The sequence below is a fragment of the Coffea arabica genome, chromosome 11e (genome assembly GCF_036785885.1).
Source record: "Coffea arabica cultivar ET-39 chromosome 11e, Coffea Arabica ET-39 HiFi, whole genome shotgun sequence".
In the NCBI taxonomy this organism is placed as follows: domain Eukaryota; kingdom Viridiplantae; phylum Streptophyta; class Magnoliopsida; order Gentianales; family Rubiaceae; genus Coffea; species Coffea arabica.
Genome location: NC_092331.1, coordinates 20740340 through 20812428, shown reverse-complemented (window position 1 = coordinate 20812428; position 72089 = coordinate 20740340). Strand labels below are relative to the sequence as shown.

The 72089-nt window shown below is 38.7% G+C and overlaps 1 protein-coding gene across 1 annotated transcript; it reads right to left on the bottom strand.

The window, feature by feature from the left end:
- Positions 1–35128: 35128 nt before the first annotated feature.
- On the bottom strand, positions 35129–37547 carry LOC140021223 (protein COP1 SUPPRESSOR 2-like). Its single transcript, XM_072071990.1, has 6 exons — positions 37469–37547; positions 37137–37203; positions 35878–35951; positions 35480–35637; positions 35312–35373; positions 35129–35230 (listed from the first exon to the last, which is right to left on the bottom strand). The coding sequence occupies exons 2-6, from the start codon at positions 37161–37163 to the stop codon at positions 35129–35131; spliced, it is 423 nt and encodes a 140-aa protein (XP_071928091.1). The 5' UTR covers positions 37164–37203; positions 37469–37547.
- Between the last annotated feature and the right edge of the window lie 34542 nt (positions 37548–72089).

Below are 72089 nucleotides of genomic sequence, written 5' to 3'. Positions count from 1 at the left end.
ACCTTCAACATTTTTCTTCCATAACTTGCTCCAATCTTCAAATCCAACAGATAAAACTACAAATCACTCCATAAAAACTCTTCTCTAGGTAGGATTAAGGTTCTTGGTGAAGTGATTTGGAAGAAATTGGTGCTAAGTAGCTTCCTTTGAAGAGTTTGCAAGGTGAGTAGCTAGGGAATTCTTTCCTTGGTATTGATAATGTCAAATTAATGACTTATGGTGGCTAAAGATGTGATTTGGTGAAAGATTTCTTGATTTTAGTTGAGATTGGTGACTTTTATATTTATTCTTGAATTTTTCTGTTTTATTATGATTACTATTGTGTGGCCATGTATGATGGTTGGAAATGATCTAGAATGAAGCTAGAGGGTGTAAGTTGTGGTTAATTGCGGAAAATTTTCGCATTGAAAGGAAATTCTGGAAATTAGGGTTTCAATTCAACCCATTCTGCCTGGTACTGTTCCTCATAGTTAAAGGCCGAATTAGCCTTGGGTTAAAACATAAACGTTGTAGGGAATGATATTTTATAGATGTCTACAAAATTTCAGCTCAATCGGAGTAACGTAGCCTATGAAAAGACCGAATTGCCTGTGCTGTCCTGTTTCTACCCGAACATGCTAATCAGCTTCTGTAATTAGTTGTTTTGACCAGGAATACTACTGATTTGGTTGTTGATGTCTTCTTAAGAAATATATCCTAGTATCTTAGCTTTTTTGTGGCTTTGGAATCAAGTGAATTGGACTTTGGTAGCCTGAATTATGGTTATTTAACCAGAATGCGGTTTGTTAACCTGTTTATACGGTTCTAGTTTGGTACATTGAACTTTTGACCTAGTTTCACTACAAACTGGACTGGGTGACCTTCTGTAACATTGTATCCCTTTCTGTTAGCTTCGAAACGGTGTATATTTTACCTCCATCCGATAATCGTAGCACCGGTTGTGTCCAATACGCTAAATGACGTCAAAACTGTTTTGGGTTTTAGGGCTTAACATTCATTTCCGGTCATTTTCCTAGCTAAATCTTGTATTTGAATGACTTTGAGCCTATTGAATGGCTGTTGTGATGAATTTATATTGCGTATGACTTTGGGCTTGATTGACGAAAATAATGAAGCCATGATGGCTGGAAAAGTAAGCAAATTCAGGGGAAATGCTGTCTCTTTAGGTTTGAGTTGCCTTTTGAAAGAAATGAAGGGCTTTTTGGGTCGTTCAAACCCTAGGTCCTCTCGTTACTTTCGTTTCCAAAATCATGTTTTGCACCCTTGTATTAGTAATTATTTGGCGAGGCGTACGACTAGTAGTCGAGCCTCACTTGTGTATTCTGTTTACTCGATTTTGGATGTGAAACCCTCAATTGTTTTACTTTGGTTCTTTTAGGGTTTCTTGGCGATTAAAGCTAGTTTGAAGTGAAAACTTTTGAAGTATCCGTACTTGAACCGGTGAGTGTACCACTCCCCTTATTTGTTGATTAACTTGGGGTCTGTATCTGCAATCTGTGATATGACCGAATATACTATCTGTTTATTCTGTTTGAGACGAGGGTGTACTTTATCACACTCATTCTCTTGTCTGGTCATATGCCAATTTACTGTGCAAAATTTGAATCTGTTATCTGTATCTGTATCTGTTCGGACGTCGTTTGGAGGATGGTATCTAATGACCTTTCTGTGACCTCTGAGCTCAACACCTGTGGCTAGTTACTCGAGTCGAGCCAGTAAGGGGCCTGGTCGATTAGATAACGAACCACGGTAGTCTGTTTTGGGATCTTTGGGTATTGAGACCCTTGATTCCGGTATACTCGAGTATTACCATTTCTGAACTGATTGGAGTTCGGGCCCGGTAGGGGTATGTGAGGTGGAAGGAATCGGAGAAAGTGGAGTCTACGGTATTGGTTACTCCTTTAGCGTTGACGGAGTGTCAACTATTATTTCGATCAAGCTTCGGTGAAGCAAATGGGAATTTGGCTTCTGAGAGCCACCTGTATCCTTCCTATTTGAATCATTGTGTCTAACTACTCTATTTTATATCTGGCATGCGTACCTGATTTGTTAAACGTGAAATGCCATGATTTTACTGCTATATGTCTGGTACCTCATTGAGCGCAAGCTCACCCCTTTCTGTTACCTTTGTTTTCCTTACAGGGTTCCATGTTTTGAAATCAAGATTTTTGGAAGAAAAGAGTTGAGCTAGTTGTAGGACTTCTTTTGTTTATGCTCCTCTGTAACTGAAACCCTAATTGTATTTTGTGTAGCGTGAATACTCTGGCTTGTATTTTGGTTCATTGGTTCAAGACTCCGATGTAAATATATGTATAAGTGTTAAATCGACATCCCGTACTTCCGTATGGTTTGGTAAGCTCTGTTTAACCCTTGGTGGTTTCCAATTGTTCGTTTTCGTTGAGTTCTCGCGCGTACTATATAGGGTTTGTGTGAATCGATTCCGTAGTCCTGGCGAGAGCTGGGCAGGCGGTCCGCCGAACCCTTTGGTTCGTCCTAGGGTGAGGTGGGGCTGTCACAGTTGGTATCAGAGCGACTTCGCATGGTCTCTGCGCGGAGTGAGCTTGGGTCAAGTGGTGTTGTGGTCCTGCTTTCGTGAATGCGTCGAAAGGTATACGTGCTTTTTGAGCATAAGCTAAGAACCGTGCATGTCATAAGTGTAAAGATCTTTATCATGGGACTTGAGGAAGCTAGGTATGTATGTCGGGTAGGAATCTTTAATATGGATGATTTACGCTTGGGACCGGCCGGCGCGAGTTGTGAATTATCTTATTTGGGATTCTTGTGCCCGGCTACTAAATCAATGAGTGCCTAGGTTAGAAAGGACTTGGGCGAACTAGAAATTTGATTCTATGAAACTTCATGTGGTTTGTTCGGGTGTTCGTAAGTATGATTAACCTGGATTAAGATATAAATTGTGGCATTCTCGTAGATTAGGGAGGGAGACCTTGAAGGGAAATAACTTTTCGTTAGTTGCTTTTGTGCCTTTAATCTAGTTCGTTTATAGTACTTTTGGGATGACCCCATTACCTTCATGGACCTCTTTTGGGTGTATCTAATTGACTGTTACTGTGTGACTGGTTCGGCACAGTTGTGTGTATATATGTTTTTGATCTGTGTGTACCTCTTGTTATTTGCTTATGCTTATAAATATCTTTAATATTATCTTTGCACCTCGACCCTAGATTGACTTAGATCAATGGAGGGCACACGTAGTGGCCAGGGACGTGGGTGCGGGCGTAGGCAACCCACGCTCGACAGGGGTGCTGGGGAAACCTCATCTGGACTCAACCCTGAACCGAGAGTTGACCCCAACGTTCAAATAGCTGCCGCCATGCAGTAAATGACCAACCTGCTGGCACAAGTGGTGCAGCAACAGGGCCAAAACCCGAACCCTAACCCTGGCAAAAACATCGAGAGCGACGATAGGGCTCTTGAGAGATTCCAGAAGTTCGCCCCACCAAAGTTCATTGGGGGGCTCGACCCGGATGTCGCCGAAAGGTAGCTCGAGAAAATGGTAGATATTTTTGCTGCCTTGCACTATACCGAGGAGAGGCAGGTATCCTTTGCCGTCTTTCAGCTGGAAGGGGCGGGCCGTTCCAGGTGGAACGTTATTCGGCAAAAATGGGAATGGGAACAAACGCTCAGGACTTGGGTGAATTTTATGCGGGAGTTCAACGCGAAATTCTTCCCTCCTCTAGTCCAGGAGCGGAAGGAATATGAGTTTATCCGACTTCGCCAAGGGACCCAATCTGTAGCGGAATATGAAAGCCAGTTCACCCGCCTATCGAAATTTGCACCTGAGTTGATTATGACCGAGCAACGGCGGATCAGGCGTTTTATCCAGGGCTTGAACGTGGAGATCCAGAAAGATCTAGCCATAGCCCAAATTAAAGCCTTCAGCGATGCCGTAGAGAAGGCGCAACGAGTAGAGAATGCTAGGTTGCAGGTGAAAAACTTCCAAGCCAAAAAAAGGGGCTTTCCTGGGAGTAGGTCTGAGCAAGAAGGTACAAGTATGCCCCCTAAGATTGGAAAGGGAAATGGGGGAGTACGACAACCGGGGGTGTCGCGCGATGTTTCTCAGGGCGGACCGGTCTCTGCTACTCGTGGTCCCTGTGGATATTGCGGGGGGCCAAATCATACGGAGGCAAACTGTTGGAAGAAAGAGGGGAAATGTCTGCACTGTGGAAGTGCTGATCATCGGATTGCTGACTGCCCAGTTCGATTACGAAAAGGAACAGGGACCCCACAACCCACTAGGACTAACCCTGGACAGTCGGAAAAGGATGGGGCTGGATCGAAGGTACCGGCTCGGGTATACTCTTTAAAACACCATCAGGGTCTTGACCCGTCTGAGGACGTAGAAGGTACAATCCGTTAGGTACCTTAGATATTGCAAGATTCCGTTGATAAGAAAATTTCGAGGACGAAATTTCTTTAAGGGGGAGAGAGTGTGAGGACCCGTAATTTTCTTAATTGCTAGGTTTTATTTTCTATTAATTGCACGCTTTTCCACATTTTATTTATTCAAAAAATTGTGAAAATAAATTTTATGAGTAAAGATGGTTTTGAAATCATTTTTCCGAGTATAAGTTAGCTTATGAGATTTTAGAAGTGCATACCGGGCGTGGGACCCGCTAGTGCGGTAAGTTTGATAAAATTCGGTCAATTAGGTTAAGTTGTGTATACCGGGTTTAATTTATCAGGTGTGAAGAGATAATTAGAAGTTACCTAGATGGATTATCATTGGAGAGACAAAAGGATAGAGTTGCATTAAATAAGGGTGACAAGTGTCACCTTGTGGTTTATTCTTGACTTTGACCATTTTACTTACCTTTACCAATTAACTAAAATTGACCAAAAATTCATCACTTTCATCCTTCTCTTGGCTGAATTTCTTGGAGAGAAAAGAGAGAAAAACCTTCAACATTTTCCTTCCATAACTTGCTCCAATCTTCAAATCCAACCGATAAAACTTCAAATCACTCCATAAAAACTCCTCTCTAGGTAGGATTAAGGTTCTTGGTGAAGTGATTTGGAAGAAATTGGTGCTAAGTAGCTTCCTTTGAAGAGGTTGCAAGGTGAGTAGCTAGGGAATTCTTTCCTTGGTATTGATAATGTCAAATTAATGACTTATGGTGGCTAAAGATGTGATTTGGTGAAAGATTTCTTGATTTTAGTTGAGATTGGTGACTTTTATATTTATTCTTGAATTTTTCTGTTTTATTATGATTACTATTGTGTGGCCATGTATGATGGTTGGAAATGATCTAGAATGAAGCTAGAGGGTGTAAGTTGTGGTTAATTGCGGAAAATTTTCGCATTGAAATGAAATTCTGGAAATTAGGGTTTCAATTCAACCCATTCTGCCCGGTACTGTTACTCATAGTTAGAGGCCAAATTAGCCTTGGGTTAAAACATGAAAGTTGTATGGAATGATATTTTATAGATTCCTAAAAAATTTCAGCTCAATCGGAGCTACGTAGCCTGTGAAAAGACCGAATTGCCCGTGCTGTCCTGTTTCTACCCGAACATGCTAATCAGCTTCTGTAATTAGTTGTTTTGACCAGGAATACTACTGATTTGGTTGTTGATGTCATCTTAAGAAATATATCCTAGTATCTTAGCTTTCGGATGGATTTGGAATCAAGTGAATTGGACTTTGGTAGCCTGAATTATGGTTATTTAACCAAAATGCGGTTTGTTAACCTGTTTATACGGTTCTGGTTTGGTACATTGAACTTTTGACCTAGTTGCACTACAAACTGGACTGAGTGACCTTCTGTAACATTGTAGCCCTTTCTGTTAGATTCGAAATGGTGTATATTTTGCCTCCATCCAATAATCGTACCACCAGTTGTGTCCAATACGCTAAATGACATCAAAACTGTTTTGGGTTTTAGGGCTTAACTTTCATTTCCGGTCATTTTCCTAGCTAAATCTTGTATTTGAATGACTTTGAGCCTATTGAACAGCTGTTGTGATGAATTTATATTGTGTATGACTTTGGGCTAGATTGAGGAAAATAATGAAGCCATGATGGCTGGAAAAGTAAGCAAATTCAGGGGAAATGCTGTCCAATTTTTCTAGGCCGTTTAGTCTCTTTAGGTTTGAGTTGCCTTTTGAAAGAAATGAAGGGCTTTTTGGGTCGTTCAAACCCTAGGTCCTCTCATTACTTTTGTTTCCAAAATCTTGTTTTGCACCCTTGTATTAGTAATTATTTGGCGAGGCATACGACTAGTAGTCGAGCCTCACTTGTGTATTCTGTTTACTCGATTTTGGATGTGAAACCCTCAATTATATTACTTTGGTTCTTTTAGGGTTTCTTGGCGATTAAAGCCAGTTTGGAGTGAAAACTTTTGAAGTATCCGTACTTGAACCGGTGAGTGTACCACTTCTCTTATTTGTTGATTAACTTGGGGTATGTATATGCAATCTGTGATATGACCGATTGTACTATCTGTTTATTCTGTTTGAGACGAGGGTGTACTTTATCACACTCGTTCTCTTGTCTGGTCATATGCCAATTTACTGTGTAAAATTTGAATCTGTTATCTGTATCTGTATCTGTTCGGACGTCGTTTGGAGGCTGGTAGCCAACGACCTTTCTGTGACCTCTGAGCTCAACACCTGTGGCTAGTTACTCGAGTCAAGCTGGCAAGGGGTCTGGTCGATTAGATAACGAACCACGGTAGTCTGTTTTGGGATCTTTGGGTATTGAGACCCTTGATTCCGGTATACTCGAGTATTACCATTTCTGAACTGATTGGAGTTCGGGCCCGGTAGGGGTATGTGAGGTGGAAGGAATCGGAGAAAGTGGAGTCTACGGTATTGGTTACTCCTTTAGCGTTGACGGAGTGTCAACTATTATTTCGATCAAGCTTCGGTGAAGCAAATGGGAATTTGGCTTCTGAGAGCCACCTGTATCCTTCCTATTTGAATCATTGTGTCTAACTACTTTATTTTACATCTGGCATGCGTACCTGATTTGTTAAACGTGAAATGCCATGATTTTACTGCTATATGTCTGGTACCTCATTGAGCGCAAGCTCACCCCTTTCTGTTACCTTTGTTTTCCTTACAGGGTTCTATGTTTTGAAACCAAGATTTTTGGAAGAAAAGAGTTGAGCTAGTTGTAGGACTTCTTTTGTTTATGCTCCTCTGTAACTGAAACCCTAATTGTATTTTGTGTAGCGTGAATACTCTGGCTTGTATTTTGGTTCATTGGTTCAAGACTCCGATGTAAATATATGTAGAAGTGTTTAATCGACATCCCGTACTTCCGTATGGTTTGGTAAGCTCTGTTTAACCCTTGGTGGTCTCCAATTGTTCGTTTTCGTTGAGTTCTCGCGCGTACTATATAGGGTTTGTGTGAATCGACTCCGTAGTCCTGGCGAGAGCTGGGCAGGCGGTCCGCCGAACCCTTTGGTTTGCCCTAGGGTGAGGTGGGGCTGTCACACAAAATAATTAGAAAATTAACTAAATTAAAAATAAAAACGTAAGTCCTCACAGATAAATTACACACTCGACCATTGAAAATCCATTTAATAGTCATTGGAAGGCATTTAACACTCAATCGAATAGTCACAACAAGTACACAGTCATTTAATACACAAACATGCATGAAACACTCATCCTAAACAAGTCACATTATATCAAAATTCAGTTCAGGGCTGGCACCTTGGCCACTCTCGAAATCTGCAGTCAAATATTGTCCATAGAAAGCCAATCATACACGAGTGCAAGCTGCATAACTTATATTTCTATATCAAAGGAAAAAAACATGAAAAGTATAGTAAGTCATATAGGCAAGGTGCACGCATAATTTGTAAAAGAAAATGATCAAAAACGGTTAAGTTCAAAGCCAATATGTACAAGTAAAACCCATGTTTTGAATACTTGTTTAGAATGTTAGCAATCAGGTTTAGAACACTTGAGAAGTACATGTTAAATTGGACCAAGGAAACTGAAAACAAGAGAAAGGCAACGAGAAACAATGAAGATGGCAGCTTCGCCATCCTTTGGTGTTTTGATCACAACTGAAGTTACACTTAACGGATTGAGGCAAATTTTATGGTGTTTCAAAGTTAAGACATAGACCTACATTTCCTATGAAGACATCGAGACCTAGTTCTTGCATTTTCAGGGTAAAAAATGGACGGTCAGAAGTATGGGAAAAACAGGTCAGGAAAATTAGAGTTTTTTGCGCAGTTAGAAGTGCTCTGGCCATATCATAAGCTAAAATGATCCAATTGATGTGAAATTTTGCAAGTAAAAATTTAACTCAAATCGCTATAACTTTCATGTTTTGTTCAAAAGCTGATTCAGTCTAAAACATGGAGAAATTCGCAGCCCAAATTGATTCCAAAAATAGGGCAGAACTGAAATTCACCAAATTGTCTAGTTTTCTTCCAAGTTTCAACTCCCAACTCAAACCCAATCAAGATTACATCACTACGCTACCAATTCACTTTTCTAATATGACTGGACAACGTATATCAAAGTAACAAACTTAACAAAGGCCGAAATCTCACTTCTTAAGATAAAATTTGCATATAACCATCACTAGTTGCGAATAAAAGCTAGAGATTCCACCTTAACACTAAACTAGATTCGGCTAATCATATAAATGCCAAATCAAAGATGAAATAACTTATATAAAATCTGAAAAATATCAATAAAACTGAAATTTATCATCCCCAACCCTAAAATCGCAAGAATCTTCATAAAATCAATCAAAATCAAGTTATCAAACAACATTTAAAGAACAAAAGGAGCTTCTAACGATTATACATTTCCAACACCTTGAAAACAAGCAAAGCAAACCCTTTTCTTCTCAAAACACTCCACCCTTAGCATGCTATCACCTTAAATGCGAAGTTAATCTGTGACAGCCCCACCTAACCCTAGGGCATACCCAAGGGTTTGGCAGACCGCCAGCTCAACTCTCGCCAGAACTCAGTCAAATAACATGAAGATTTACAAATAGACCCTCAAAAGAAAATGAAATTATTACAACCAAAGAGTCAAACTTGCCAAAAATCAAACCAAACAAGTCGGCTAGACACCTATGCAGTGCTCACACCAGCAACTAACAAACTTAGAAGAAAACGAGGCCTTCCTCAATTCAACATCTCATGTTCTCATCCCTGCAAGGAAAACAAATGACGTGGAATGAGCTAGAAGCCCAGTGAGGTTCCAAGTAATTAAGTAGGTAAAATACGAGACAAGATAGCATATTCAGACATCAAGAAACAAGTCAACTTCGATGAGATTATAATCCAGTATATAATTGAGTAAATAGCCAGATAAAACATGCAAAAGGGTGCAGTAAGGAACACATTCATGTCAAAGGATATAGGTTGCTCTCAGGAGCAAGTTCCACAGTAGCTTGATCAAGGTCCGTTGGCCCTCTGTCAACCACGAAAGTATAACGTCCGTAGATCTCCACTTTACACCAATTTCCGTCCACCAATCACCCCCTACCAGGCCCGAACGTCCAAGAAGTACCCAAGATTCGTTGATCTCCTCGACCAAACCCTTGCCGGCTCGATTTGACCAACTAGCCCCGGGGTTGGACTTATAGTCCCAGATATACAGTAATTCAGGATATGGCTTATAGCCCCCAAGTATTCAGTAATCAAGATTGGAGTCGTTGGCAATTATCCAACGCTCACACAGTTAAGCTTGGAGACATTAGTTGTCACTTAACGCTCCGTATTCAGAAATAAACAGTGGTGGTAATATTCGAGCATACCAATTAGTCGAGGAGATAACACTCCACTCGACAAAATAGGATATAGGTACTGAGACGGGATGAGAGGTACCTCCCACTCGGATAGAGTGTGGTACATGCGACCGCTCAGCCCTAGTGTCGATGAGATAACTCTCCAATCGACTTAATCGGGATAAAAGTACTGAGACGGGATGAGAGGTACCTCCCACTCGGATGGAGTGTGGTGCATACGGCCGCTCAGCACTTGCAAGTTAAATACAAGCACAAACACAAGTACAGGTCAATCAAGTTCAAGTGAGTACAAGATCATTCAAGAAAGGGAGGCCAAGTGTGATAATGACACACTCGCCTAGCCAGAATCAAGTCACAAGTAATGTCCAGTAATTCATATTCTCAAGTATTCCAGTACTGTCCAATAATTCATACTCTCAAGTAATGTCCAGTAATTCATATTCTCAAGTAATGTCCAGTAATTCATATTTTCAAGTCAATATACAAATCAAATTAGTTGTTCATGCGTGAAGGAGATATCAAGTGTTTAGTCAATTCGGGTCAATTGAGTATACATAAGAGTACACTCGCCTAAATAGGTTCAAGTCACAAATAAATTCAACATATTATGTTTCAAGCATTTCAAGTATCTCAGGACCAAACAGTTGAAAATCGGATGGTTATGAAAACTTGATCAAATAAGAAAATTGGAAGAAAGCCGCAGAAATAAGAAACTTTATCAGCAAGTCCGGCCACAAATTCGATCAGATGTTGGCCGGATTAAGGGCCAGATTGACGGGAAAAAGAAAACTTAAAAATTTTGAAAACTCACTGCCTCAAATCCAGCCGAAAATCCGATCAGAAAGTAGCTGGATTCTGCCCACTTTTCAGTTGTAACAAAACGGCTTATACATGTTTTAATAAAATATCACAAGTTTAGTCGAGTTAGGTCAAGTGCGAGAAAGTACACACTTGCCTATGAGATGAGAAAACAAGTACTTAGCATTGTCTAACAACGATGAACGAGTAACACGTAAGTCGGTGGAATAACCACTTGAGGGACCAATAAGTCAAATGTAAAACCAACAAGTCAAGTGCAAGACCAACAAGTCAAGTATAAGCAAAGCACTTCATTTCATATTACTATCACGAAGTAAACTACAAAGGATCGAGTATGATAAAGTACATCCTCGTCCTAAAGGTTATTAATTCAAGAACAATTACTTTAACCAAGTAAGCATGTTATTCAAGCAAGGAGACATTCCACGTAAATATTTTCATGTACTTGGAACACTCACCTGTCAAGCAATACAGTAGTCAAACGTTAAGTGTCTCGGTTACGACCACCTTCGTTTCCCAATCCTAGGGCAACGAGTGAAATCGTTAACAAATTAGGTTCATTTCCTACTCAATTGTAGGCTCATTAAGAGACCGAGTGTGACAGACCCACCTCCCTCTAAGGCGAACCGAAGGGTTCTGTTGACCGCCTGCCCAACTCTCGCCAGGACTACGGAGTCAAATCTCACAAACCCTATATTACGCGCGATGGAACCCAAAGAAAATGAACAATTGGAGACCACCAAGACAAAATATAACTTACCAAACTATACGGTGATACAGAACTTCGATGAAACACCTCAACAAAAAAAACAGGAAAACGAAAACGAAAACGAAACGAAAATGGCCACGTCACAATCCGGCCGGAAGTTGGCCGAATTCAGGGCAATGGCTAACCCAAAATTTTTTCAAATACCGCGCTCGCCCGATCATCCAACGGTTACAAGAAACGTTCACCAAAGTCATAGAAGCATAACATCTCAAAGGATTACACTTTTAAAAAAAACAAGGTTAAATACTTATATACATCGGAGTCTTAAACAAATTAACTAAAGTACAAGCCAAAGTATTCATACTATTCAAAATACAATTAGGGTTTCGTGTGACAGCCCCACCTTCCCCTAAGGCGAACCAAAGGGGTTAGCGGACTGCCTGCCCAGCTCTCGCCAGGACTAACGGTGCAGTTAGAGCGATCTATTGCGATCCGGAACTTACAAATGCGCGTAAACAAGTCAAAATGGCAAAATAACCCAAAATAAAAAAAATGAAATCCGGAGTCGGCCATGAATAGTAACCGGCCCGTCAGAACCCAATCAAATACCAAGCAAACGTTCACATCTTGAACTTTAGTATTTACAATCCAAAGTTGCATACAAAAGTATTCAAAAGTGGATACATGTATGGTTTGCCAAATCAAAAGAGAAACAGACCCAAAAGTACATTTAGGGTTTCAATAAATGAGCTATACAAAAGATATGTCCAACTAGCTCATTTCGGCAACCAATTATCAATTGCAGTCCAAAAGTAGTTATTTCCTGTAAGGAAAACAAAAGGAACGGGGTGAGCTAGTTGCCCAGTGAAATAATACTACTCAAGCAACCAAGTTCATATAGGCATCAAACTTTTCATTCCAAGTCATCAAAGGTAAATAAAACACACATCAATAATGATGATAAAAGGATACGGACGGCTCTCAAGAGCCCTTTTCCTCGTTTGCATTCTTGATCAGATCATCTTCTCATTGACTCTCCGTCAATGTTTAAAAGTAACCAACTGTAGACTTCACTTCACTCCCACTCCTTCCACCTAACATTCCCCTACCGGGCCCGAACTCCAAACACTTGCACTGTGGTATTACTCGAGTATACCAGAATCGAGAGTCTCTCATACTACAAGATTCCTTATAACTTTTCCCCAAGGATCATTAATTGGCACGACCAAGCCCTAGCCGGCTCGATTCAATCAACTACCAATGGGGTTGAGCTCAATGATAACAATTGTAGTCGTTGGATACTCGTCCAATCGACACCAAGTCAAGTACTTTCATTTCATGTAACATTTCATGTAACATTCCAATAACATGATAAACAATAAGTGAGAGTGATAAAGTACGCTCTCACTTCAATCAATGAACATTCAACTCATCAAGTTCAAGTATCAAAGCTATATAGTAACACACAAGTGAGTAGTACACTCACCAAACTTGAACCACTGTCACGCTCTAAAACATGCAAACAAGTACAATGAGACTCGATAACGAGTCATAAACCAATGCCAAACACGACCCCAATAGGGTTCCATAAGCATATACAAGCATTAGGGGAAACCAGAAAATCCGGAAATGATACTAGCTTTAACCCTGAAAAAAAACAGTTTTTGACCTCATTTTACGGTAATGGCACCAAAGGCACTACGATTATCGGATGAAGGTCCAAGACCCACCGTTTCGAAGCTAAGAGATAGGGTTACATATTTCAGAAGGTCACTCAACCCAGTTTCGAGTGTAACCAGGTCAAAAATGCAAGATACTACACCAGAATCCCAAAAATAGATTCACAGAACGCATTCTGGCGGAAACATCATAAATCAGGCTATCCAAGTCCAAATCCAGAAATTCCAAAACCAGCTGGAAGCTAAGAAAAAGGGATACATTTCATCAGAAGACCTCAACAACCAATTCGGAAGCATTCCTAGCCAAAATAATCAATTACAGAAGCAATTCTCCAATTCGGGTAAAACCAGAACAGCAAGGGTAATTTCGACTTTTCTCAAGCTACGCTACTCCGATTGACCTGAAATTTTGTAGGAACCTCTAAAATATCATTCCCTACAACTTTCATGTTTTAACCCAAGGCCAATTCGGCCTCTAACTAGGAGCTACAAAACTGGGCAGAATGTTCCCAAGAAAACCCTAACTTTCTACAATTTCTTCCAAACCAGAAATTGGTTGCAATTATCCACTTTTTCCACCTTCTAGAGTCATTATACATCATTTCCAATCATCATAGATAGCCACACAATCATGTTCATATTAAAACAGAAAATCACCAATAAATAAAAAACTTCACTAATTCAACCACAAATCAAGATGTAATCCATAAAGTTTCATCACATACCACCACTAATCATAAATTAGGCATCATTAGAGGAAGGAAAGTGGTTCTTCACAACTCACCTTAGAAACAAGAGAGAGAGAGCAATAGGTCCTCTTAGCTTTCCAAATAACTCCACAAATCAACTCACTAACACATCCTTAAGTGTTTCTATGGAGCAAAAACAAAATCTAATGGTTGATTTAGAAGATTGGAGCAAAGATTGAAGCAACTTGGAGAGTTTTCTTTCTTTCTTTCTTGAGAGTAAGAGCCGGCCACTAGAGAAGAGAAAATGGTGAAATTTTGGTTAATTTTGTGATTTATTTGGTCAAATAGAAAAAGGTGAATAGTGGTCTTATGTAAGAACCAATCCTATGGTGACACTTGTCACCTCATTTAATGCTTGCCTAACTTTTGTCTCCCTCATACCAATCCACTTAGCATCCTCTACTTATCTCTTAACACCCGGTAAATTAATTACAGTATCCAAAACTTAACCTAGTTGGCCGAATTTTTCCGAACTTTTCGCACTAGTGGGTCCCACGTCCGGTGTACGCTCTTAATTTCTCAAAACCTATTCGATACTAGAAAAATCATCTAAAAACTATATTTTCTCCTTAAAAATATCTAGAAATTTTCCTACTCACGAAAATGCAGAAAACAAGCTATGAAAGATAATAAAACCTAGAAAATGGGAGAATTACGGGTTCTCACATTTCGGTTGCAAAAGAGCTTAACAAAAGAACCTATACACTAGCTCGACCCTTTCTTCCAAAACCACGATTTCAAAGTTTGTCCCCAGTTCCAGTACAGATAGTTCAAAAGTTTTCACCCAAAGTGGCTTTAATCGCCAAGAAACCCTAAAATAACCAAGATAGAACAATTATAGTTAGCACATCCACAAACCCAGTAAATGGAATGCATAAATGAGGCTCGACTACAAGTCGTATGCCTTTCCAGGTTAGGTACTAGTACAAAAGAATAAAAATGTGACTTTTGAGCAAAAGATGACAGTTGGTCCTAGGGATACAAACAACCCTCAAAACCCTTCATTTTTACCAAGATCAACTCAACCTGAAGGAACCACCCGGCCTAAACAATTGGACAGCACGTCCCCTTAATTCGATACTTTTCCAGCCATCATGGGTTCATTTTTCCTCAAATCAACCCAATTCAACACATAAGTATATTCAACACCATAACTCTTTCACTAGGTTTAAAGTCACCCAAATACAAGGCAATTCTAGCAATGCAACCATCGAAATCCAAGTTAGAAGCTAGAACTAGTTTTAAAAACAAATAGCTAAGCAACAGGTTTGACATCTACCGGCGTTTTGGTCACAACTGCAACTACGCTTATCGGATTGAGGCAAAGTTTATGGCGTTTCGAAGCTAATACATATACCTACATTTCTTATAAAGGCCTTCAAAGCTAAAATGTGACAGCCCACCTCTCCCTAGGGCGAACCCTGGGGTATCAGCAGACCGCCTGCCCAGCTCTCGCCGGGACTCACTCACTCACTACAGTCCTCAAATAAATTACAAATTAAACTCCAATATCACATGAAATACTCCACTAAAACAATCATGTACTCTAAAATATAAAAGAACGATTCATGCTTATATATTACATCCAAGATTTCCAATGTACTTTTACAATACCGAAAGCCCAAAATAATCACAAGTTTTACACTATGGAGTCCCAGAATTAAGGATAACGACTAGTTCTACCCAAAGGGGGTCACTAATTAAGCCTTTGAACTTCCACTTCCAAACCTGTTAAGGAAAACAAATTGGGGTGAGCTAACGCTCAGTGAGGCCAAGGGAAAAACACGCAAGCATGCGAGCAAAGACACAATATAAAGCAATAACTTGAGTAACAAGTAACTTCGAAACATTAAGCAAGTAGGGAATTTAATCACAATAAAAGGATACGGCAGCTCTTAGGAGCTAATCCACGCGCGATCCAAGCTCAGGTAGTTGACCCTCCGTCAACTTTTACAGTTATCCATGTAGAACTCCACTTACTACCTCCAGCCACCATGACACCCTCTTGGATCCGTAACCAAACAAGCATGTAGGTGGTATCACTTAACAAGTATACTTAGCAAGACCCCTTATTTGGATCAAGTTATAACACTTCCCAAGGTTCACCAAGTTTCTCGACCAAGCCCTTGCCGGCTCGAGTTACAAGGCTAGCCAATGGGTTGGGGCGTCCCCCTCATTCACTTTTAGGTCGATGAGACGAAACTCCAATCGACAAGATTTGGTCATAGCATTGAGACGGGATGAGCGGTACCTCCTACCCTAAAAGGCATGATACATTCTGCCGCTCAATGCTCACGAAAAACACTTTCATTTGCATTCACATGTAACACGTATCACTTATCAAGCAAGCAATTTCATGAAAGAGAGGACAAGGGCGATAAAGTATACCCTAGCCTGATTAACTAGCAAGTACGAGAAACATTTCATTTAAACATTTCACATGCACTTGATACTCACCAAAAGTCGTGAGAGAGAGAAAAAAATAAAGCGGCTAAACGAGTTATTCGGAATTCTTGTATTCACCTAAGACATGTATAATCACGATCATTCACGTGCATATTCAAGGCCAAGCAAAAATATCAAGTCATTTTCATGTTTATTGTAAAAATCAGGAAACTGGAGGTTTATGGCAGAAACCTTTAGAAAATCGTAACTTAATATTTACAAGTCCAAAATTTGCATGGTTGATACCGTTGAAAGGGCTAAAACTTTGTAGAAGACACCTTGATGAGATTCTATACGGATTTTGCCCAGTTTTTCCGTCAATAGACTGCTACAGTAAAATACAGGGCAGGGAAAATTCTATTTTTCTAGCGGACTTGGAAAAATCACCAAAAATCACAGAAAATGAGTTAGTGGATTGTAGTCTTATGTGTCTAGTTTCAAACCAAACAAACAGGACTCGATTTGGAGTGGTATACACCAAAAGATAACCTTTTTCCCGAAACTACTCTGATGTTCCAGAAAGCAAATTTCCAATTTTCACTTTAACAAGTTCACTCCTTTCTTTTCCTTGGAAGAGCTAATTGGTTTAATCAACCCAAATACACTTAAAATCCATTATTTTGGCAAAAATTTAACTCAAATAAAAGCTCCAAAAATCTGAAATTTTGTCCCAAAAATTTCGGGCAACATGAAAGATTCAAAACAGAAATTTTTCCTCTTACTATACTTAAACACACACAAGTTCATCCATCCAAATTAAGGAATACCTTGCCATAATTAACAAGCCAAACATGTAATAAAACAAGATTTATCACATATGTACATCCAATCACATATCACACATCCAATATCGAAATATTGAGACCTAGATCGAGTGCGATAAGGTACACCCCCGTCTAAGTCTCATTTAATCACATTTAATCATATAAGGCAGCTAATACAATAAATCCCAATTGCTCAAATCAAACACATGTCCTTAGGTGAGTGCGATAAAGTACACACTCACCTTATAAAAAGAATACAGTTCACAAATCCATTTAGCAAACCCTTTTTGTAACGGCAAATACATTTAAATAAACAAAGGGGCACATTTAGCTAAAATACTTGAGAAAAGATTTTAACAAATAAGGAACACTCACCAATCACTGCTCATGATCCCCATTCACCACAATTGATTATTGTCCAAATCCAATTCCTAAAACACAAAGTTCAATATCACATATCACTGTCACCTTTTAGCAATTTAAGCACAACTCAAGCTGCACTTATCGGATTGAAACAAACAATATACCGTTTCGAAGCTAAGACATAGTTCTACAATTCTCATGAAGACATCTCAACTCAGTTCCCACCCTAACCTAGCCAAATTTACCCAAACAGACCCCAGAATTTCCAGTTCGAAGCTCACTATGAAATTCAACTAGCAGTCCTGAGTCATTCAATCATATCTCAGCACACACAACTCCGATTCAGGTAATTTAAAAACCATTTGAAATCTAAGATACAACGGTACAATTCTTAAGAAGGCATCAAAAACTAATTCATTCATCTTCCCAGCCAAACGAAGCAATTACGGAGGCAGATTATCATGTCTGACAAAAACAGGGCAGCAGGGGTAAAATAGTCATTTCACAAGGTACCCTGTTCCGATTGAGCTGAAAATCTACAGGCATAATCTACACTCAATTCTATACAACTTCCATGTTTTGTTCTAAGGCTAATTCAGCCTCCATCATACCCGAATATTCAAGCCAATTTCAGACAAGAAATCTGGAACAGTAATCAAAACTGCCAAATTCATTCAATCAATGTCAACCCACGAATTTCTAGCTATGAAATCAGTTCCTAGGAAGTCAATCAGCTATACCATAAAAATTGAGAGTTAGGAAGTCAGGTTACCTTTCAATCTTCAAGAAACAAAGCTGGACAGAGATGATGAAGACAACCAGCAGTCAATCGTTCCTTCTCCTTGCTTTCACACATAATTGGAGGGATAAATGGTTGATTGAATTCCCAGACTTCCTCTTGCTTTTCTCCATTTTCCTCTCTATTTTCTCTCGCTCTCTCACGGCTCTCTCTCTTTTTTCTTGTCCAGCTTGCCCGACTTCCCCTCCCCTCTCTTTCTTTTATGCTGTTTACTTTGCTTAACTAGGAAGGCTTGATATATTTTAGAGTAGAGTCAAAGTCTTCTTTTCCTTTCTTTTCTTTTGGTCCCTTTTTTTTTCTTGCTCTCACCCGGCTCTCCTCCTCTGTCTCTTGTTGTTTTTGGTCTTTTCTTGGTAAATATAACTTAGTCAAAGTGCCAAGTTAAATCCAAGTTTTGCTTTTGTCTCTTGGTCAATTTTGTCAAGCTTCAACTTCCAACCACAATTAAATCGAAAATTAAATTTTTGGCCCCTCACATAAAACATGCATTTTCAAGGTCAAAAATTGAAATCTCCACGAAAACAGAAAACTGTCCGCGAAACAGGGATTATGGGCAGTCAAGGGTATTTCGGTCATTTCACATGTTACAGTGTTCCGATTGAGCTGAAATTTTACAGGTAGATAGCTAACTCAATTACCTACAACTTTTATGTTTTGAGCAAAGGCTGATTCAGTCTCTCTCAAGGACGAACAAGCAGTGAAAAATCAGGGCAGATTACTAACCCTAAGCTGGAATTTAGGTACACAAGCTGAAAATTCCTTTAGGCAAGGTAAACCAGCCCATAAAACCTCAATAATTCATATAGAAAAGCTATCAAAACATGCACAACTCTCAAGCATCACATGTGATCAGAATTTTCACCATAAAACTAAAATTTACCATAAAACTACTTCAAACCATAAAATTTTCTCACAAAGCTACTAAAACTACAACCTTAAGACACCAATTTACACATATATGAAGTAGAGGGGAGTTGCTAGCCAAAGTTACCTTAAACCTTATGGAAAGAGGCTGCCAACACCTTATCTTCCCAAATCACTCCACAAAACCCCTTAAGCTTCCTTAGAGATCCACTTTTATGGACTAGATTGCAAAACTAACGGTTGAAACTCAAGATGTAAGCCAAGAATAGAGGATGAAGTTGAAGCTTTGCTCTCTTGTTCTTTCCTCTCCATAAATTTCAGCCAAGCCAATGAAAATAGAAAGAAATTGGGTCAAAATTTGGTTTAGTAAAGGTTAAGACAAGTCCAAATCAAAGTCAATGTCCAATGTTTCAAGGACAAATGGCATCCAAGGGTTAATCCTCATCTTGTTGTCTTCCAATGGTTATTTATCTAGCTAACCTCTAATTGTCACCTAGCACCTTGTAAAATAATATCCCTTTATACAAATCATCAACTAATCGTCAAAATTTTATCGCATTTAGTGCACTAGCGGGTCCAACGCCCATAATACACTTCCAATTTAACATAAACTATCTTATATTAGGAAAATGATTTAAAAACTATACTCACTTATAAAATCTTTGGAAAAATTAATATAGTAAAGTAAAGCGAAGAAAATGCATGTGAAATAAAAGAAAATAAAATAATATAAACTAAGGGAATTTTACGGGTCCTCACACCAAGTGAGTGGTTAAAGCCATTCAATTCATCATGCAAACTTGGCCCAAAATGCAGTAAAAGTTCATGAGAAAACAAGTTTAACAAGTGCATGAAAGTTGGGTAAAAGAAAAGTTTCATCCAAGCCCAAGTTGTTCTTCGCAGGTAAAACAGTCGTGCCCGCGCAGTCTTGGGAAAATGGCTATATCTCACTGTAGGAAGGTCAGAATCAGGTGCCGTCAGCAGTGTTGGAAACTAGACTCAAAGGGCTTTCCAACGGTACCAAATACACACTCTATTTTGACTCCTATCAGTACCAGTAGCTTGGACAAGATGACTAATTTTTCAGTTCTGATCAGCTTCAATGCCTTAACAAAGTTACACTAATTCTTGTTGCTAACTTCATTTGTTTTGGTTCAAAATCACCCAATTCAATTTTCTAGTGTTCATAAACAGGGGAGTAAGTTAACTAGTACCATTGGAGCTCAAAATGCAATACACAACATAATTAAGAGGATCAAAACAATCTAGACAACCAAAGGAGCCAAATCAGTCCACTATTAGCTCATAACAACTACTTTTCTTGCTTTATTTCCACTTCAACTCACACACAAGCTTAACCAATGTCTAGCCAAGTTTCTTAGGCTTGATTAAGGTGCAAATGAACCACAAAATCAAGGAAAAACCTCTCCTTCAAAAACCGGTCAGCCAAGAAGAAAGAAAACAGTCCACAAGTTCCTTCATGTCACCAACCTTCATCCTTTCATTGTATTTACTTAAACAACATGCCAAGTGTTATCTCCAACTCAAAAAGGGTCTAAAACATATTAATACCTCAAGAAAAACCATAAACAAAGTTCAAACATTTCATCAAACACATGGTAGATAAACTAACTAACCCTACTACCACTTGCTTAGTTCAAGGAGATTCACCACAAACATTACTCATGCAACCTCTAGTTTGCCCTCAAAGCTTTAAATATTTGATATAACACCATAAAATCAAAGATTAAGGATCACATACCTCTCTTGTAAGAAGCTTGAGTCACCCAAACAACCACCAAACCAAAAGCTTGAAGCTTGAAAACACACTGTAGGGTTGAAGGCAAATCATTCACCAACTCAAGCTCTTGGTCTTATGATTTTTGTTCAAGTTTAAGCTAGGGTTAGAAAGCAAGAGAAATGGAGTTTTCTTCCTTCCTTTGGAAGCTACAAGGTGGCTGAAAATATGGTGGAGGAAATGGAGCAAAGTTGGTTTAAAATTTCTCTAATCTTTTGGTCAAACAAGATACATGGGTAGGGTTTTGCCATATGGCCCAATTCTTGTCCATTACTTCCTTAATCTTTGACTAATGGTGTTTTAACCTTTCCAAATGTTCCAATACCTATTTAACACCTCTAACCTATCATATAAAGTCCCAATCACAATAAAATAATATTTGGTAAAAATGTAAGTGGTGAAATAAACTAAAACCAACTCAAAGAAATGTTTTAATTCAAATTGAGGAAATGAAATGCAATACAAGGGAATTGTTGTAACACATGTAGAATATAATGCAAGGGCATGTAATAAGTGGTTTAAATCTTAAGGCAAGGCATGTAGTTTAGTGAAATTGTATTTTAAAGTGAGGGTTCTCACACTCTCTCCCCCTTAAAGAATTTTGTCCTCGAAATTCTCACCTTGATTACTGAATAACTCAGCATATTTTGCGTGAATGTCCTCTTGAACTCTCTCGAGTCCTGTGGTCACATACTATAGTAAAAGACTAGCAACACAAAGCCATATTATGAAGAAATTGAGGTTCCAAAACTTTATTTTGAACATGCATCAATTTAAAGTTTTACCCGTATAACCTATCAAAATAAAATGCTTGCTTGTTCTAATCAAAGGGTAATCCTCATGTACTTACTAATCAATGTTGTAAAATTCATTTAAAACACAAGAGTATCACTTATAGCCAAACATTTGGAGAAATTAGAAAAGACGTTCAAAATACAAAGTTGGAAATTGTCCGACCTAAAATGATTTGAAGAAACTCATTTCCTTTCATTTAAACCTCAATTCCACTCATAAACCAACCTCAAAATAGTTTACCAACTCCAATCCTAAAGTTGGAACGAAAGTAAGAATAGTTTTAGGAAAATAGAAAATTTCTATTTTTGCGCGATGCCATTTGAAAAGTCATATCTCAAGCTTCTTAAGTCCAAAATTTATAGACTTCATATCGTTAGAAAATAGATTCAAAGGGTTACAACTTTCTAGAAGGTACCATTGTAAGATCCAACCCACAAGTCAGTCAAATTCCAACCTAAAGTTGCTGCTTCACCCAGTAAGAGACAGAACAGGTATGCAATTTCAGTCAATTTTGAAAAATCACAAATATTCATGGAAATTGAGAACAATGCTGAAATTTTCATGATTGATAGTACTATGAATCTAGTTTCAAATGCAATAAATGGAACTCAATTCCGACTTTTCTACATCAAGATATAACAGATTTTCTGAAACTGCCCAAGGTTCCCTGCGGACAAATTTCAGCGGCACTTCCTTTGTGTTTACTAATTTTTTTCCTGCCAATTCAAGGCTTCATTCTTCCCACAAAATAGCTTCAACTCAAGCATATACATACCAAGCCAACAACTTCCTAAATCAAGCATATAGCCGTTACCTACTCAAGTTAGAAAATGAAACCCTAAGCTGAAATTCCCAATCATAAGCTGGAATTTTCTTTAGGCCAGTCAAACTAACATATAAAAGCTAGATATTTCACATAGCAAAGCTACCAAACCATGGCCAACACTTAAGCATCATGTTTGGGCAGAAAATTACCATAAAAACTGAAAATTTCACATCACAACTTCAAATCACGAGATTTTCTCATGAAACTACCAAAAATTGAAACCCTAAACCACCAATATTTAATAGCACTTATTAAAATAACAGGTACCAAGTCCACTGTTCCCAACGGGACTACAGTTTACTACATAAAAATTTCACTACGCATAGTCCAATGATTACAACTATTTCAGGCAAAACCTCACTAATGGCTAACTTTGACTACGAATGTCTTAAGATGCTATTCGACTAGGCAAATGCACTAATTCAAACTTATTCCGCACTTCTTCTAAAATCTCTTCGTATTTCTTTTTCAATTCTATGTTCAGGTGCAGTAGTTCGATTTTCTTCAAATATTCTTGTTCCCATCGTCCTTTCCAGTACTCAACTAATCTCTTTTGGAACTCTACTTCCATTCGAATAATCTCTATTTTCTTATGCAGATCAGTCACATTTGTCATCTCGTCGATTCACTTAACTCGATGATAGCTTGCCAGGCAAATCAAAGGAGCAGAATAAGTAACTAATTACAATTGAAAACTCTAGTCATATAACTTTTAAGTTCATTCACTTCCAATCCAACCACGAGGAATTAAATTTAGCTATTCTCAAATGAGATAGACAAGTAGAATACAGGTAGGGCAATATCTCAAAATATTATGCCACTTATTCTTATTCCGGGAGTTTAACACAAGGAGTATTCTTATCACTTATGTACATAATCAAATCCTAAAGTATACTTCGTATCTAAAAAGTTCCACACCTCATCTCAAAATTTTTGCATACAGGTATAGAACCTAATTCTTTTTCTCAAATTTCCATACATAATTCCAAAACTCTCGGTTTCAACACGGTAATAATCAAGCCAAGTCCATCCTTTGACATTAGTGGATAGGTGTCAAGAAAGTATAGGCAAGGGTAGTTCATCAAGAACCAAACTACGGTGTCAAAAATCACAAGAGGGGTAGAAATATCCATATAGTTGTAGTTAAACCGCCTCAAAATCCAATAAACACTTATCAAGTCTTCACAGTCATAGGAGAAGGAAACAGGTCTTCAGTGCAAATTTCTCGACGTACACTACAATCTGGCCACCGTCTATAGAAACCCTAGTCAGACTATTACTAGATTAGTCCATGATAACCTTCCGGGATCCGTTCCCTCGATCAGTCCAATTACTAGGTCAAATGTTAGAATCTTCCGCGCCTTGGCCTTTGCCATCAAAACCTACCTTAAGAGCAAGCAAGATACAAACCCTTATTCTAGTGCTCTCCACTTTGGTACTCAGATACAAGAATCCAAAATAAAATAATTCACAACTCGAGCCGGCTGGTCCCAAGAGTAAATCACCTATATTAGAGATTCCTACCTGACGTACATATCTATCTTCCCCAAGTATCATGAAAAAGGATTTACGCTTATAACAATCATGATTCATAGCTTACGCCCAACAAAAGCACCTAGTCTTTTCCACTTATTCACCCAATCGGGACCATAACACCACTTGGCCCCAAGCTCACCTCACGCAGAGACCATGCGAAATGGCTCTGATACCACCTGTGACAGCCCCACCTAACCCTAGGGCGTACCCAAGGGTTTGGCAGACCGCCTGCCCAACTCTCGCCAGGACTCAGTCAAATAACATAAATATTTACAAATAGACCCTCAAAAGAAAATGAAATTATTACAACCAAAGAGTTGAACTTGCCAAAAATCAAACCAAACAAGTCGGCTAGACACCTATGCAGTGCTCACACCAGCAACTAACAAACTTAGAAGAAAACGAGGCCTTCCTCAATTCAACATCTCATGTTCTCATCCCTGTAAGGAAAACAAATGGCGTGGAATGAGCTAGAAACCCAGTGAGGTTCCAAGTAATTAAGTAGGTAAAATACGAGACAAGATAGCATATTCAGACATCAAGAAACAAGTCAACTTCGATGAGATTATAATCCAGTATATAATTGAGCAAATAGCCAGATAAAACATGCAAAAGGGTGCAGTAAGGAACACATTCATGTCAAAGGATATAGGTTGCTCTCAGGAGCAAGTTTCATAGTAGCTTGATCAAGGTCCGTTGACCTTCCGTCAACCACGAAAGTATAACATTCGTAGATCCCCACTTTACGCCAGTTTCCGTCCACCGATCACCCCCTACCGGGCCCGAACGTCCAAGAAGTACCCAAGATTCGTTGATCTCCTCGACCAAACCCTTGCCGGCTCGATTTGACCAACTAGCCCCGGGGTTAGACTTATAGTCCCAGATATACAGTAATTCAGGATATGGCTTATAGCCCGCAAGTATTCAGTAATCAAGATTGGAGTCGTTGGCAATTATCCAACGCTCACACAGTAAAGCTTGGAGACATTAGTTGTCACTTAACGCTTCATATTCAGAAATAAACAGTGGTGGTAATATTTGAGCATACCAATTAGTCGAGGAGATAACACTCCATTTGACAAAACAGGATAGAGGTACTGAGACGGGATGAGAGGTACCTCCTACTCGGATGGAGTGTAGTACATGCAACCGCTCAGCCCTAGTGTCGATGAGATAACTTTTCAATTCAACTTAATCGGGATAAAAGTACTGAGACGGGATGAGAGGTACCTCCCACTCGGATGGAGTGTGGTACATACGGCCGCTCAGCACTTGCAAGTTAAATACAAGTACAAACACAAGTACAGGTCAATCAAGTTCAAGTGAGTACAAGATCATTCAAGAAAGGGAGGCCAAGTGTGATAATGACACACTCGCCTAGCTAGAATCAAGTCACAAGTAATGTCCAGTAATTCATATTCTCAAGTATTTCAGTACTGTCCAGTAATTCGTACTCTCAAGTAATGTCCAGTAATTCATATTCTCAAGTAATGTCCAGTAATTCATATTTTCAAGTCAATACACAAATCAAGTTACTTGTTCATGCGTGAAGGAGATATCAAGTGTTTAGTCAATTCGGGTCAATTGAGTATACATAAGAGTACACTCGCCTAAATAGGTTCAAGTCACAAATAAATTCAACATATCATGTTTCAAGCATTTCAAGTATCTCAGGTCCAAACAGTTGAAAATCGGATGGTTATGAAAACTTGATCAAATAAGAAAATTGGAAGAAAGCCGCAGAAATAAGAAACTTTATCAGCAAGTCCGGCCACAAATTCGATCAGATGTTGGCCGGATTAAGGGCCAGATTGACGGGAAAAAGAAAACTTAAAAATTTTGAAAACTCACTGCCTCAAATCCAGCACGAAATTCGATCAGAAAGTAGCCGGATTCTGCCCACTTTTCAGTTGTAACAAAACGGCTAATACATGTTTTAACAAAATATCACAAGTTTAGTCAAGTTAGGTCAAGTGCGAGAAAGTACACACTTGCCTATGAGACGAGAAAACAAGTACTCAGCATTGTCTAACAACGATGAGCGAGTAACACGTAAGTCGGTGGAATAACCACTCGAGGGACCAACAAGTCAAGTGAAAAACCAACAAGTCAAGTGCAAGACCAACAATTCAAGTATAAGGAAAGCACTTCATTTCATATTACTATCATGAAGTAAACTACAAAGGATCGAGTATGATAAAGTACATCCTCGTCCTAAAGGTTATCAATTCAAGAACAATTACTTTAACCAAGTAAGCATGTTATTCAAGCAAGAAGACATTCCACGTAAATATTTTCATTTACTTGGAACACTCACCTGTCAAGCAATACAGCAGTCAAACGTCAAGTATCTCGGTTACGACCACCTTCGTTTCCCAATCCTATGGCAACGAGTGAAATCGTTAACAAATTAGGTTCATTTCCCACTCAATTGTAGGCTCATTAAGAGACCAAGTGAGTGGTTAAAGCCATTCAATTCATCATGCAAACTTGGCCCAAAATGCAGTAAAAGTTCATGAGAAAACAAGTTTAACAAGTGCATGAAAGTTGGGCAAAAGAAAAGTTTCATCCAAGCTCAATTTGTTATTCGCGGGTAAAACAGTCGCGCCCGCGTAGTCTTGGGAAAATGGCTATATCTCACTGTAGGAAGGTCAGAATCAAGTGCCGTCAGTGGCGTTGGAATCTAGACTCAAAGGGATTTCCAAAGATAGCAAATATACACTCTAGTTTCATCTCCTAGTGGTACCAGTAGCTCAGACAAGATGGCTGATTTTTCACTTTTGATCCACTTCAATGCCTTAACAAAGTTACACTAATTCTTGTTGCTAACTTCATTTGTTTTGGTTCAAAATCACCCAATTCAATCTTCTAGGGTTCATAATCAGGGAGTAAGTTAACTAGTACCATTGGAGCTCAAAATGCAATACACAACATAATTAAGAGGATCAAAACAGTCTAGCCAACCAAAGGAGCCAAATCAGTCTACTATTAGCTCATAACAACTACTTTTCTTGCTTTATTTCCACTTCAACTCACACACAAGCTTAACCAATGTCTAGCCAAGTTTCTTAGGCTTGATTAAGGTGCAAATGAACCACAAAATCAAGGAAAAACCTCTCCTTCCAAAACCGGTCAGCCAAGAAGAAAGAAAATAGTCCACAAGTTCCTTCATGTCACCAACCTTCATCCTTTCATTGTATTCACTTAAACAACATGCCAAGTGTTATCTCCAACTCAAAAAGGGTCTAAAACATATTAATACCTCAAGAAAAACCATAAACAAAGTTCAAACATTTCATCAAACACATGGTAGACAAACTAACTAACCCTACTACCACTTGCTTAGTTCAAGGAGATTCACCACAAACATTACTCATGCAACCTCTAGTTTGCCCTCAAAGCTTTAAATATTTGATATAACACCATAAAATCAAAGATTAAGGATCACATACCTCTCTTGTAAGAAGCTTGAGTCACCCAAACAACAACCAGACCAAAAGTTTCAAGCTTGAAAACACACCCTAGGGTTGAAGGCAAATCATTCACCAACTTAAGCTCTTGGTCTTATGATTTTTGTTCAAGTTTAAGCTAGGGTTAGAAAGCAAGAGAAATGGAGTTTTCTTCCTTCCTTTGGAAGCTTCAAGGTGGATGAAAATATGGTGGAGGAAATGAAGCAAAGTTGGTTTAAAATTTCTCTAATCTTTTGGTCAAACAAGATACATGGCTAGGATTTTGCCACATGGCCCAATTCTTGTCCATTACTTCCTTAATCTTTGACTAATGGTGTTTCAACCCTTCCAAATGTTCCAATGCCTATTTAACACCTCTAACCTATCATATAAAGTCCCAACCACAACAAAATAATATTTGGTAAAAATGTAAGTGGTGAAATAAACTAAAACCAACTCAAAGAAATGTTTTAATTCAAGTAGAGGAAATGAAATGCAATACAAGGGAATTGTTGTAACACATGTAGAATATAATGCAAGGGCATGTAATAAGTTGTTTAAATCTTAAGGAAAGGCATGTAGTTTAGTGAAATTGTATTTTAAAGTGAGGGTTCTCACATAATCGGGGTAGATTTTGGTAATTGGAAGAAATCTCTCAAGATTTGGTGAAGGAAATCAAACGAAATATAGAGTTTTCTCTCCTGGTCTTGCTCCTCTTGAGGTTCGGCCAGCTTGAGGAAAGAATGAAGGGTTATTTCATGCTCCAAATGAAGTTATAAAAATGAAGACTTAAGTGCTCCAAGACTAAATGAAAACGCGACACGTGGCACTACTTTGACTAATGCTTATCTCTTGATCTTTCTTCTTAGTTTCTAATCACTCATCTATGTGGTATTCCTCTAGCTCACTATTAACACTTCTAGGCATATATTCCTTGGTATATAACATTCGTTCATGTCCACTAAATTTAATACACACTTACTAGTGAGCCACACTATCCACAATGCACTATAACTAAACACGCACCACAATATAAAAATAAACAATTAAAATTTAATTCAACCATAAAAATACCTTAGAAATTAAAGGATTTAAACTATAGTAAGTCAAAATATTATTTAACGCACGCAAAATGAGAAAATAATTAAATTTTTTTTTTCAAAATCTCACAATCTCCCCTCCTTAAAAGAATTTCGTTATCGAAATTCTAATCTTCATAAGATTTTGGAAAGGGTTGTTGATGCCCTGGATCTGTTTCCTCTTTCTTGGTTCGGCCTAGAAGTAATCTGATCCCTTTGCTGCACATTCAACCTTCTTTGTTGCTTTCCCGAACAATTGTGAAGTTGATGATCAGCACTTCCACATATCAAGCATTTCTTTCCCTTTACCTAGCATGCATTCTCAGTATGATTTGTTTTCCCACAGTAACTACATGCTAATCGAGGAGCTTCTAGTGGATTCTTTAGAGAGACTTCCTCTTGTCGTCCTCTTCTTACCTGACTTTCTCTTGTCGAACTTTCCTCGTATTGTCCTTGCATCCATGGTGGGTAAGGTGGAAGGTTTACTCTTCTAGCTTTGGAAAGTCGTACGGTGTCCTTAACTTCCTCAGGCTCACTACTCGACGCACTTCTTTTTCGTGCTTGGAATGCTTTTACTTGCCCCATTGCAATTTCAACCCGTTGGACTTTCTCAAGAACTTCTGTGAATGTAGTGATTTGAGCCGCCGCAAGAGCTTCCTGGATTTCCATATTTAATCCCTATACAAACTGTCTTACTCTTCTTTGCTCCATAGTTACTAATTCAGGGGCAAATTTAGATAACTTAGTGAATTGGGTTTCATATTCTGACACACTCAAGGCTCCCTGACGTAATCTAATGAAATCGTTCTCCCTTTTCTCTTAGACTAAGGGTGGAAGGTATTTCTCATTAAATTCCCGTATGAAATTTACCCAAGTCTGCGCTATTTGTTCCCTCTACCACTTAGCCGTAATCATGTTCCACCAAGCACGAGCTGGCCCTTCAAATTGAAATACCGCAGTCTCTCCTTTGGATAATTTAGTGCAGCAAAAATATTAATCATTTGTTATAACCAACTCTCGGCTGCCACCGGATTAGATCCTCCAAGAAATTTAGGAGGAGAAAACTTCTGAAAACGCTCTAGGGCTCTATCCTCTCCTCCCTCAGGTTCCTTGGGTTGATTAACAGGTGCTCGCCCTTGTTGTTTCACTAAACGCACCAAAATATCGGTCATTCGTTGTATGGCCATCGCTACCTGATCCCCTGCTTCGGCCTGTGGTTCATGTCGTTGTTTAGCTGCCGCTTCTCTTTCTTCTCTTGGTTCTTGAGCTTGCCCAGTCCCATGTCCATGAGTAACCCCTCGTCCTCGACTTCTTCGTCCCTTCATACTTTTTTTTAAAATAAACTATATACGTGTATGAGCAAAAATAGATCGACTATATATATAGAATATGAAGAAAACAACATAGGCCAAAATGAGAAAACACCCTTAGAATATATAACACAACAAATTCACAAGTTAAATCACAAAAATATTGTACGTATCATCCTAGCAAAACCAAGTTCACAAAACATGTCTAGTACACTATACGTATTATTAGTCCGCAATACGGTAAACACATACATGCATGCAGAACAAAACAAGAGACAATGGTTTCCCAATTTCTCCAAGGGTAGATTCTAGACCCCAAAGAAAGTTCATCCGTCAAAGAAAGTTCAAAAGATCCCAACTTAAGCAATCGCTCCAAGAATTATATCTAGTTCCTTACAAATGCAAATGAATGTCAAAACACTAAAGGATATCTTAATGATCTTCCAAAGTCAAAGTCAGTCCTATGGGTATCAACTAGTATCGTTGTTCAAGAAACTGGCCCATTTGTGAGGACTCATATTTTTATTCTTAAAAAAGTTATTTTTGTAATTATTTACCCTAGTATTGGTTAATTATATTATCGTTACATGAATCGCATTTAAATTTCGTTTCATCGCGCGCGAATCGAAAGTTCGCGTATGTCGCGCCAAAACGACTAAGTAGAGATTTAAGAAATTTATATTAGACTACTAAGAGTGAATAATTATAGTGTTAAAGGGATTACATTTGAGAATTAGTGCACGAGTGTAACAAACAAGAAAGAAAAGTGGTAGTGCACATCACTATTCGCGCACTATTGTGAGTTGACTTTTGCACCATTAACCTAGCTTCCTTAACACACTTCATCCACCAACCATCAACACACAAAACACTCTCTGTTCTCTCTCTTGGAGTCAGCCGAAACCAGCAAAGGAAGAAGGAAGAAAAGCTTCACTTCATCTTCCTTCCATTTCACTTCCAAATTTGCATCCAACTTCAAAACTACTTGGAGATTAATTTTAGCTTGGAGGAGGACATCATTTAGTGGAAATTTCTTGGAGGTTTTGTGGTGAAAATTTCTGGTTTCTTCAAGGGTTAAGAGGTAACCATAAACTCTTGCATTCTCTCCATTTTTCTTCAAGAATCAAGCTTAGATTTCATGGGTTTGACAACCCAAAGCATGGAATAGGTAGAGGACTTGAGGAAACCCACTTTATCTTGTTGTAACTCTATGCTAGCGGACTTGATGATGCCTGTAGATAGCTGCCTTGAGGATTAAATGCTTGATTAATGTTGTTTACGTGTTAAGTGGGATGAATACGGTTAGAAAATGAAGGAAAAATCAAAGGAAACACTACAAGAAAATTGTTCATCAGTGACAACACAAAGTCATCACAGAACATACAAATATCGTCACAAATACCTTTTATTGACGACTTTTTGATCGTCACAAAGTCGTCACTAAATCCCCGTCGGTAAAAGTAAACAGTGACGACCTAAAATGTCGTCACTAAATAGTTCTCATTAGTGACGACTTTAAGTAGAGCATTTTTGACAAAAGATCAAGTCGTCAATAAAACACTTCCAGATTGTCGTCACTAATGACAACTATTGTCGTCACTAAATAGTTGTCATTAGTGACAACAATCCGGAAGTGTTTTATTGACGAATTGACCTTTTGTCAAAAATGCTCTACTTAAGGTCGTCACTAAAAAGCACCGAAAGCCATTGTATATAACTATTTTACTGACAACAATTGTCGTCACAAATGTAGCTTAAATTTAGTGACAGTCTCTGTTGTGACAAGGAGTTTTTATTTTCTATTTTGTGACAACTTTTTTTTGTCATTAGATAATTTCTCAATAGCTTAATAGTCATAATTTGGCCTGTAATCATTGCTAAATCATTGATTTTAAACAAACCATACAAATAAACATGAACGATTGATAACCAAAAGTATTTGCATTAGATTACATGGTAATAATATAGCATTCTCAAATGCCAAATTCAAGTGTACATTACCCAACTAATGCCTACAAAAATAACGTTTGTCCAAAATATCACTTGTACATAAGGTACATTTACAAAAGCAATCACAGTTTAAGAAATTGAAGAACATCTAAATGAACAACTCCATAAGCAAAAGGCAATTTTGTCTTCAACATTCTTCAACCATAACCATAGATATCTTCCAAAAGCTAGTATGAATAGCATTTATCTGTCATAAAAGAGTAAAAGAAGTAGGTAAGGGGAGGAGTACAATAATAAAGAACAAGTAATGAGACTTAGATTATTAAGACAAAAATTACAATTCATTAAGAACCTCATATAATTTGGGCCCACATATTACAACACCAGCAAGAAGTTAGAAATCACAGTCCAATCTATACAAATACAACACTGCATAAGCTCAACTAAAGAGCTCTCTAAAACAGTTTTTTTTTATTTTCTTTCTTCTTCTTTAAATAGCTCAACTTATTGAACAATTAAATTGGACTCCCACAGTAATTATTGTTTAATCTTTATGCTTTTGGTTGTTTATATATTAAAACACAGAAAGCAACTTATTGTACGAGGTGTGAATACAGGAGGTACTAGCCCTCTTTGATTTTAGGAGTTTATGCTTCATAAATCATGAAGGAAACGATGCCTCTGTAGGATTAAACTGTGCAAAGAGAATGAGCTATTTGCCTCACAATGTGAAAGTGAAGACCATCTAAACAGGTGAAACCAATCAAAGTTCACAAACGCCCCCTTTGCATTATACTCATTTCTTTCAAGTCACTACATAGGCAAAAAGAAGATTGCTATCCATGCATGGTCTGTCGCTTGTACTTGGAAATAATATACTATTGCAGATGAACAATCAGATTTTTACCTCTCTATTGATAAACTAACAGCACTATATACATGATACCTAGATATTTCCCAAAGAATAAGTTCAGATAACAATGATGCATAACATCAGCCCCAAAAAATGTTATTACACAACCATCAGCCCCATAACCATAACCATAAACTACACAACCATAACAAAAAATAGTCCACAATGATGGATAACATCAGCCCCAAAAAATGTTATTACCAGCTATTACCAAAAAACAGTCCACAATGACCACAAGTTACCAAAAACTACACATCAGCCATAACCATAACCATAAACTACACAACCATAACAAAAAACAGTCCACAATGATGCATAACATCAGCCCCAAAAAATGCTATTACCAGCTATTACCAAAAAACAGTCCACAGTGACCACAAGTTACCAAAAACTACAGATCAGCCATAACCATAACCATAAACTACACAACTATAACAAAAAATGGTCCACAATGATGCATAACATCAGCCTCAAAAAATGCTATTACCATATTGTTGGTAATATGTCTAGTTAAACTAACCTAAGAGGATCTCCACAAGAATAATCGGTAAATCAGAAATATGTACTGTTACAAGCACATATTCCAGAAGATAACCATTTAGCACATGTACAAATCTTATGCACAAGGAACCTGATGAACGAAGCATAACCTATTTCCTTTTTTTCTTTTTTAGCTTATTTTAATCATTACTTCTCTCACTTCTCAAAGGTCATCCTCAGTTTTCCTTACCATTCTAAATACGGCCAGATCTGCTTCCAAAAAATTTCTGATCTTTTATATAACAATACGATACAACAATCAATGAGTATGCGTCCAAACACAAAAGTTTCGCATACAGCTAGTCTTCCAATAATGTGTAAATCACGTAAGAAAGTTTCCTACTTGTGGTATAAGAGTTAAAAAGGTTCACTTGAATGTGTAATATCAAAATGTATTCAACCAACTACAAAAGGATTAAGTTAGACTGGATTCCCTCAAGGTTTGCCAGGTACTCTTTCCTCTCCCTTCACCTCACCTCCTCGGCTGTCTTATCTCTTCCCCTTGAAGACCCCCCACCTTTTGGCCAGTCTAGTGAGGAACCATCTCAGACCATAAAGTGAAAAAAAATAAATAAATAAATGCGGCAACGTGTACAGAATTGATAATACACAAATCCAGAGTCAAGTACAAAACCATTTGCACTTTAAGCCTCTTATAAAAATATATTAAAATGGGTGTCCCTTCTTTTTGGAGATATATACCTATAATTGCTGCTCCTACAGTTCGAATAGAAAATCATTGTAGAACTAATATTATAACTCTAGAGGTTTAAACTTTCTTTACACATGAGAGACGTCATACTAGATCATTCAATATTTGTTTCCAATGAGATCCCATCTTCAGAAAATTAAATCAATATACATGAAACAAAAGAAATAGAGGTCGTAAGGCAATATCACATATATAACAAGGTTAAATGTTTAACGCAATTTAGATTTTATTCTATAATCACTCACAATCCCATATTATATCAAGTAATAGAGTATTTTCCATTTCCAATCTAATCAAACTAGAGAATGAGCTAATTAATATGGCACTTTTTGCTATAGTTGAAAACTGCCCAAGTGAACAATCGATTCACATAACCAAGCTAGTTTGGTTTTGTTCAGACAACTTATATACTGAAGTTAACAGTTCAGCTTGAAAGAGCAACTAAGGGTGGTGTTTGATAACCCCATTAAGCACTTAAACTTAATGGATTAAGCGTTTTTCCTATTAAGTTTGTTTGATAACAAAACTCCACAACATCTGAATCCATTAAGAGACACTTAATTTCTTTGAAAAATTTTAAGTGAAAATTTAATCATTTAATTTGCTGAATGTTTGAACTAGGATAACATTATTCATCAAAAATATTATTTCACAAACTAGCACATTTTCATACATGCACACAGCCTCTTTCTCTTTCACACACACGCACACACATATAGTCTCTCTCACGTACACTTTCTCTCTCTCTTTGACACACACACTCTCTCCCTCTCACATATACTCTCTCTCTCTCTCTCAGGCACACTTGTCTCTCCTCTCTCTCTCTCACACGCTAACATTTGTTGTTTAGCATATTTTATTTCAAACATTACTCGCTTATTATACATAGACATGCATTTTTGTTCCCAACATGCATTTGCATACATAAACACAATACACTATTCGTATTGGAATTTCAGTTTAACAATATTAATGAGTGATATTTAAACTTTATAATTTGTGTATAATAAAATTTTCTCATCCAGTCCATATAATTTATGTATAATAAAAGTTTTCATTCAGTGCTCAAATTCAGCAGATTATCAAACCGGTTTGACTTAATGAAATCAGCAACGTCAGTACTTAAATTTCAGCCTTCAAATTTCAGTTTTATCAAACACCCATAAATCAAATGAAATTGAGCCATGGATCAGCCCAACCCCAGATCCCACCATTCCAATCTACAACCCTCAACTAACCCACAGCAAACCTCCCCCCAAAAGAAAAAACTCTCTCACCTGCTCGCTAACCCTTCATCTCCTTCACAAACTTGCCTGCCACCCATTGACCCCAGTCTTCCCCATGCTTGTCCCTCTCCCTGAAAAAGAATCTAAGCTTGATTTGCCACTTCATGGAGGCATATATGGCATTGACATTATTCTTCTTGGTTTTGAGTGATGATATCAGGTGGGGTAAAAACTATCATACTGAGGCTAATGGCAGAGGCTGAGGATAGCACAAATGATCAGTGCCAAGTGTTGCAATATTCCCTAAGCAATCAACCAGGCATGCAAACATACTCAGGTATACATACATACTTAGGCAAACATCAGATCATAGAACCAAATAAGCATTTTAAGTGAGTAAGCCACAAACCTCTCCTAAGCTTCTTGGCATAGTCCTTCCCACGTTGCAAGTAATCTGCACTGTAACTTGAGGGAATACTAGAGTCAGTTTTGGTGCGACCCATGAGCCTTTTTTCTTGTAAGAGCTTTTTGGCAACCTCAGTTTCCTCAATATTCCTCAATTTGTATCTGTCACAAATGGGAGAATTTGAGCACAACTTATTGCATAGAGATCTGCAAGTTGAACCTATCTGTATAATGTTTCAACAGAAATTAAGATGTTCTATTCTTGACACAGACAACAAATGCCACCTCAAGACATTTTAGTTTTCCCAACCAAAATTAAATAAAAAGTTTGCAGTAGAGATACATCATGTTGTATAAGACAAATTAAGATATGCCTAGTCACAGTGAGGAAAATTAGCATACTCCATGGGAAGTTGAACCTCGGCAATACCAGTAGTCCACTGCGTAGAGCTTTCCTCTGAATTTCGCCTCTTAACCTAAGGGAAACATTAGGACACTTCATAAAAAGAATATTAAGTAGATAAATCTTAAAAGGTTATTGAACACAATAAAGTGGGAAAAAATGACTAATTTCAGTGACCACAACTCCTTAAGTAGATGGTAAACTGAACGCCCCATGTACAAAATCTGCACTTGATTAGGGCAAAAAAAGTACATAGTACAATTTCTTTGCTTTCGATTGATGCTGCAGTAATCATCTACAAAATCTTACTTTTACAGTTATGCGTATGTGGTATGTGGTATGATACCAAAAAAGTTCTTCACTAAGTTTTTATGGCCATTCGTCACTTTATGAAAAGGTTGTTTCTGTATCCCCATACAGTTTTCAGCCATAAGCAGCGACTAACTATTTTTGGAAGGTATTGATCCTTTTATCCAAGAGGAATAGCTTCTCATCACATTGCCGCAGGGACATTGGGCATATTCACTTTTAAATTAAAATTCTGTCCTCTTAGTATTAATCCCTCAAGAATAAACTATTTCCTCTGTAAATCTCCCACCTTTATTTTCTGTACCATCTAAATACTTGGGGTCTAGGTAGTTCTTAATAGACATCCAACTCCTATCCATATTGTTGCAGCCCTTTATCCTACCATAAAGAATATGACCGTCACATTATATAGAAAACAAATGCAATGTAATATGAACTAAATTTAAACTCCTCAAATACCAGCAATGGGATCCAAGGTGTAAAACACATTTTTAGCAAAAATGAACCATCTCAAGTACAAATGCATTAGTAAGGCAACAAACTAAATCGAATCTGCAGCCACAGTATACATGCAAAAGTTTGGCAAACAAAAGATAAAGCCAAAAGATTTACCTATTTTCTTATCTCTTTTCTTTTTTAGTAAAAGAGGTCTACTATAATGCCAATTTCGCATTCATTCGTTGGAAACTAATTCGCAGATAAACAATTCACCATTAAAGAATGCTTATTTTGCTCTTTGGGACACTTGCTTCTCAATAAATATTCATTCATTGGCTTTTAGAACTATCCGAATTTTAAATTTTTGTCTACACTTGGGAATTTGCACTGTAGAACAAAATAACAAATGGTGAAAAGTTGGTAGGACAGTAAAGAAGGAAAAGAAAAGAAACAAAACAAAGACAGCCGGCAATCTGAATGGTAAAACAATTACAAAGAAAAATTAGTTTACCAGATCAGCTCCCACTGTCCTATGCATGAGACCTGACTGGGTCTTCCAGTCAAACACCTTGAGCCGACTGCAAAATTTCAATTTCTAATTAAAATACGAAACATTTGCCAGCATGCGCTGCGCTGCCCATCGTGAACAATTGGACTCTTATTTTCAAACCTTCAACGGTCAACATTCAAATACCACAACATACATCGCTTTATTATTCTCGTCTATGATTTTGAACAGTTCCCTCTTTTCCCCTACCTATTCCTACCTTTGAGTATTTGACCTCAATAATTTGGCAAACAAAAGATAAAGCCAAATAAACTCGAATAGACAGCTTCTCAAACCTGATCGATGCACCAATCAAGCGGACTCCTCTTCGAAATAACGGACATCCAACTCAACGACCAATCACGCTTGCAGAAATGAACTTGAAACAAATCAGCCACAGGTTAGATGAATCGAGTCGAGCGGGGGGAGTTCCGAGTACAACATAGCTATGATAGCATCTAATAATCAAGAGCTGCTAAAAGATTTTGGGCAGAAATTTGCAAAAATATTGTAGAATATTAGGGATTTGGAAAAATTGGGGAAAATGTATAGGAGAGAGAAAAATGAACCTTTCCAATGAAAACCTTGCCCTTTAATACTGGACAACCATGGTGATGCTAGTGAGAAGCCAAAGAACGGATTTGTTGTGTGGGTGAAAGTATCAGGTGCCGTGCGGAAGCTCTGTTTTGTGCTCAGTGCAGAAGCTTGTTTGTTTCAGCTCGGTGAAAGTTTGTGTTGCTCAAGTGTTCCGTTGCTTTAACTCAGACCAAGTGTTCCGTTGCTTTTGTTTTTCAGAATGTGTTCCGCTGCTTTGGTCTTTGCTTTGCTTTGGATATTGTTTTTGTTGCGCGGCACTTTCACTATGATTTGATCAAAATTTTGACTTCACTCATTTTCCCTCCATTTGATACCAAAAATCATGTTTTTTTCTGGATTTGTAATATGGTTTGAACCATAGATTTTAATGCTATAGTATTATTCTTTATTTTTTAGCAAAAAATAAAAATTTTCATCAACATAGGTGGCAAAATTTGTTAATTTCATATAATTGAAAATGTACTTTTATAATTTGCTAATATTTTATACTAATTTCTTATAATTGCAGCACTAAAGAACATCATGTAATTGAAAATAATTAAACTCAAATTATATGGTTATAACATAGTTTCAATAAAAATAATCATTTTCCCAACATTTGAGACCAATCATCATGCTTTTTTTTATTTTTAATTTGGTTTGAAGCATAGATTTTATTGCTATAGTATTATTCTTTATTTTTTAGTACAAAAACAAAATTTTCATCAATATAGGTGGCAAAATTTGTTAATTACATATAAGTGAAAATATACTTTTATAATTTGCAAATATTTTAGCCCTGCAAATTTTTATAATTGCAGCACTAAAGTACATCATTAATTGAAAATAACGGAAGTCAAATTCTATGGTTATAACAGACTTTCATTAAAAATAATCAAATGCTATTAATAAGGCATTATTGTTAAGTCAAAATCAAAGAAAATTTAGTGATGACATAATGTTATCACTAATTTATTCAAGATTATAATGACAAGAAAAGTCGTCACTAATTAAATTGCTAGTTTTTAATATTGTCAATTGCTAGTTTTTAATACTTTTGTGAAAATATTGATAATGGTTGAGAAAATTTTGTTACATTACTGCAAGTGATAAATGTACTTTTGTTCTTTTTGAAACATTTATTTTAATGTTTAATTATGTTTAAAACTATTGTACTAGTATAGATTTGCAAGACAAAACTTAAGTTCTCAATAGTTAAAAAATTCATTACAGAGAAAACACAAAGTAGTAGTTGCAATATGTGTATAAATTATAGATATTTTAATGTGTATAAATTACAGTTTATTTTAATGTTTAATTTTGTTTGAAACTATTTTACTAGTATAGATTTGCAAGACATAGATTTATGGGTAATTTCTTTTTTTTTTTTTGCTTTCACATATTTAATTTATGTTAAATACAAAACCTACCAGTTTCCCTTTCATAAAATTATTAGTGCAACACTTTTTGAATTTTACTTATAAACATTTATGTATTTAACATAAATTAAATGATTCAGAGTGAAATGCCCATAAAGAGCAGAATATTTGTTCATGTAATGGAGGAAACCCACAAAGAGTTGGTACTTTATGGGCCATTTCTTTTTTAAAAAAAAATTAATTTATGTTGAAAAGATAACCTGCCAGTTTTCGTTTTGTAAGAAATCAGTGTAACACTTTTTGAATTTTACTTACAAACATTTATAAATTTATCATAAATTATATGTTTGAGAGTAAAATGCCCATAAAAAGTTGGTACTTTGAATAGATAATGCTCATTTGCCCATAAACTACACTCCCTAAAGGCTATTTTGTTAATTACTTTGTAGTACTTTGTTATTCCTTTGCTAATACTACTTGGCATGTAGTACAAAGGATAAATCTGGCATAAATTTCTTATTTCATTGATAAAAAGACCTGCCTGCCTTACAACTATTGTAATGAAAGATATATCTTTAGAGTTTATAACAAATTATTACTTAAGTTTGAGAAAATTATAAAATATTTATGCATAGTTTATCAAGATACCATTCGCAATTTCCTAACAAAAAAATAGGGGCTAAATTGTAAAAGCTAGGGTGCCATAATAGAAATAATAAAATTGGTGTATTACATATGGGGGTTAAATTACAAAAGTTAGAGTGCCATAGTAGAATTAATGAAATTAGTGAATTACATATGGGGCTAAATTACAAAAGTTAGGGAGTAATAATAGAATTAAAGAAATCGGAGTACTACATATGGGGCTAAATTGTAAAAGTTAAGGTATCATAATGGAATTAATGGAATTTTTTACAACATTTTGGGCTAAATCACAAAAGTTAGGGTGGCACAGTAGAATTAATGAAAGTGACTTAGAAATAAGTACTTTAAACAGTGACGATTAATTCTTGTCACTAAATCCGAATCGGTAGAGTGACAGTGACGATATTAGAAGTTGTCACTATATAGATCATTTTAGTGACAACTTTTTCAAGGTCGTCACTGAAGACTTAGTTGCCTTGAGCAAGTATGACAACTCTCCTTGTCGTCACTAAACAACCACGTTTTGTGACGACTTTTGTCGTCACTAAAAAATGTTGTCACTAATGACCATATTTCTTGCAGTGTAGTTTGTGACGAAAATAACGGGTCGTCACTAAACATTTAGTTGCTTTGATGCAATTGTGACAACTTTAGGTGTCGCGACTAAAGAAGCTCCTTTTGTGACGACTTATTGTCATCACTACAAAATGTTGTCACTAATAACTTTTTTTTTAGTGATCAGTGACGACAACAAAAAGTCGTCCGTAAATAGGCCAAGCAATAGTGATGATGTTCTTAATGTCATCACTATTGTGTGTTCTAAACACTCCCGCGCTCTTGCTAAATCTTGGCGGGAATTTACTAGTGACGACTTTTCTAAGTCGTCACAAATGAGTTGGCTCCCATTAGAGGTTTGTGACGAGTTAGAAAATCGTCAATAAAGGATCCACTTTTGTGACAACTTTTTTTCGTCATAGAGAAAAGTTGTCACTGATGACCAATTTTCTTGTAGTGAAAGTGGTGCACTAGAGCTAGCCGAAAATCTGTCCTTGTTGATCAGTGATTATTTCAAATTTTTGGTACTTGTTTTGCTGTGAAATTGATGGTTATATGTTGTATGTTGAGTGTACGAAGTGTCGTCCAAAAATAATTTGATTTAGTTGAGCAAAACTTGAGTTTTCGAAATTTAAAGAAATCTGGAAATGGGTTCAAGGTAGCCGAACAGTGCTCCTTTGATCGAACATAACTCTTTGTTCAAAAGTCAGAATCGAATGCTATTTGGGCATTGAAAATAGACATTCGTAGCTTTCTAACAGTATAAAAACCATTTGCTAGTTCGAAATGAGTGAACCGTAGTGATCCAACAAAATTGACTATTCTGTTATGAATATCTGTCTGATAGGAAATGAGGAGTTGCAACTTGTGGCTTGAATTTGAACTACTTGTGAACTAATTTTGAAATTGTTTTCTCCTGATGAAATGTGGAATTTGGAACCTAGTTTCCAACGCCACCAATCATTCCCAATTTGAACTTGTATTGAACGAGATGTGGCCTGATTTTCAAAGTGCAATAAAGCTGGAAAACTAGAAAGCTTTTCCTTCTTGCTGGCCGACTGGTCTAGTCTGTTGTGGGATGTTTTAATTTGAAAACTTTGACGTCAATCAATCATCAAGTGTTTATTAAAGGTTTCTAGGACCTTGGTTTCAAAAATGGATCGAATTTGGACTGATTTCATTGTACAAAATGTTTGGAAAAGAAATAAAGCAAGAAGGCAAATTAGCCTTGAAACATTTTACGAACTTGAGTCATTTTGTTAACTGCCTTCTCAGGTAAGTTTTTCCATAAAATTTGATACAGGGGTAGTCCATATATAGAGGTTTAAGTGTACCAAATTTGGTGAAAATTCAATACCATTTTGATACCCAAATAACGCCCCAAAATTGGCTCTCCAAATCTGGAAAATTTCTGTACAGTGTACAAATTCAGCTGACTTTATACTATTATATCTCGATGCTCAAAACTCTGAATCTAGTTCCATTTATCATTTTTGAAACCTTGGTTAGAGCTCTTATTGTGTCACAAAATTCAAGGGTTGATTCATTTTCTGTGAATTACACCGAATTTCCAAAGATGGCTGCAAAACCAAGACTGGTTTAAACCTGTCCTATTGAGTTGAAAAATGAATGCTTTCCGTTTAGAATCTTGGAAACATGTCTTCTAGGAACTTTTAGTACTTTGGATCTAGTTTCCAACCGTATAAAGTTTTCCATTTTTGGACCTACCGAGTGCAAGATCTGATTTTTCTAAATTTGACGCACAAAACTGAAATTTTCCGACTTGTTGGGAAAAGAGTTTTTGGAAACTTTTTCCTATCCTTTGATATTGATTGATCGTTCTAAACTCGATTTCATGGAGGAAATCAGTTTCTCTTGTGTTATTAAATCCTCACTTTTCAATCTCGATTTTTGAATGATTAAGGTTCTCTTTTGAGACTTTGATTTAGTCTAAATAAGTGAACCTTCTTTCTTGGTTAATACATGGTTGTAAGTGAAAGTACTTGTTATTTATTCAGGCGCTCGAGGAGATTTTCAAGAGAATCTCGAAGTGGATGCCTAAAGGCTTAATTGCTTGCTCGCTCGCTCGCTTTTGTTTTGGCTTGGTGAGTGTCAAGTGTATGAAATGTTGTTACATGCTTACGTGTTTTCATTAATTGAGTATTGTGAAAGTGTCGAGTCGAGTATGTACTTTATCGCACTCGTTTTCGTTTAAGTAAAGTGTATTCAAATTGCTTGAAGTGAATTGTTAAGTGAATTAAATGAAGTGTTGCAATAGTGAATTATGCTATGATTGCCTATGTCGATTGGGGTGAATCTCCTCGACTTAAATTTATAATATTGGGGGACGCCCAAACTCATCGGTCAACCTTGCGACTCGAGCCGACATGGGCTTGGTCGTGAAACTTGGTGAGCCATGAGAAAATTTTATAAGTTTAATCTATTGGAGAGATTTCGCTTGGCATACTCGAGTAGTATCATCTTATATAAAAGAAGTACGAGCCCGGAGCAGGGGGTGTAACGGTGAACGGGGAAGAGTAAGTGAAGTTCTACGGACTTATAACCTACCCGGTTGACGGAGTGTCGACTCGTGGAGGTACTGGATCGAGCAAGTGGAATATAGCTCCTGAGAGCTCCTGTATCCTTATCAATTGTGTTTCATGTTATTTTGAAATTTTTTTGAATGTTATCGCTTTATTTCTCGCATAAGTGTCATTGCTACTTGAACTATGTGATTGCATGTGTGTTTCTTGGCCTCACGAGTATCCGCTTACTTCATTAGCTTTGTTTTCCTTAACAATGACCTAAATGGAAAGAATTGTGGAGAAGTGGATTTGATGGACTTGTAATTAGGGTTTTGCATGTATTTGACTAGACATCTCTTGGAAGCTGTATATTTTGGAAAAGTTGATGCATTTTGAAGCTTATGATGTAAGATTGAATACTTGTGTAGGGAAGCGACCCCTTTTCTTTATTTCGACTTTTATTTATAGTTGTTATCCTTTAAGTTGAATTAGAATTGTATCAAATCCTGGTGAGAGTTGGGCAGGCGTCCCGCCGATACCCTTAGGTTCGCCCTTGGGAGAAGTGGGGATGTCACAGTTTGGTATCAGAGCTTTAGGTTTAGAGATCTATTTGGGAGATATATTAAAAACTTTACCTCTAAGAATAGGAATGAAATACCTTAGTTATATCTTGAGTGATGTTTGAGCGAGTTAGTGACTTTAAATTTCTAACCTGGAAATTGTGGTTGTTTTGCAGGGATGGAGAATGGAAATGAAGGACATGCTGCTAATGGTAATGATCATGCTAATGGCCATGTGGAGCCTCTTAGGCCTATTTACAATCGAGCCCTTAGTGGAGGAGCTCGTGTGCGTTACTCGCCTTCTACTAGGTTTCCTCGATATCCCTGTAGGGTGATGTATGCTTACCCTAATGACCTAGTGTGAGAACCCGTATTTTTCCCATTTTCTAGGTTTATTATTTTTCGTGGCTTGTTTTCTGCATTTTCGTTATTAGAAAAATTGCTAGATGAATTTAAGGAGCAGATATAATTTTTAGTGGATTTTTCTAGTATCGAATAGGTTTTGAGAAATTAATAGCGTATACTGGACGTGGGACCCACTAGTGTGAAAAGTTCGGAAAAATTCGGCCAACTAGGTTGAGTTTTGAATACTGGAATTAATTTACCGGGTGTTAAGAGATACGTAGAGGGTGCTAAGTGGATTGATATAAGAGAGACAAGGTAGGTGAGCATTTAATAAAAGGTGACAAGTGTCACCATAGGAGTGGTTTGACCTTTTTGAACACTATTCACCCTTTTACCAATTTGGTTAAAATAGCTTAAAAATGACCAAAAATTCTTCAAAAATCATCAAGAAGTGGCCGGCCCTCTCTTTCTCTCTTTCTCTCTCTCTCACTCCAAGCACAAGGAAGAACACACTTCAATCTTGTTCCAAATCATCAAAACCAACCATCCAACCTTGATTTTGCTCCATAAAACCACTTAAGGAAGTGTTGGTGAGTTGTTGTGTGAAGTTTTTTGGAAAGTTAAGGTGACCAATAGCTCTCCCTCTCTTGTTTCTAAGGTAAGTTGTGAAGAACCACCCTCCTCCTTTAATTGATGCTTAAATCATGCTTAGTGGTAGTATGAGATGCAAGTTTATGGATTATTTCTTGATTTGTGGTTGAAATGATGAAGTTTTATTATTTTTGGGGATTTTTCTGTTTTAATATAAGCATGATTGTGTGGCTATCTACGATGATTAGAAATGGTATATAATGACTCTAGGAGGTGGGAAAAGTGATTAATTGCAACCAATTTCTGGTTTGGAAGAAATTTCAGAAAATTAGGGTTCTTGAGGGAGCATTCTGCCCGAATTTTTAGGTCCTAGTTAGAGGCCGAATTGGCCTTGGCTTAAAAAATAAATGTTTTAGGGAATGACATTTTAGAGGTGCCTACAAAATTTCAGGTCAATCGGAGTAGTGTAGAATGAGATAAGTCGAAATTACTATTGCTGTTCTGGTTTTACCCGAATGTAAGAATTACGTCTGTAATTGGTTGTTTTGGCTGGAATTGCTTCCGAATTGGTTGTTGAGGCCTTCTGATGAAATTTATCCCTGTTTCTTAGCTTTCATCTGGCTTTGGAATTTCTGGATTTGGACTTGGAGAGCCTGAGTTATGATGTTTCCGCTAGAATGCATTTTGGTGAATCTATTTTACGTTTTGATGTAGTATCTTGCATTTTTGACCTGTTTTCACTCAAAACTGGGTTGAGTGACCTTCTGTGATGTTGTAGCCCTGTCTTTTAGCTTCGAAATGGTGGGTGTTGTACCCTCATCCGATAATCGTAGTGAAATTGGTGCCATTACAGCAAAATGAGGACAAAAACTGTTTTTTTTTTTTCAGGGCCAAAGCTAGTTACATTTCCGAAATTTCTGGTTTCCTTTAATGTTTGTATATGCTTATGGAACCCTATTGGGGTCATGTTTGGCCTTGGTTTATGACTCGTTATCGAGTCTCATTGTATTTGTTTGCATGTTTTAGGACGTGACCGTGGTGCACAATGTTCTTTTGACGGAAATGCATGAAACCACATTTGCTAGCTTGGCGAGTGTACTACTCACTTGTGTGCTATTATATGGCTTTGATATTTGAACTTGAGATGTTGAATGTTAATTGATTGAAGTGAGAGTGTACTTTATCACTCTCACTTATTGTTTCGCATGTTATTGAAAAGTTATTGGAATGTTATATGAAATGTTATATGAAATGAAATACATGACTTGGTGTCGTTTGGACGAGTCTCCAACGACTACAAATGTTATCAATGAGCTCAACCCCATTGGTAGTTTATTGAATCGAGCCGGCAAGGGCTTGGTCGTGAAAATTAATGAGCCTTGGGTAAAGTTATAAGAAATCTTGTAGTATGAGAGACTCTCGATTCCGGTATACTCGAGTAATACCAAAGTGCAAGTGTTTGGATTTCGGGCCCGGTAGGGGTATGTTAGGTGGAAGGAGTGGAAGTAAAGTGGAGTCTATGGTTGGTACTTTTGAACATTGACGGAGAGTCTGTGACAGCCCCACCTCCCCCTAAGGCGAACCAGAGGGTTCGGCGGGCCGCCTGCCCAGCTCTCGCCGGGACTCAGTCGTTCACTAACTTCCTCAAACAGATTACAAAATAAAACTCAAATATTACATCAAATTCTCCAATAATTACATGTCAAAAGCAAAGCGGAAATACTTCTCAACTATACATAAAATGATTTCCAAATCCAAATTGTACAAAACATAGGCCATCCAGTCACGTGCACAAGTACTACAAGTCCTTCCTTCGCCTTGAGCCCTGTGGAGGGGAATAAAATATTTTTGGGGTGAGCTAGAAACTCAGCGAGTAACCAGTAAAATCATTAAACAAATATATTTCACAATGTTGCATTTCGATCATTTCGATGATGTCATGATTCAGAGATCAAATGTTCGTTTAGTGCTCTCGTGAGCCAGGGAAATCATAGCACTTGAACACCCAACGCTCAAATAGATCATTTAACATTAACATTAACATTAAGAGGGAGCCCTTTCTTGAGCTCCAGATAAACATGAACATGAACCATAAACAGAGTGGAGACGTTGGTGTCCAGCACAAGACTTTCCCAGAACTCATTGAAGCCAAATCATGTCATGAACTCATATGCAAGCACGCATGATATGCAATCGAGTACATAATGCAAGAAACATTTCACAAGTACTTTGGAAATAGTTTAGGGTCACTCACTTCCACGGCTCAGAAATCATCCAGCATATAACATTGCCTTGCTCAAATCCAAGTCTTAGATCACAAACTCAATGCAAACAAATCCCTTCAAAGTTCGGACAGCACTTCCCCTGAATTTGCTAACTTTTCCAGCCATCATGGCTTCATTATTTCCTCATTCCAACCCAAAGGTACACACACAACAACAAGTTCATCCAATAGCCATTCAGCAGGCTCCAAGTAGTACTAGTACAAGTCAAGCTAGGAAAAATTCCGGAAATGAAAGTTAAGCTCAAAACCAGAAAAACAGTTTTGGACATCATTTTGCGGTAATGGCACCAAAGGCACTAAGATTGTCGGATGAAGGTGCAAGATACACCGTTTCAAAGCTAAGAGATAGGGATACAATATTACAAAAGGTCACTGAACCCAGTTTCGAGTGTAACCAGGTCAAAAATGCAAGATACTATACCAGAATCACAAAAACAGATTCACATAATGCATTCTAGCGGAAACATCATAAAGAAGGCTATCCAAGTCCAAATCTGGAAATTCCAAAACCAGTTGAAAGCTAAGAAATAGGGTTACATTTCATCAGAAGACCTCAACAACTAATTCCGAAGCAATTCCAGCCAAAACAACCAATTACAGGCGCAATTCTTACATTCGGGTAAAACCAGAATAGCAATAGTAATTTCGACCTTTCTCATTCTACACTACTCTGATTGATCTGAAATTTTCTAGGCACCTCTAAAATGTCATTTCCTACAACTTTCATGTTTTAAGCCAAGGCCAATTCGGCCTATAACTAGGAGCTATAAATTCGGGCATAATGTAACCATTAGAACCCTAATTTTCCAAAATTTCTTCCAAAACAGAAATTGATTGTAATTAATCACTTTTTCCACCTCCTAGAGTCATTAAACATCATTTCCAATCATCATACATGACCCCATAATCATATCCATATGAAAACAGAAAAATCCCCAATAATTATAAAACTTCCCCAATTCAACCAAAACCAAGATATAATCCATAAAAGTGGATCTTATACCACCACCAATCATGAATTGAACATCAATTAAGAGAGGAGAGTGGTTCTTCACAACTCACCTTAGCCATACAAGAGATAGAGCAACAAATCACCTTAGCTTTCCAAACAACTCCACTAAAAAACCTCAAGACCACTTAGCAAAGAGATTTTATGGAATGATTTGGAGTTTTATTGGTTGGATTTGAAGATTGAGCAAGAAATAGAAGGAAGAAATTGAGAGCTTTTCTTTCTTTCTTGAGCAAGAACATTCGGCCAAGAAGCTTGCAAAATGAAGCTTATTTTGATCAATTTTTTGTATTTATTTGGTAAAGGTAAAGGTAAAGTCAAATGGTCAAAGTCCAAGATTAAATCACAAGGTGACACTTGTCACCTTTTTGGTTTAAAACTTATCATTTTGTCTCTCCAATACAAATATCTTAACACCTTGTAAAATAATATCACTTAATACAAAATTCCAACAAGTTGTCAAAAATATAATGCATTTACCGCACTTGCGGGTCCCACGTTCAACATACGCTCTTAATTTCTCAAAAACTAACCGATACTAGAAAAATCATTTTAAAACTATCTTTGCTCATAAACTTTATCTGGGAAATTTTTCTAATAAAGAAAATGTAGAAAAGGCGGGCGATTAAATAAAATAAACACTAGAAAATTAGAAAATTTTCGGGTTCTCATACTCATTCTTTTCGGGGCGTCACAGAGTCAATGACGTCCGATCAAGAAATGCAAACGAGGAAAGGGCTCTAGAGAGCCATCTGTATCCTTTTATCACTATATTTGACGTGTACCTTTGCTTATTTTTATTATATTGATTGAAATCTTGATGCTTATATGCACTTGGTTGCGTAAGTGATAGTATCTCACTGGGCAATTAGCTCACACCGTTCCTTTTGTTTTCCTTACAGGAATATGACTCTTTTTGGAATGAATCTTGATAGATGGTTGCTGAATGAACTAGATATATATTTCTTTTGTATTGTATATGAAGTGAAACCCTAAATGTATCTTTAGGGCCGTTTTCAATTTCAATTTGGCAAACCGTGTATATATTCACTTTAAACAACTTTTGTATGTCACTTTGGATTGTAATTGCTAAAGTTCAAGATGTGAATGTTTGTTTGATATTTGGTTGCGTTCTGACGGGTCAGTTACTATTCATGGCCGACTCCGAATTTCATTTTTTTATTTTGGGTCATTTTGCCCTTTTTCCTCGTTTACGCGCTTTGTAAGTTCCGGAACGCGATAGACCGCTCTAAACTGCACCGTTAGTCCTGGCGAGAGCTGGGCAGGCAGTCCGCTAACCCCTTTGGTTCGCCTTAGGGGAAGGTGGGGCTGTCACAGGTGGTATCAGAGCCACTTCGCGTGGTCTCTGCGCGGAGTGAGCTTGGGGCCAAGTGGTGTTATGGTCTTGCTTTCGTGCCTGTGTCTAAAGGATTAAGTGCTCGTTCGAGCATAAGCTATGAACCTTGAAGTGTTATAGGTCTTTAATCTTTCTCATGGTATCTAAGGACCATAGATAAGTATGTCGGGCAGGAATTTCGATTTGTAGATGGTTTACTCTTGGGACTGGCCATCTCGAGATGTGAACTATCTTATTTCGGATTCTCGTGCCCGAGTACTCCAGAATTGAGGCGATTCATGCTACTAGGTATTTGAGCCTTGTATTTTGGAACATGAACAGGCTTTGTCTGACTAGAATGAGCACAATAGATCAATGGACATCTAGTTTGGATAGTAAATGACGTGAGAGACCAGACGGGCTGATACTGGGGCGACTTTACCTTTTCCTTTTGGTTCGTCCGTATATTACGACCACCTGACGTTACTATATATGCTTGTATATGTGTTTGTATACATGGTTATCTGTCCAACTTGATATGTATTTGTGTACTTGCTTATCCGTCTTTTAATATGGCGTGTTATGTGCGATATGTTATTTGTGTAATTGGTATGATAGATTTTGTTATTTTAGTCAATTTATTGCATTCATGCATTAAAGTACCCTTTTTGGAAAGAAAAGAGAGAGGGGGGAAAAAAAAAAGAGACGTAGTCGCGGACACGGTCATAGCAGTGAAACAAAACGAGACCAAGGGTCAAGAGAAGAAAGGGAGGAAACAACAGCTGAACCAAACATGGACCAAGAGTGCCACTTGTATTCAAGACTTTATTATGATCCATTGTTTTGTCGACAGGCTACCATCTGAGGTCCAGCAATTCTGTGAGATGACACGTTGGGTTGAGATGTATAAGGAAATCGCGGTTCTTCGAGACGAAATAGAAGTCCAAAAGAAACTAGTCGCATACTGGGAAGGGCGATGGAAGCGCGTAAAAAGAAAGTAACCCAACTACCAACCAAGACCGACCCTGGACTGTCAAGTGGAGAAGAGACTGGAATGAAGAACCTTGTTTCTTCCGACTCTGAAGACGGAGAAGGTACAGGCCATTGGTTAAATTAAATTTTGAAGGTAAAATTTCGAGGGCGAAATTCTTTTAAGGGGGAGAGAGTGTGAGAACCCGTATTTTTCCCATTTTTTAGGTTTATTATTTTTTGTGGCTTGTTTTCTGCATTTTCGTGATTAGAAAAATTGCTAGATGAATTTAAGGAGCAGATATAATTTTTAGATGATTTTTCTAGTATCGAATAGGTTTTGAGAAATTAAGAGCGTATACTGGACGTGGGACCCACTAGTGCGAAAAGTTCGGAAAAATTCGGCCAACTAGGTTAAGTTTTGAATACTGGAATTAATTTACCGGGTGTTAAGAGATAAGTAGAGGTGCTAAGTGGATTGATATAAGAGAGACAAGGTAGGCGAGCATTTAATAAAAGGTGACAAGTGTCACCATAGGAGTGGTTTTACCTTTTTGAACACTATTCACCCTTTTACCAATTTGGTTAAAATAGCTTAAAAATGACCAAAAATTCTTCAAAAATCATCAAGAAGTGGCCGGCCCTCTCTTTCTCTCTTTCTCTCTCTCTTACTCCAAGCACAAGGAAGAACACACTTCAATCTTGTTCCAAATCATCGAAACCAACCATCCAACCTTGATTTTGCTCCATAAAACCACTTAAGGAAGTGTTGGTGAGTTGTTGTGTGAAGTTTTTTGGAAAGTTAAGGTGACCAATAGCTCTCTCTCTCTTGTTTCTAAGGTAATTTGTGAAGAACCACCCTCCTCCTTTAATTGATGCTTAAATCATGCTTAGTGGTAGTATGAGATGCAAGTTTATGGATTATTTCTTGATTTGTGGTTGAAATGATGAAGTTTTATTATTTTTGGGGATTTTTCTGTTTTAATATAAGCATGATTGTGTGGCTATCTATGATGATTAGAAATGGTATATAATGACTCTAGGAGGTGGGAAAAGTGATTAATTGCAACCAATTTCTGGTTTGGAAGAAATTTCAGAAAATTAGGGTTCTTGAGGGAGCATTCTGTCCGAATTTTTAGGTCCTAGTTAGAGGCCGAATTGGCCTTGGCTTAAAACATAAATGTTTTAGGGAATGACATTTTAGAGGTGCCTACAAAATATCAGGTCAATCGGAGTAGTGTAGAATGAGATAAGTCAAAATTACTATTGCTGTTCTGGTTTTACCCGAATGTAAGAATTGCGCCTGTAATTGGTTGTTTTGGCTGGAATTGCTTCCGAATTGGTTGTTGAGGCATTCTGATGAAATTTATCCCTGTTTCTTAGCTTTCATCTGGTTTTGGAATTTCTGGATTTGGACTTGGAGAGCCTGAGTTATGATGTTTCCGCTAGAATGCGTTTTGGTGAATATGTTTTACGTTTTGATGTAGTATCTTGCATTTTTGACCAGTTTACACTCAAAACTGGGTTGAGTGACCTTCTGCGATGTTGTATCCCTGTCTTTTAGCTTCGAAATGGTGGGTCTTTCACCCTCATCCGATAATCGTAGTGAAATTGGTGCCATTACAGCAAAATGAGGACAAAAACTGTTTTTTTTTTCAGGGCCAAAGCTAGTTACATTTCCGAAATTTCTGGTTTCCTTTAATGTTTGTATATGCTTATGGTACCCTATTGGGGTCATGTTTGGCCTTGGTTTATGACTCGTTATCGAGTCTCATTGTATTTATTTGCATGTTTTAGGACGTGACCGTTGTGCACAACGTTCTTTTGACCGAAGTGCATGAAACCACATTTGCTAGCTTGGCGAGTGTACTACTCACTTGTGTGCTATTATATGGCTTTGATATTTGAACTTGAGATGTTGAATGTTAATTGATTGAAGTGAGAGTGTACTTTATCACTCTCACTTATTGTTTCGCATGTTATTGAAAAGTTATTGGAATGTTATACGAAATGTTATATGAAATAAAAAACATGACTTGGTGTCGTTTGGACGAGTCTCCAACGACTACAAGTGTTATCAATGAGCTCAACCCCATTGGTAGTTTATTGAATCGAGCCGGCAAGGGCTTGGTCGTGAAAATTAATGAGCCTTGGGTAAAGTTATAAGGAATCTTGTAGTATGAGAGACTCTCGATTCCGGTATACTCGAGTAATACCAAAGTGCAAGTGTTTGGATTTCGGGCCCGGTGGGGGTATGTTAGGTGGAAGGAGTGGAAGTAAAGTGGAGTCTACGGTTGGTACTTCTGAACATTGACGGAGAGTCAATGACGTCCGATCAAGAAATGCAAACGAGGAAAGGGCTCTAGAGAGCCATCTGTATCCTTTTATCACTATATTTGACGTGTGCCTTGGCTTATTTTTATTATATTGATTGAAAGCTTGATGCTTATATGCACTTGGTTGCGTAAGTGATAGTATCTCACTGGGCAATTAGCTCACACCGTTCCTTTTATTTTCCTTACAGGAATATGACTCTTTTTGGAATGAATCTTGATAGATGGTTGCTGAATGAACTAGATATATATTTCTTTTGTATTGTATATGAAGTGAAACCCTAAATGTATCTTTAGGGCCGTTTTCAATTTCAATTTGGCAAACCGTGTATATATTCACTTTAAACAACTTTTGTATGTCACTTTGGATTGTAATTGCTAAAGTTCAAGATGTGAATGTTTGTTTGATATTTGGTTGCGTTCTGACGGGTCGGTTACTATTCATGGCCGACTCCGAATTTCATTTTTTTATTTTGGGTCATTTTGCCCTTTTTCCTCGTTTACGCGCGTTTGTAAGTTCCGGAACGCGATAGACCGCTCTAAACTGCACCGTTAGTCCTGGCGAGAGCTGGGCAGGCAGTCCGCTAACCCCTTTGGTTCGCCTTAGGGGAAGGTGGGGCTGTCACAGGTGGTATCAGAGCCACTTCGCGTGGTCTCTGCGCGGAGTGAGCTTGGGGCCAAGTGGTGTTATGGTCTTGCTTTCGTGCCTGTGTCTAAAGGATTAAGTGCTCGTTCGAGCATAAGCTATGAACCTTGAAGTGTTATAGGTCTTTAATCTTTCTCATGGTATCTAAGGACCATAGATAAGTATGTCGGGCAGGAATTTCAATTTGTAGATGGTTTATTCTTGGGACTGGCCAGCTCGAGATGTGAACTATCTTATTTCGGATTCTCGTGCCCGAGTAGTCCAGAATTGAGGCGATGCAAGCAACTAGGTATTTGAGCCTTGTATTTTGGAACATGAACAGGCTTTGTCTGACTAGAATGAGCACAAGAGATCAATGGACATCTAGTTTGGATAGTAAATGACGTGAGACCAGACAGACTGATATTGGGGCGACTTTACCTTTTTCTTTTGGATCGTCCGTATATTACGACCACCTGACGTTAGTATATGTGCTTGTATATGTGTTTGTATACATGGTTATCTGTCCAACTTGATATGTATTTGTGTACTTGCTTATCCGTCTTTTAATATGGCGTGTTATGTGCGATATGTTATTTGTGTAATTGGTATGATAGATTTTGTTACTTTAGTCAATTTATTGCATTCATGCATTAAAGTACCCTTTTTGGAAAGAAAAGAGAGAGGGGGAAAAAAAAAGAGACGTAGTCGCGGACACGGTCATAGCAGTGAAACAAAACGAGACCAAGGGTCAAGAGAAGAAAGGGAGGAAACAACAGCTGAACCAAACATGGACCAAGAGTGCCACTTGTATTCAAGACTTTATTATGATCCATTGTTTTGTCGACAGGCTACCATCTGAGGTCCAGCAATTCTGTGAGATGGCACGTTGGGTTGAGATGTATAAGGAAATCGCGGTTCTTCGAGACGAAATAGAAGTCCAAAAGAAACTAGTCGCATACTGGGAAGGGCGATGGAAGCACGAGTATTCAGAGAAAATTGAGCTCTTGCATAAGAACTTAGAGCTAAAAAGGAAATACGAAGGGATTTCCGAGGAGGCCCTTGAGAAGGCTCAACAAATCGAGAATGCAAAGGCGCAGGTGAAAGCTTCAAAAAAATGGAAAAGGGGTGCAGTGGGTAGCGTGAGTGAGGAACCTAGCGAAGCAATGGCACCTTCTAAAGTACAGAAAGTGAACCAGTTATTCCGGCCGCCATGGACATTGGGGGCGGTAGATAAAAGATTTATCAAAAGAAGCCAAACCGGACAGGGGGAGACTTCTCCGGAAAGCAAAAAGATGGCTTCCCACTTGACTTGTGACTATTGCGGAAAGGCCAATCACACTGAGAACGATTGTTGGAGAAAGGGGAGGAGATGTCTGCGCGGTGGGAGCGCCGAGCATCGAATTGCTCATTGCCCGATTAAAGCGCGTAAAAAGAAAGGAACCCAACAACCAACCAAGACCGACCCTGGACCGTCAAGTGGAGAAGGGACTGGAATGAAGAACCTTGTTTCTTCTGACTCTGAAGACGGAGAAGGTACAGGCCATTGGTTACTTTAAATTTTGACGGTAAAATTTCGAGGGCGAAATTCTTTTAAGGGGGAGAGAGTGTGAGAACCCGTATTTTTCCCGTTTTCTAGGTTTATTATTTTCCGTGGCTTGTTTTCTACATTTTCGTGATTAGAAAAATTGCTAGATGAATTTAAGGGGCAGATATAATTTTTAGATGATTTTTCTAGTATCAAATAGGTTTTGAGAAATTAAGAGCGTATACTGGACGTGGGACCCACTAGTGCGAAAAGTTCGGAAAAATTCGGCCAACTAGGTTAAGTTTTGAATACTGGAATTAATTTACCGGGTGTTAAGAGATAAGTAGAGGGTGCTAAGTGGATTGATATAAGAGAGACAAGGTAGGCGAGCATTTAATAAAAGGTGACAAGTGTCACCATAGGAGTGGTTTGACCTTTTTGAACACTATTCACCCTTTTACCAATTTGGTTAAAATAGCTTAAAAATGACCAAAAATTCTTCAAAAATCATCAAGAAGTGGCCGGCCCTCTCTTTCTCTCTTTCTCTCTCTCTTACTCCAAGCACAAGGAAGAACACACTTCAATCTTGTTCCAAATCATCAAAACCAACCATCCAACCTTGATTTTGCTCCATAAAACCACTTAAGGAAGTGTTGTGAGTTGTTGTGTGAAGTTTTTTGGAAAGTTAAGGTGACCAATAGCTCTCTCTCTCTTGCTTCTAAGGTAAGTTGTGAATAACCACCCTCCTCCTTTAATTGATGCTTAAATCATGCTTAGTGGTAGTATGAGATGCAAGTTTATGGATTATTTATTGATTTGTGGTTGAAATGATGAAGTTTTATTATTTTTGGGTATTTTTATGTTTTAATATAAGCATGATTGTGTGGCTATCTATGATGATTAGAAATGGTATATAATGACTCTAGGAGGTGGGAAAAGTGATTAATTGCAACCAATTTCTGGTTTGGAAGAAATTTCAGAAAATTAGGGTTCTCGAGGGAGCATTCTGCCCGAATTTTTAGGTCCTAGTTAGAGGCCGAATTGTCCTTGTATTAAAACATGAAAGTTGTAGGAAATGACATTTTAGAGGTGTCTACAAAATTTCAGGTCAATCGGAGTAGTGTAGAATGAGATAAGTCGAAATTACTATTGCTGTTCTGGTTTTACCCGAATGTAAGAATTGCGCCTGTAATTGGTTGTTTTGGCTGGAATTGCTTCCGAATTGGTTGTTGAGGCCTTCTGATGAAATTTATCCCTGTTTCTTAGCTTTCATCTGGTTTTATAATTTCTGGATTTGGACTTGGAGAGCCTGAGTTATGATGTTTCCGCTAGAATACGTTTTGGTGAATCTGTTTTACGTTTTGATGTAGTATCTTACATTTTTGACCAGTTTGCACTCAAAACTGGGCTGAGTGACCTTCTGTGATGTTGTAGCCCTGTCTTTTAGCTTCGAAATGGTGGGTCTTGCACCCTCATCCGATAATCGTAGTGAAATTGGTGCCATTACCGCAAAATGAGGACAAAAACTATTTTTTTCTTTCAGGGCCAAAGCTAGTTACATTTCCGAAATTTCTGGTTTCCTTTAATGTTTGTATATGCTTATGGAACCCTATTGGGGTCATGTTTGGCCTTGGTTTATGACTCGTTATCGAGTCTCATTGTATTTGTTTGCATGTTTTAGGACGTGACCGTGGTGCACAACATTCTTTTGACGGAAGTGCATGAAACCACATTTGCTAGCTTGGCGAGTGTACTACTCACTTGTGTGCTATTATATGGCTTTGATATTTGAACTTGAGATGTTGAATGTTAATTGATTGAACTGAGAGTGTACTTTATCACTCTCACTTATTGTTTCGCATGTTATTGAAAAGTTATTGGAATGTTATATGAAATGTTATATGAAATGAAATACATGACTTGGTGTCGTTTGGACGAGTCTCCAACGACTACAAATGTTATCAATGAGCTCAACCCCATTGGTAGTTTATTGAATCGAGCCGGCAAGGGCTTGGTCGTGAAAATTAATGAGCCTTGGGTAAAGTTATAAGGAATCTTGTAGTATGAGAGACTCTCGATTCCGGTATACTCGAGTAATACCAAAGTGCAAGTGTTTGGATTTCGGGCCCGGTAGGGGTATGTTAGGTGGGAGGAGTGGAAGTAAAGTGGAGTCTACGGTTGGTACTTTTGAACATTGACGGAGAGTCAATGACGTCCGATCAAGAAATGCAAACGAGGAAAGGGCTCTAGAGAGCCATTTGTATCCTTTTATCACTATATTTGACGTGTGCCTTTGCTTATTTCTATTATATTGATTGAAAGCTTGATGCTTATATTCACTTGGTTGCATAAGTGATAGTATCTCACTGGGCAATTAGCTCACACCGTTCCTTTTGTTTTCCTTACAGGAATATGACTCTTTTTGGAATGAATCTTGATAGATGGTTGCTGAATGAACTAGATATATATTTCTTTTGTATTGCATATGAAGTGAAACCCTAAATGTATCTTTAGGGCCGTTTTCAATTTCAATTTGGCAAACCGTGTATATATTCACTTTTAACAACTTTTGTATGTCACTTTAGATTGTAATTGCTAAAGTTAAAGATGTGAATGTTTGTTTGATATTTGGTTGCGTTCTGACGGGTCGGTTACTATTCATGGCCGACTCCGAATTTCATTTTTTTATTTTGGGTCATTTTGCCCTTTTTCCTCGTTTACGCGCGTTTGTAAGTTTCGGAACGCGATAGACCGCTTTAAACTGCACCGTTAGTCCTGGCGAGAGCTGGGCAGGCAGTCCGCTAACCCCTTTGGTTCGCCTTAGGGGAAGGTGGGGCTGTCACGGGTGGTATCAGAGCCACTTCACGTGGTCTCTGCGCGGAGAGAGCTTGGGGCCAAGTGGTGTTATGGTCTTGCTTTCGTGCCTGTGTCTAAAGGATTAAGTGCTCGTTCGAGCATAAGCTATGAACCATGAAGTGTTATAGGTCTTTAATCTTTCTCATGGTATCTAAGGACCATAGATAAGTATGTCGGGCAGGAATTTCGATTTGTAGATGGTTTACTCTTGGGACTGGCCAGCTCGAGATGTGAACTATCTTATTTCGGATTCTCGTGCCCGAGTTGATGTGTGCACGAGTCTCGGCCCACGCAACGACCCAGTCCGAGTTCCATTGGGCCCAGTCACACGTCCCATGGCCAAGCTCTTCAAAGAATCACTCCAAGCCCTGGTTCGAGTCGTCCAAGACCAACATGGAGTTCACAAAGATTTTGAGGGCTTAGAGAGAGACAATCAAGCCATTTACACCATGATCCAAGCCCACGAAGACTCAAGTGGGCCTTCAAGAGGATCGGCCCTATAAGGCCTTAGCCTTAGTACTTGTTAGATTGGATTAATTTATCTTCATAGCTCATTGGGCCGGCCCATCTTGGACACCAAGATGGCCGAACTCTTGCCATTGTTTCCTTAGGGTTTTTCAGTCACTTTAGCCTATAAATAGGCTTGCTTTGTAAGGTTTTAGGTAGACGTTTTATCAATAAAGTTTTGCATATTTTCGATTCTTCTTGAGAGAGAGATTCGACCCCTTTACTTGCTTTGGCAAGGGTTTTGAGCAGTCTTGCGTCCTGTCCTAGATTGTTCTACCGACCTATTCCCCTGGAGTATTCACCTTCATTGAAGTGTCGTCTACCGTCTTGAATCAAATCGTGTCGTCCGTTTGGTTCTAGATCCCGCAATTCCAAGCGTTGGACATCCTCGCTAGATCCTTGGGCAAACGTGCTACGTGTCTCGAAACGTGTTGATCGAGGAACGTATCAGTTGGCTTCAGAGCTTTGGTAGAGGTATCTTTCGTTATATCCATATTTTTCGTAGTTGTGTCGTAGAATTCTTAGTACTTTCCGCTGCCTTGTTCAAAAAAAAAAAAAAAAAGAGTCACTGTTCACCGGTACTGTTCACCCGAATACTGTTCACCGACACTGTTCATGTCACTGTTCACCCGAATACAAATCTGTCCAGCCTTGTTGTTTGTGTTATCCAACTTGTTTACTTGGTTTTCAAATCTGGATTTTGGCAAAACTTGTTGGAATTTTGTGAATCTTGAAGAGAACTTACAATAATCTTGAGCTTCTTGCATTCTTGATCACAATCTTGAAATTTCTGAAGTTCCTGACAACTTCCTTGAAAGTTCTTGAAAGATCTTGGAGTTCTTGGTAGTTATTATTTGTGGACTTCCTTGTTTTGTGTCGTGGTTGATAGTTGCAGTCAAGAAAAAAAAAACAGAAAACAAAAACGAAAAGAAAAAGAAAGAAAAGAGGAATCGGTTGGCAAGAAAAAAAAAAAAGGAAAGGAAAGAAAGTGGCAATCGAATTGTTTTGAATAGGGAACCAAATCTGATTTGTGCAATCTTTCTTGGAGTAGAATTTGGAAGTTACCAAAAGTTGTTTCAAGAAGATTACCAAAGGTTGTTTCAAGAAGGTTACTAAAAGTTGTTTCAAGAAGATTACCAAAAGTTGTTTCAAGAAGGTTACCAAAAGTTGTTCAAGAGGAAAAGGATTTTCAAAGGGTTTCCAAAAACTAACTTGTTTCCAAAATCAATTAGGAAACTAAGTAAAGCACTTGGATAACTCTTTGTACTCACTTGGACACTCTCTCTCCTACCTTTTTAGGAAACTTTCCCAAACTCTCTCATCCATTTTTTTTGGAAACTTTCCTAAGGTCTCTCATCTATTTTTAGGAAACTTTCCTAAATTCTCTCATCCATTTTTTTTGGAAACTTTCCTAAATTCTCTCATCCATTTTTAGGAAATTTTCCTAAAACTCTCTCATCTATTTTTTTGGAAACTTTCCTAAATTCTCTCATCCATTTTTTTAGGAAACTCTCCTCAAATTCTCTCATCCATTTTTAGGACCTTTCCTATATTCTCTCATCCACTTTAGGAAACTCTCCTATATTCTCTCATCCACTTTAGGAAAATCTCCTATATTCTATTCCTAGATTTTAGGAAACTTTCCTACATTTTCTCCTACATTCTTGTGTTTACTCTTGTGGGAAAAGTTGGAGACGATTGTTGGACTCGAGCAACATTACTCAACTACCTAAACCAACAGGTAAGGTACTTGGTAAGTTTCATAGAGTGACTTGAGCACTATACACGAGCGCGAGCGATACACTCAGGGAGTGAAGTGAGGAATTATATTTGCACTTTCTTTGCTTGTTACTAACCTTTGCAGGGGGCATCAAGAGAGACATGGAGCAAGATCAACAACCGCCTTCCAAAGACTATTCTCTGTTGTTCACCGCCATGAGGCATGAGCTCAAACGCATTAGTGATCAACAAATGGAGGAGTTGCACACCCGATTTGACGAACTCGCCAAGAATCTCGGTCCACGCTCTCGTTCTGGATCACGCAACCGGAGTAGTCATGGCCTCAAAAGAACACCCAGTGAGGACTACTCCGCCAGTGAAGATGACGAGCAACCCGAGAAGCCACGACGGGACACGCTTAAGAACGAACTCAAGGGGCTTAAAATTCAAGTCCCCGCATTCAAAGGCAAAAGTGACCCGGAAGCTTACTTGGAGTGGGAAGGCCGTATCGAGATGGTCTTTGACTGCTACGATTACAGCGAGGAACAAAAGGTTAAAGTTGCCACCGTGGAGTTCACCGACTATGCATTAGTCTGGTGGGACCAAGTAAGGACCCATAGGAGAAGGATGGGCGAACCACGTGTCCGGACTTGGCGAGAACTCAAGGCACTAATGCGCAAGCGATTTGTTCCTAGCTACTACAATCGCGATCTCCACTCTAAACTTCAAACTCTCACTCAAGGCAACATGAGTGTGGAAGACTACTACAAAGAGATCGAGATGGCCATGATGAGGGCCAACATTCAAGAGGACAATGAAGCCACGATGGCTAGGTTTCTTAGAGGTCTCAATCCTGACCTTCAAGAAACCTTGGAGCTCCAACATTACTTGGACATGCTCGACCTTCTAGAACTCGCTATCAAGGCCGAGCGGGGGAAGAAACTAAGACGAGCAGCACGTCCTTTCCCATCTTCTAACACCACTTCATGGAGGGGCAACCAACCACGAAGGGCGACCCACGAAGTTGGAAGTACGGCGATACCAACCTCTTCCAACCGAATCCCAGGTAACACCTCTTCCCGCAATTCCTATTCTACCCCTAACAAGGCTTCCGATGCATCCAGGTCCACTTCAAAGGCACCGCTTGAGACTCCTAAGCCTAGGAGTAGGGACATCAAGTGCTTCAAGTGCCAAGGGTTTGGCCATATTCAATCTCAGTGCCCAAACCAACGGGTCATGCTCATCACTCACAATGGCGACATCGTATCTGATGATGACGAGTGTGAGAAGATGCCCGAACTGGTCGAAGACGACTGCCTGGAAGAAGAGACAGCTAGGGAAGCTTGCTCGCCTACACGAGGAGAAGTAGGTTGCTTGGTGGCACGGCGAGTGCTAACCGCCCGCGTTAAGGAGGACGAGCAGCTACAACGCGAAAACCTATTCTACACCCGCTGTAAGGTTGGCGACAAGGTGTGTAGTCTCATCATCGACGGTGGGAGTTGCACAAACGTGGCCAGTTTGGTCATGGTTGAGAGTCTAGGACTCCCCACTACCAGGCATCCATATCCTTACCGCCTCCAATGGCTAAGTGAGGATGGCGAGGTCCGAGTCTTCAAACAGGTACGCATTCCCTTTTCAATTGGTACTTACACTGACGAAATCCTGTGCGACGTCGTGCCAATGCATGCTACGCATATCATTCTGGGGAGGCCCTGGCAATTTGACAAACACGTCACATTCGATGGAAGAGCAAATAAGTACACACTTTTGCATGACGGCAAACGTAAGGTCCTTACGCCCCTCACGCCTGCACAAGTTTATGAGGACCAACTACTATTGCAAAGGGAGTGTGAACGGGATCGTCAAAGGAGGACACTAAAGGCGGTCGACCCTGGACAAAGCTCCACTTCTACGGGTGAGCTAGCTACCAAGGGTCAAGGAAGTACACCCAGGGGTATACATGACAAATCACCTACCGCACCTACCACTAAGAAGCACAACATGATTATTAAGGCTAAAGATGTTAGAAAAGTGGTGAACTCTAATCAGCCTATACTTCTCATGATTTGCAAGCATGTGCTCTTGGATGTTGCTGAGCTCGATAAGGCATTGCCTGCGAGCATTGTTGTTCTTTTACAGGAATTTGAGGATGTTTTCCCTGACGAGGTCCCTGATGGCTTACCACCCATTCGGGGAATTGAACACCAAATCGACCTCATTCCTGGCGCACCGTTGCCCAACAAACCTGCTTACCGCATGGGCCCTGAGGAGACCAAGGAGCTTCAAAGGCAAGTTGATGGCCTCTTGGGTAAGGGTTGGGTAAAGGAAAGTCTAAGTCCTTGCGCTGTGCCTGTGATACTTGTTCCCAAAAAGGACGGTACTTGGCGCATGTGCACTGACTGTCGGGCTGTGAATGCTATCACTGTGAAATATCGTCATCCCATTCCTAGACTTGATGATATGCTTGATGAACTCGATGGGGCCATTATTTTCACCAAAATTGACTTAAGGAGTGGCTATCATCAAATTAGGATGAAAGAAGGTGATGAGTGGAAAACAGCCTTCAAAACCAAACATGGTCTCTATGAGTGGCTAGTCATGCCTTTTGGCTTGACTAATGCTCCTAGCACCTTCATGCGACTAATGAACCATGTTTTGAGGCATTTTATTGGCAAGTTTGTCATTGTTTACTTTGATGACATCCTGATCTATAGTCATAGTGAGCATGAGCACTTAGAGCATGTGAGATTAGTTCTTGAGACACTTCGACAGGCAAGTCTATACGCCAACCTCAAGAAGTGCACCTTTTGTACTAACGAACTTGTGTTTTTAGGTTATGTGGTAAGTTCGCAGGGCATCAAGGTGGACAAATCCAAGATTGAGGCCATCGAGCAATGGCCAACTCCCACATCCGTCCCTGACGTGCGCAGCTTCCTTGGATTGGCGGGCTTTTACCGGCGCTTTGTCAAAGATTTTAGCACCATTGCCGCCCCGTTGACCGCCGTAACAAAGAAGAATGACAAGTTCCACTGGGGAGAATCACAAGAACAAGCATTTCTGGCCCTCAAGGACACGCTCACACATGCACCTGTGTTAGCATTACCAAACTTTCACAAGACTTTTGAAATTGAATGTGATGCTTCTGGTGTAGGTATTGGAGCGGTCCTCATGCAAGACAAGAGGCCTTGTGCCTTCTTTAGTGAGAAACTGGGCGGAGCTGCATTAAACTACCCCACATACGACAAGGAGTTGTACGCATTAGTGAGGGCCTTGGAGACTTGGCAACACTATCTTCGTCCTCGGGAGTTCGTGATACACACTGATCACGAGTCATTGAAGTACCTCAAGGGACAACCTAAGTTAAGCAAGCGGCATGCCAAATGGGTAAGCTTCATTGACACCTTTTCATATGTCATCAAGTATAAGACTGGCAAAACGAATGTAGTGGCTGATGCATTATCACGTAGACATTCGTTGCTTGCCCTTCTGGATGCCAAGTTACTAGGGTTCGAAATGGTTAAGGAACTCTACACAAATGATCATGACTTTGGTGATATCTATGTTGCTTGTGTTAAGAACCCGCATGGCAAATACTTCTTGCATGATGGATTTCTATTCCATGTAGATAAGCTGTGTGTACCTAATTCTTCCATTCGTGATCTTTTGATTCGAGAGGCACATAGTGGTGGTCTCATGGGCCACTTTGGCATCACCAAGACTCTGGCCATGTTGCAAGAGCACTTTTACTGGCCTCATATGCGTCGAGATGTTGAACGCATGGTTGGTAGATGCGCTACTTGTCACAAGGCAAAGTCTAAGACAAATCCATATGGCTTGTATACCCCATTACCTATCCCACACCATCCTTGGGTTGACTTGTCTATGGACTTTGTGCTCGGTTTGCCTAGATCACCGAGGGGTAATGACTCCATATTTGTGGTGGTTGATAGATTTTCTAAAATGGCACATTTTATTCCTTGTCATAAAACTGACGATGCATCTCATATTGCTACTTTATTTTTCAAAGAGATTGTCCGTCTGCATGGCATGCCTAGGACTATTGTTAGTGACAGGGATGTGAAGTTCCTGAGTTACTTTTGGAAGACTTTGTGGTCCAAACTTGGCACTAGGTTATTATTCTCCACCACTAGTCATCCTCAAAGCGATGGACAAACTGAAGTTGTCAATCGCACACTTGGCACTTTACTTCGGGCCTTGATTAAAAAGAATCTTAAGTCTTGGGAGGAGTGCTTACCTCATGTTGAATTTGCCTACAACCGAACTGTGCATAGTGCAACACAATATTCCCCCTTTGAGATTGTTTATGGCTTCAACCCCCTTACTGATGTGAGACGGATCTAGACGAACACCAAGTTGGGATGATTTGCGGAACTTTGACCCTTCTAGAATCACGAGCCACGAACTAAGGAGATTCCTTAACCCACGACTAGCAAATTTAGTGAACCAAAAGTATGGATAGGAGAACACCACAATCAAGGAGACTACTTGATTGATAAGTTCAATGAACAGCTTGAGATTAATTCTCAAGTATTCAAAGGAAATTCTCTTGAGGCAAGAGAGAGTGAAATAACTCACATATATTTTATAAAATCTGAATTGTCCCCCTAATGAATGAAAACCTAGGCTATATATAGCCTTACAAGACAAAACCCTAACTCGGCTAGGCTAGGCCTTTGGCCCGATTCCACTACTCAAATCCACTATCTAATGGTCAGCTTATAATTGATCCAATGAAGGCTTTAAGCTGGCCCAACATAACCCAATAAAAGCTAATTAACCAACTTAAGTTGTAGTGAGCCTAGACTCTATAAATCGGATCCAACTCAACATGAGGTCTTGGACCGAATTTATTCCTAGCAAATAAAATAGGAATCTAGAAAATAAACTACTAACTATTACTAAAAGATTCAATTTCTTGCAGCCCAAAACATGGCTTCTTGCAGCCCAAAACATGGCCCATAAGCGGCCCATATTTCGTATCATTCCCCTCCTCTTGAAAAAGATTTGTCCTCAAATCGTGTTTGGAAATGAATAGTACTACAAGAATTGGCAGTATGAAACTTCAAATCTCCACATATTGGCTCTCTTAGAATGAATGATACTTGCATACGTCATGATTATTGTAATTCGGTGCACATGTCTCTTGGTCAGCTTGAAAATGCTCACAATCTGCCATGGAAAACTCAAGGCTTGACTCCAACCACTCCAAGGCTCTCTAATCAGTCCTGTGTCATGAATGGTCGACTTTGGACCTACACAATAAATCACACGATTAGCATTTGTAGGTATAAAATCACTTGATAGCTTACCATTCACATTCACAAGATAAGGATCTTCATAGTGATGCTCAATCAGGTTAGAAAAGTCCCGGACATGATTTTGCAAAGTTACAAAATTCATTGCAAGTTGTTGTTGGTATGGCCTATCTTGCACAAATGGAGTAAGATCGAGATAGGCAGCTTCTGAACCTTCAAATTGAAGAATAAAATCAGGTTGTAAGGAATCAGAATTTGGACCAATGAGGAAAGGATTGTCACCAACAAAATAAGAAGGAAATTTATAACAAGTTTCAAGTGTAGAAACTCCCTTTGAAACTTCATTATTCCTCCCAACAAGCAAATCAGGCTCATGGTTGACGTTGAACATCAGTGGATGACAAAGAGAGACAACACTTAAGGTGCAAACTCCATGAAAAGTTTGATAAGCACCAATGGATTTAGGCATAGAACATGCCAAGATCAACTCAATTTTTCCTTGCTTAACCTGCATAAAAGTAGAAACACTAAACAAAGTAGAGTCAAGATCGTTAGAAAAAACATATGGTCTCACATCCTTTCTCACAATCAGCTTACTCTTAGAATTTTTAATCTCTTGTTCATGCTCAGTAGCTGACTTTTTCCCCTCATTATTCTCAACCTCTTTCTCCTTTTCAACTCCCTCGAATTTTACCTCTTCAGTCACAATTCTCTCCTCCAGCTCTTTCTTCATACTATAACGCTCATGCTCACTCTTCATGTATGCTAGATCAATACAAAGTTGCTTAGAGTTAAGCGACACAAGCCTGGTACGACGGCCATTAAATGTGAAGGAATACTTATTAGTATATCCATCATATTTGACTTCTCGATTAAACATCCACCATTGTCCCAACAGCACATGCGTCACTTGAATGGGAACCACATCACACAACACCTCATCCACGTATTGACCAATACGAAAAGGAACAAGTGTGTGCTTAGTAATCCAAATATCACCACTATCACTTTGCAACTTGTAAGGTCGAAGATGATCAATGGTTGGAAGATTCAATTTCTCAACCAAGACAGTACTTGCGAGATTAACTTCACAACCCTTATCAATGGCTAAGCTGCAAACTTTATCCTTGATATGGCAACGTGTATAAAACCAATCATTTTTTTGAGCTTTGATGATTTCCAATTGCTCAGTTATCTCACGCAATGCCACAGTATTTACTCCTTTAGGCACAAGATGGTGAAGCTCCAGTTGAGCATTCGTTTGTCTCATACTTTTATTACCTGCAAAACTCAACAAAAATTAGTAGAACAGTCCTCACTCGCTCCCTTACGTGTTTCACTCCTCTCGTGTTTTCACTCAAGTGTGTATGGCACTCTAATGCTCTCACCAATTCACTTCTCAAACCACTTGCTTGTTTCCTTTGAAGAAATCAGAAATTTTCTCAAGGAAGTTCAATCAAACTTTAATCAATATAGCTCCCAATTGTATCAAAGGAACAAGGAAACAAAAAGTAGAAATGGAAAGCTCAAGTAATGAATAAGGAATGGAAGAGGAAAAAATTGATGTACAAAGAAAAAGAAAGTCCAAGTACGATGATGGAGTTCCCAAGTGCTTTACTTAATTGCCCAATTGATTTTTGGAAACAAGTTAGGTGTTGGACTTATTTGGAAATTTCCTTAAAGTCGGCTAACCAAACAGAATTATTACCAAAATTTTTCCAGATTCCCTCTCCAAAAACCTTCCTAAAGTCGGCTATAACAAATCAGAATTATTACCAAAATTTTTCCAGATTTCCTTCTCTTTTGAAACCTCCCAAAGTCGGCTGCAAAACAGAATTTGGTAGCTAAAAAATTTCCAGATTTCTGCTCCTTTTAAACCTTCCAAAGTCGGCTGCAAAACAGAATTTGGTAGCTAAAAATTTCCAGATTTCTGCTCCTTTTAAACCTTCCAAAGTCGGCTGCAAAACAGAATTTGGTAGCTTCCTAACTGCTGAAAATTTCCAGATTTGTTACCTTATCAAATCAGAATAGCTTCCACGAAAAAATTCCAGATTTCTTGTCTTCTTAAATTCCCCTCAAAGTCGGCTGGAATTTCCTAAAAATTTTTCCAGATTTGGTAGCTTCCTAACCCCAAAATTTTCCAGAATTACCTCTTCTTAAATCCCCTCAAAATTTTCGTCCCTTACTCTTCCTCAAGAACAACAATTCGGCCCTCCCCTCTTTGCTCCACACAAGGACAGTTTTTTTTTTGACGCTTGGTGCTAAACAATGGCTTCACAAGATGACTCAAGCAACGTCACCCAAGAATACTCCAAGCGGCCTGCTCAAGAAACTCCCAAGAGGTTTACTCCTAAGCCAAGAAAGCCCCGTATGGATGCAAGGACGTACAAGAAACTGTTTATACGTAGGGAAGTGCAAATCTTCAAGAATCAAGATGGTCAAGATCCTCAAAAGACTCAACGGGTGATACAAGTGATCAAGACCCAAGGTGTGCAAGATTTTCAAGAGGAGGTTGGTCAAAACTTTTGAGTATGCTTTTCTTGATGTAATTTTCTGGTTTGTTGGAACAATTGCAATAAGACAGAATTGGCAAATAAAAGTGCGGCTTCCTCCTTTGTGGTTTGTCACCCGAATGCCCTTTTTTTTTTTCTTCTTTTTTTTTCTTTTTTTTTTTTTGACTCTAAGAACACACAATTACTCGGCTGTTCTTGGGTAAAATTCCAGAATTTAATGTCACTCCAATGTTCTCCTTCAATCCTCCAATAACTATCAAAACATGTATCAAAATTTTGAGACTTCAAGATTAGTCTCAAGAAACTCAAGAATCCCTAGATTATTGTAGTTCCTCTTCAAGATTCCAACCCCAAACAAGTTTAACCACAAAAATCAGTTTAGGAAATTAATGAAAACAACTTGGTGGAATAAACTAAAGTTTGGACAGATTTGGCAAGAAACTCGCGCCCAAGGAAACCCTAGTTGCAAGTGAAAACCCTAGCCGTCGCAGAATTTTTTTTTTTTTTTTGATTTTTAAACAGAATATGCAACGAACAAAACACGGCTACACTTGAAGGCAGGCTTCAAGACAGAATCACACAACAAGTAATGCACGAAGTGGACATGAAGCAAAAGAAATCAAAGAGTGACTCAACAAGACAACAAAGGCGGACAGATTTTTTTTTTTTTGTAATAACAATCGGACTTGACACAAAGGAAGAAACGACCAGAATTGCAAAATAAAATTGACTAGAAAGCTTACGAACAAACTCAACGGGATATACTTGATGTCGTCGACTAGCTCTGATACCAACTGATGTGAGACGGATCTAGACGAACACCAAGTTGGGATGATTTGCGGAACTTTGACCCTTCTAGAATCACGAGCCACGAACTAAGGAGATTCCTTAACCCACGACTAGCAAATTTAGTGAACCAAAAGTATGGATAGGAGAACGCCACAATCAAGGAGACTACTTGATTGATAAGTTCAATGAACAGCTTGAGATTAATTCTCAAGTATTCAAAGGAAATTCTCTTGAGGCAAGAGAGAGTGAAATAACTCACATATATTTTATAAAATCTGAATTGTCCCCCTAATGAATGAAAACCTAGGCTATATATAGCCTTACAAGACAAAACCCTAACTCGGCTAGGCTAGGCCTTTGGCCCGATTCCACTACTCAAATCCACTATCTAATGGTCAGCTTATAATTGATCCAATGAAGGCTTTAAGCTGGCCCAACATAACCCAATAAAAGCTAATTAACCAACTTAAGTTATAGTGAGCCTAGACTCTATAAATCGGATCCAACTCAACATGAGGTCTTGGACCGAATTTATTCCTAGCAAATAAAATAGGAATCTAGAAAATAAACTACTAACTATTACTAAAAGATTCAATTTCTTGCAGCCCAAAACATGGCCCATAAGCGGCCCATATTTCGTATCACTTACCCCCCTTGATCTGGTGCCATTACCTTCCTCTGAGCACACAAGCTTAGATGGGAAAAGGAAAGCTGATTTTGTGCGCAGGTTACATGAAGCTGTGCGAGCAAACATCGAGAGGCGCACGCAGCAATACATCCAACAAGCCAACAAGCACCGCCGCAAGATGACTTTTGAGCCTGGAGATTGGGTGTGGCTACACTTGAGGAAAGAGCGATTCCCCAAGCAACGTCAAAGCAAATTATCCCCACGAGGTGATGGACCATTTCGGGTACTCCAAAAAGTCAATGACAACGCATACAAGTTGGAGCTACCTGGGGAATACAATGTTAGTGCGACCTTCAACGTCGGGGACCTAAGTCCATTTCTTGACGAGAAGGATCCAGATTTGAGGGCAAATCCTTCTCAAGAGGAGGGGACTGATGTGTGCACGAGTCTCGGCCCACGCAACGACCCAGTCCGAGTTCCATTGGGCCCAGTCACACGTGCACGGGCCAAGCTCTTCAAAGAATCACTCCAAGCCCTGGTTCGAGTCGTCCAAGACCAACATGGAGTTCACAAAGATATTGAGGGCTTAGAGAGAGACAATCAAGCCATTTACACCATGATCCAAGCCCACGAAGACTCAAGTGGGCCTTCAAGAGGATCGGCCCTATAAGGCCTTAGCCTTAGTACTTGTTAGATTGGATTAATTTATCTTCATAGCTCATTGGGCCGGCCCATCTTGGACACCAAGATGGCCGAACTCTTGCCATTGTTTCCTTAGGGTTTTTCAGTCACTTTAGCCTATAAATAGGCTTGCTTTGTAAGGTTTTAGGTAGACGTTTTATCAATAAAGTTTTGCATATTTTCGATTCTTCTTGAGAGAGAGATTCGACCCCTTTACTTGCTTTGGCAAGGGTTTTGAGCAGTCTTGCGTCCTGTCCTAGATTGTTCTACCGACCTATTCCCCTGGAGTATTCACCTTCATTGGAGTGTCGTCTACCGTCTTGAATCAAATCGTGTCGTCCGTTTGGTTCTAGATCCCGCAATTCCAAGCGTTGGACATCCTCGCTAGATCCTTGGGCAAACGTGCTACGTGTCTCGAAACGTGTTGATCGAGGAACGTATCACGAGTACTCCATAATTGAGGCGATGCAAGCTACTAGGTATTTGAGCCTTGTATTTTGGAACATGAAAAAGCTTTGTCTGACTAGAATGAGCACAAGAGATCAATGGACATCTAGTTTGGATAGTAAATGACGTGAGAGACCAGACGGGCTGATACTGGGGCGACTTTACCTTTTCCTTTTGGTTCGTCCGTATATTACGACCACCTGACGTTAGTATATGTGCTTGTATATGTGTTTGTATACATGGTTATCTGTCCAACTTGATATGTATTTGTGTACTTGCTTATCCGTCTTTTAATATGGCGTGTTATGTGCGATATGTTATTTGTGTATTTGGTATGATAGATTTTGTTATTTTAGTCAATTTATTGCATTCATGCATTAAAGTACCCTTTTTGGAAAGAAAAGAGAGAGGGGGAAAAAAAAAAAAGAGACGTAGTCGCGGACACGGTCATAGCAGTGAAACAAAACGAGACCAAGGGTCAAGAGAAGAAAGGGAGGAAACAACAGCTGAACCAAACATGGACCAAGAGTGCCACTTGTATTCAAGACTTTATTATGATCCATTGTTTTGTCGACAGGCTACCATCTGAGGTCCAGCAATTCTGTGAGATGGCACGTTGGGTTGAGATGTATGAGGAAATCGCGGTTCTTCGAGACGAAATAGAATTCCAAAAGAAACTAGTCGCATACTGGGAAGGGCGATGGAAGCACGAGTATTCAGAGAAAATTGAGCTCTTGCATAAGAACTTAGAGCTAAAAAAGAAATACGAAGGGATTTCCGAGGAGGCCCTTGAGAAGGCTCAACGAATCGAGAATGCAAAGGCGCAGGTGAAAGCTTCAAAAAAATGGAAAAGGGGTGCAGTGGGTAGCGTGAGTGAGGAACCTAGCGAAGCAATGGCACCTTCTAAAGTACAGAAAGTGAACCAGTTATTCCGGCCGCCATGGACATTGGGGGCGGTAGATAAAAGATTTATCAAAGGAAGCCAAACCGGACAGGGGGAGACTTCTCCGGAAAGCAAAAAGATGGCTTCCCACTTGACTTGTGACTATTGCGGAAAGGCCAATCACACTGAGAACGATTGTTGGAGAAAGGGGAGGAGATGTCTGCGCGGTGGGAGCGCCGAGCATCGAATTGCTCATTGCCCGATTAAAGCGCGTAAAAAGAAAGGAACCCAACAACCAACCAAGACCGACCCTGGACCGTCAAGTGGAGAAGGGACTGGAATGAAGAACCTTGTTTCTTCTGACTCTGAAGACGGAGAAGGTACGGGCCATTGGTTACTTTAAATTTTGACGGTAAAATTTCGAGGGCGAAATTCTTTTAAGGGGGAGAGAGTGTGAGAACCCGTATTTTTCCCGTTTTCTAGGTTTATTATTTTCCGTGGCTTGTTTTCTACATTTTCGTGATTAGAAAAATTGCTAGATGAATTTAAGGAGCAGATATAATTTTTAGATGATTTTTCTAATATCGAATAGGTTTTGAGAAATTAAGAGCGTATACTGGACGTGGGACCCACTAGTGCGAAAAGTTTGGAAAAATTCGGCCAACTAGGTTAAGTTTTGAATACTGGAATTAATTTACCGGGTGTTAAGAGATAAGTAGAGGGTGCTAAGTGGATTGATATAAGAGAGACAAGGTAGGCGAGCATTTAAAAAAAGGTGACAAGTGTCACCATAGGAGTGGTTTGACCTTTTTGAACACTATTCACCCTTTTACCAATTTGGTTAAAATAGCTTAAAAATGACCAAAAATTCTTCAAAAATCATCAAGAAGTGGCCGGCCCTCTCTTTCTCTCTCTCTTACTCCAAGCACAAGGAAGAACACACTTCAATCTTGTTCCAAATCATCAAAACCAACCATCCAACCTTGATTTTGCTCCATAAAACCACTTAAGGAAGTGTTGTGAGTTGTTGTGTGAAGTTTTTTGGAAAGTTAAGGTGACCAATAGCTCTCTCTCTCTTGCTTCTAAGGTAAGTTGTGAATAACCACCCTCCTCCTTTAATTGATGCTTAAATCATGCTTAGTGGTAGTATGAGATGCAAGTTTATGGATTATTTATTGATTTGTGGTTGAAATGATGAAGTTTTATTATTTTTGGGTATTTTTATGTTTTAATATAAGCATGATTGTGTGGCTATCTATGATGATTAGAAATGGTATATAATGACTCTAGGAGGTGGGAAAAGTGATTAATTGCAACCAATTTCTGGTTTGGAAGAAATTTCAGAAAATTAGGGTTCT

Bases quoted from the DNA above. Each gene is read 5' to 3' on its own strand.
- LOC140021223 (XM_072071990.1), bottom strand. From the start codon at position 37,163: ATGCATAGGACAGTGGGAGCTGATCTG. The intron at 35,952-37,136 runs GTAAACTAATTT...TGTTTCCCTTAG, and splicing joins GGACAGTGGGAGCTGATCTG to GTTAAGAGGCGAAATTCAGA. The intron at 35,638-35,877 runs GTATGCTAATTT...CATTTGTGACAG, and splicing joins GAGGTTCAACTTCCCATGGA to ATACAAATTGAGGAATATTG.